This window comes from Nyctereutes procyonoides, unplaced genomic scaffold, assembly GCF_905146905.1.
Source record: "Nyctereutes procyonoides isolate TBG_1078 unplaced genomic scaffold, NYPRO_anot_genome, whole genome shotgun sequence".
Classification (NCBI taxonomy): Eukaryota; Metazoa; Chordata; class Mammalia; order Carnivora; family Canidae; genus Nyctereutes; species Nyctereutes procyonoides.
In genome coordinates this window covers 19103526-19175614 of record NW_026575033.1, presented here as the reverse complement: position 1 = coordinate 19175614, position 72089 = coordinate 19103526, and positions in this window count along the sequence as shown.

Here is a 72089-nt window from a genome sequence, read left to right as displayed (position 1 = left end):
GAGACTCTTAACTATAGGAAACAAACTGAGGGTTGCTGGAGGGGAGGTGGGGGGGGGGGAATAATTGAGTAATGGGCATTAAGGAGGGCAAGTGATGTGATGAGCACTGGGTGTTATATGCAACTGATAAGTTATTGAAAGCTACATCTGAAGCTAATGATCTACTGTAGGTTGGCTAATTGAATTTAAATAAAAAACCTACATGCTTCTATCAAAAAAGAGAAAGAGAGAGAGGTAAGAAACACATTTGCCAACTGGATAAGTGACTTGATAAATAATTGGTATCTACACCAGCTCCTCGGGCTAGTATCCCAGCTATCATCTTAGTGGAATAGGTAGCATTCCTTCTACCAGCTCATAGTATAAAGATACTCATAGAACAAACGATGACCTTGTTTAATACTTCTTTATGAACAAAGAATTAGGAAATTCTTATCACCACACTTTCCAAACCTACCAATATACTTGCTTTCATATACACCCTTACTGCTCTGCCTTCTGTTTCTGTGGGTAAATTTTTTCTTTTACCTAAGTCTGCCCTTTATGCCTGCAGGTGCTTTGGACCCCTTTCTCCTGGTTTCCCCCCAGGTAACCATCCATTTTATTTGCCACCACTTCAATTTCTCTCTTTCCATTGGACTATTACCTTGATTACTGTATACCCATGGAAAGACCGCTGTCCTGTGACCCCACATCTACCTCCACGCACTACTTCATTTATCTGCTGTTCTTGACAGCAGCTAATTCAAAGTATTTTCTATATCATGGTATCCACTCCTTCTTTTCACATTCTTTCCTGCAACCCATTACAGCTGGTCTTCTATCCCTTCCAGTTGCTCATGTTACTTAAGATTATCTCCATGTTGTCAAAACCAATGATCACTGATCTGTTCTTATCTCACTTGACCTTTGGCAGCATTTGGCACCACTAACCATTCTTTTTCTTTGAAACACTGTATCTTTAGTTGTATGATACCACACACTCTGCCAGTTTGGTTCCTATCATAAAAGTTTGCTCCATCTTAAGTCCATCTCTTCTGCTGGACCTCTAAATGTTGAGGTACTCTGAGGCTCTGTGTGGAACCCATCTTTTCTTCTCCATCTGCATTCTCCTGTAATTCTAATGGCCTTAAATTTGTCTACATCTTTAGCTCAGATCCTCCAGTGTGCCTCCAGCATCTGAAATGATGTCTAACACATAGTATGTACAAATGAATCTAGAAAGGGACACCTGGGTGGCTCAGTCTGTTAGGCAGCCAACTCTTGATTTTAGCTCAGGTCATGATCTCAGGGTCCTGGGACAGAGTCCCGTGTTGGGCTCTGGGTCCAGCGGGAGGTCTCCTACAGTATTCTCTCTCCCTCTGCCCCTTCCCCCACTCATGCACGATCTCTCTCAAATAAATAAATAAATCTTTAAAAAGGAATCTAGGAAATAAGAATTAATAGACCAAAAGAACATATTAAGGACTCAAAATCTAAAGTCTGAAGTGCTTTCAATCAGGCAAAATGAACATGAATAATGTGTATCTTGGAATCACTGCCCCTTACATGGTTCATGCTGACATCTTCAAAGAATTGTGACAAAAACCCATGAAATTCTTAGTATTTCTTAGAAGAAAAAATCCAATTTAAATCTTCTCTTCTCATAAGCTTGAAAATGGACTGGTGGTGTAGTCTACTGTTCCTTTAAATATCCTAAGCTTTATAATGAAATATTTAGAATAGGAAAGAAATTCACAAACCCTGGGGCAATAGATATCCGAGCACTGGAGGAACAAATTCTTTTCAAATCTGGGTTGCTTTTTTTTCAGAAGAGGGAGAAGTGTGTGCATGTGTGTGTGCATGTGCACACATGCGTGCATGTGCATTAGTGCACTTCCATCCCAAAGTCTCCCCTGACGATAGCATTAGTAAAGGAAGGGACAGGAAAGTTAATAATGTTCCTTAAAAGATAAAACCTGCACGGGGTCATGTCTGTCCAAAAAGGTGCAGATTGGCTCAGCTATACAAGCAGATCCAGAAAATGCAAGATGATAATTGTATATCTCCTTCAACCCAAGGCGTTCTCAGATGAACTCCTCCAGGGGTTCCCATGAGTCCTGGGCCTATTTGAATTCTGGCTAATGATCTGGAGGAGGGTGTTGCCAGTCTACTGATGACTCTGAATCACATTCATTTTGAGGATTTAAATCATCAGCATGGACTGAAAAGAATGCACATTGCATAAACTTGCTATTGCTGGTGTAACAAATTATTACAATTTAGTGATTTGAAACAATATGAATTTATTACCTTACGGTTCTGTAGGCCAGAAGTCCGACTGGTCTCAGTGGGCTTAAATTAAGGTATTGGTCTAACTACATTCCTTCTAGAGGCTGTGGGAGAAGATCCATTTCCTTGTCTTCCCAGCTTCTCGGGACCTCTCTTGGTCCGTAGTCAGACCACTCCACTTCAGAACCAGCAATGGGGTATCAAGTCCCACTGCCATCTCTCTCTGGTTCTCTATAGCCAGGAATGAATCTCTCCTCTGAAGGACTTTGGGATTGTACTGGGCTACCTGGATAATCCAGAAGAGAGTCTCCCCACCTCAAGGTCCTTGACCTCACTCATATTTATGTTGGTGCTAATGATGAAGAGAAAGCTAGGGTAGGTCTAAGACAAATTTTAAAAGTTATGACTGTGCAAACATCTTAAAATGTAGTCAAGGAGCAGAAATGAGAAATGATATGCTAGGTTGGTCAGTTTCTATCAGATATAAGAAATATATTAAGACTGGGGATGTGGTAGACAGGATAATGACCCTCCGAGGATGTCCACATCCTAGCTCCAGAACCTGTGAATACATACCTTTCTATTTTGGAAATAGGTAGTGTATATTATGCCATATGCATGGTCAGAGGGACTTTGTAGAAGTGAGTGACTTGAGGGTCTCGAGATGGAAAGACTGTTCTAGAGTATCAGATTGGGCCCAATGTGATCCCAAGACTTTAAAAGTGTAAGAGGGAGGCAAAAGGGGAGAGAATCAGAAGGACAGCAGTGTGCAGAAGATTCAGCCTGGTGTTACTGCCTTTGAACACAAGCACAGAGGAAGGGGCCATGGGCCAGAGAATGTCCATGGCCTGTGGGAGCTGGAAAAGGTAAGGAAACGGATTCTTTCCTAGTGCCTGTGGAAAGAACATAGCTCCCCTTAATTTTAGATCAATGAGAACCATTTTGGACCTCTGACCTTTAGGGCTATAAGATAATAAATTTGTGTTGTTGGAAGCCACTAGATTTGTAGCAAAGGCTGTAGGAAACTGATAGAGGGAATGTGTGTGTCTTTGTGGGTCTGCTTCCTGCAATGGAGTTCAATTCTAAATTGATGTTTTCTCAAAGTTTGACTGAAAGGATGAATAAATAAATGAACCTAAAATCTATGGGCTAATCTTCCCAGGATGCTTACAAATAATGACATTACTTTGCTACTTATATTGGTTTTCTCCTTTCATAAGCTTCCTTTGATTAGGAGCAAAGGACACCAACAGAACCCGTAGACATACACATACAAATAAATAGCATTGGGCTTCTAAGGGATAGGAGGAGTCTCCCCCTCTCACTCTTCCTAAATTAAGCCCAGTTTGGAGAAAAATAAATACTCTCCAGTTTGAGGGCCTAACAGTGGTATGGCAGAATGACCTGCAGCATCTCTAATGTTCAAACCAGGGTGTGAAATGTTCTTAATCATCTGACCTTAGACTCTTAGTTTAGGCTAATTAAGCCTCTCCTGAGTGCACAGAATGTCCTGGCTTGCAGCAGCATTGGGTAACAGTTTAGACTGTACATCTTTGTTCCAGGAGCTTGCTTGATTCCCTGTTCCCCTTTGTTTCTCTCTTCAAGATTCAGGTCCTGTTGGGCTGTTTCCTTCTATATTTTATTTTATTTTATTTTATTTTATTTTATTTTATTATTTATTTATTTATTTATTTATTTATTTATTTATTTGGCTGTTTCCTTTTTAAAAGAATGCACTCTACCTGGTGCTCTCCTGGAATCTCTGGGTTTGTGGTCATGGAAGGGACTCTTTTGGAGGCAGGCAACAGGGTAGAACCAGCTATATTACCAGCCAGCAAATTTCCACTGTGCCTAATGGACTCTTTCCTCTCCTGGGATAGTGCTTACCTGCACCAACCTCAGATGGGTTTGGAAGAAGAGCCTGCTGCCCACTATGTCTGAAAAGGGACAGTGGCGGGAGAGGTCACTGGGAGTCAGTGGAAGAGGAGCTGGTGAGACTTTACAAGCTATTTTATGAAATGTTCCTTAACCATGAACTAGAATTAATAATGAGTCTACATCGCTTGTGGGTTATGGTGTTATTTTCAAATTACTAGTCAGCCCTTCCCTCTTTAGGGTCGAATAAGCAAGATCTCTCAGAATCTGAGAGTGTGTATTTACATATATATCTCATTGTTTCAGCAGTCAGCTTGGACTAATGTTCTCACAGCCCTGTTTTGCAACAAAATCTGAGTCTTCTCAACTTCAGACCCTTTTACCTACCATTTATCTAAGGTGATGTAAGTCTTAGGAATGAAAGGAACACTTTCCTTTTGGAAAAATTACTTAGCTTGTCTAAGCCTTAATTTCTTTATCTGTAAAGTGGAGGTAATAACATCAAACTTCCAGGGGTTGTGGTAAAATGAATGATTCAGTGTGTGTAAAGCTCTCAGCAGAGTGCCTGCCACAGGGTGGGCTCCCCTAAAAGTTAGCTACTTTTCTTAGTGACATGTGCTTAAGTGTGACTACATATCAGGTACAGGGCCAAGTGCTAGAGCACAAAGATGACTAAGATATAGTCGTGACTGAGGGGTTGTTTGAAGTTTGTTGAGGGCGCGGAGTATATGGATGAGTAAAATTAAAATGAAGAATCATGGGTCCCATTAAAATTATGAATAGGGGAGAGCAAGTGGCCCCCTGTACCTGGGAGAGGGGTAAGGATAATGAGGAAGGGCTTCTAGATCAAACACGCTGGACCTCAGACATGTTTATGAGGCAGATGGATGAGAAAGACAGGAGGGTACTCCCTTTCTTCCTGTTTGATTAAGTACCTATCACAGAGGGTCCTGGTGGCACAGACCCAGAGCATTGCCTACATGTCCCTGATCACGCATTTTACGACATACTCACGCTGCTGCCTCACTCTGGCTTGCTGGGGGCAGGGGAGCATTACTCTATGCAGCATCATAGGGAGCAGAGCAGTCATCAGAAGGCATCCAGCTTCTGCAGTTAGGTGGCTTACAGGGCATGCAGAGGAGACAGTGTATATGAGCTCAGCTTCCTCTGAGGTCCCTTTTAATGGAAAGGAATTCTTCAAGGCTGATAGACTCCTGCTGCATTGTGCTCTCACCTGCAGCAATGCGAGGAGGAAACCCTGGGAATGTGGGCTTTCTCTGCAGACATAGTAAGAAGGATCCTTACCACTTGCTAAGTTCTAATTAATTTTCCCCATTTCTCTGACCTGCCCTTTCCTTCCATCAATGAGCCCTACTGATGCATGCTGACTCTAGATAGCATGTGGGTCACTGATTATGGTGAAGCACCGTTTTCTTTATTTTCTCCTTCTAGCGCTGGAAGGACCTAACTCAGTTTAGTCCATGGATGTACTCAGTAAATGCTAGTTGAAAGAAATTCGGTCTCTTATATGGATGGAGACACTTTGTAGAATGTATTTGGATAGCAGGTAAGTGACAGGAAGGCAAAGCCCACGCTTGACCTGCTTACCAGAATATACCTGGGCCAGCATCAGACACAGTGCTGGCCTGGTGAAAAACAGATATTAAATATATTTTTTTAGTCATCAACACAAGGCTTCAGAGTCATCTCTCACTATTTCCCCCCACTTTTAATGAGTTAATGTGTCTCAGAGATTGTGCCTATAGATATTCTCAATTTGTCTCTTACATTCCTACTGCTACTTTAATTCAAACCCTGGTTATTTGTCTAAAGTGTCACAAAAACCTTTTATGCAGTCTCCTGGCCTCCCTGTTTCCAGCATCACCTCATCACCTCTTTCTACTTCGTAGCCTATTTTCTAAAAGTATGGCCTGGGCAGCCCTGGTGGCTTAGCGGTTTAGTGTCACCTTCAGCCCAGGGCATGATCCTGGATTCCCGGGATCGAGTCCCACGTCTGGCTCCCTGCATGGAGCCTGCTTCTCCTTCTGCCTGTCTCTCTCTCTCTCTCTCTCTCTAATAAAAAAGTCTAAAAAGATAAAAAATATGAGTATGGCCTGATCAGATCTCGCTTCATCATCTGTGTATGTGTACATACACACACATAAGTGTGTGTATGTGTGTGTGTATTCCTCAGCCTGGAAACAAAACCCTTTACAATATATTCCACATCTAACTCTCAACATATTATCTCCTTCTGTCATTTGCTGTACTTGGAAGTACCACCTGCCATTCTATGAATATTCCATGTCTTTTAATCTTCATGAACTTGCTATTACTCAGTGCTCAGTTTGAATGCTACCTTGCCTTACCCAGAGGCAGAAGGTTTGAAAAGTTTGAGCTGAGAGGGTCCCTGGAATATTCCACTGCTGCCTGCTTCCTGTGTGTGTAGGGAAACTGAACCCTAGTAAGGAGATTGGGCTAATGTGAGCTCAACATTAAAGTCAGGACTAAAAAAGCTCTCCTGGCTCTTCATTCATACTTCTTCTATGCAGTCAGTTTTCATAAACCTGTAATAACATCTCTTATGACACTACTTATATTCCATTTTGCTTTACAACTTCTTGTAATTGTCTGGATTTGTAGGTCCAGGAGCAGAGACCATGTCCTAATCATCTTCATATATTCTGCAGCACATGGCAAAGGGCTCACACATGGTAAGTGCTTTCTATGTGTATAAACAAGAATAAATGGATGGGTGGATAGGTAGATGGATGGGCGGATGAAAAGATGGATGAGTAGATGGGGGGGTGGATAGAAGGATGGATGGAGGGAAAGATGGATAGATGTGTGGATGGATGGGTCGATGGATGGATGGCTGCATGCACGAATGAATAATTGGGTAATTATTGATATGGTAGTTCTCCAGGAATGTGTTCAGATATCCCCTTGGCCCCATAGCAGACTCAATCTGCAAATACTTGTATTATACAGCACAACTACAGGTGTGACTCATTCATTTTCTGATGTGATGAGGAAGAGATTATGAGTGGGGGCTCAGTGAGGGACCTACCCTTCCAGGTGTGTATCATAAAAACAACAGGAGTCTTCATCTGCTCCAGCTCCTGTGTTAAGTACTCCATGTACATTACCATATTTAATCCTCACAGCAACTTTATGAAACAAGTGTTCTTATTATTCCCAATTTAAAGGCACTGAATGGAGTTGAATAACTTGTAAAGGAAATTGTAGAGCTAGGATTTGAGCCTGGCTTTTTCTGACTCAGAAGCCCGGGCTCTTACCCATGACACACAGCCAGGAAATATTGGGGTGGCAGGTGGGTGTGAGGCTTTGGAGATCAGAACCGCTATGTTTGAACCAAGTCAGACCACTAATTTCCTTAGCAGGCAAATCACTTAATTTGACTTCTCGGTTTACTCTATGGTTTAATGGAAGTAATAGAATCTTCTTAGCAGGAGTGCTGTGAAAATTAATGACTGCATAAAAAGGGGTTTAAGATAAAGATTCTCAAATAAAAGGAGCTGGAGGGAGAGAATTTAGAGCGCTGTGAGGAAAAGAGTGAGAAGGTGCAGTTGACTCTATTTCCATTGGCCGGTTTGTGAGCTGGTCATGTCTTTGTAAAAATGTCAGCTTCAAATAGATTTGCATGGACGAGGTGTTCTGGGGGAAGTAGAACCCAGTACATACTTTCTAGATTTGATTTTTATACATTTATGAAACATTGCTTGTAGCATTCTATTATTTAAAAGAGAAATATTGTTATGAATGGATAATGGTGGTAATCACACCCTGTTAGGGACTCAGGGGCAACAATATGCATGGCCTTGTCCTCCGAGTCAGCCTGGCTTCTCCACTGGTAAACTCAGCATTCCACATTCTTTCCCTTGGCCTGCTTGTGTTCAATCATGGACACAGTCAGAGGATGGACAAAGAGCAGTGCTTTATGTCACCACGTCCACCCTTCTCTCCCCCTCTCCTCTTCAGATGGGAGTGAGTGTCTTGGCATGATTTTTCATAGGTAGGATTCCTGCTCCTAGAGTTTGTCACCCTTCATGGGGCTGTATGTGACCACCATCCATGCCCTCCTGGATGAATGAACAAATGTCCCTCAACCTCTTCTAACCCAGCCAGGTATCACTCATCCATCCTTCCATTCATCAAATATTTGTGGAATATTAGCTCTGTGCCAGATGCTGTTCTAAGACTGAGATGTGATAGACGCGATCTCTGCCCTGTGGAGAGATTCACCATCAAATAATCAGTGAAATAATTGAACTATGAGAAGAGGAGACAAGTGGGTAAGGAAGGGTAAAGGGAAGTAGAAAAGCCTATGACAAAAAAGTACAACTGTATGGGGTGGGATCAAGGAAGTCTTCCTGAAGAGGCGATTTTGAATGGGAACTGAAAGATGCACAAGAATTAGCAGGGTTTATAGTGCCCAGTTGCTAGGTGTATGGGTTATGGAGACAAGCAAGACCAGGAGGTAAATGGCATAGCCCTGACCCCGGGGTGCCTCCACTCTGGTCAGGGAGATGGACAAACATACTAACAATGATGCAGAAAGTGGCAAGTGCTATTGGTGGAAGTGTGTAAGCTGGAAGGTGAGTGGGGGGTTCCTGTCTGGAACATCCAAGGGCAGTTGATATTGTCTGGGGAGTTGCTCTGGAACATAAGTGGAATTAGCAGATAGATAACAAAGGAGAGAGATGAGGGCATTTTATGAAGATGGAACACCTTGGACAAAGCTCAGATTGCTGAAGCATCCCTTTGAGAAAGCATGGATAACTTTTCAAATCTATAGAGTAGGGACAGGTTGGGAAGATGAGACTGGAGAAAGGATGAAGTCCTATAAGGAAGGGCCGTGTGACTTATGCTAAGGAATTTGGACTTGATGGAAAAATGTTCATGTGAAGAAATATTGAGGGGTTGTAGTCAAGGGAGTAGAGTGACCAGATTTGCACTAGAGAATCCTCTGCCTGGCAGGAGTGCTCTGGGCAGGAGGCAGAGGAAGCTGTGCAGGAGCAAAGTCAAGGAAAGATTCTTTACCATGTTCTCCGAGGAAGCGACTCTTTGCAATAACAAGTCCCTAAATCACAGGTTCCTTGACTGACTACACTTCTTATCCCACCATCTCTTAGATAGAACTCCACCTGTACTCAATCATTGTGGGGAACCCAGCAGGAAATATTCCCAATGGATTGGTTGAGGCTTTCCAAACACATTTGACCACCATGTTTAGAATGATTTTCCTAAAATTAAAAGCCGAGTGTATCAGTTCTTGCTTAAAATCATTCAGTGGGTTTTGGACAAAGCTCAAATTCCTTGCCTTATACCTTCAAGGCCTTTCTAGAACTAGTTGTTGGCAGAGCCCGCTCTGGTAGAACCATTCCAGGGTGACAGTTTTGTAGATTTTCTCTTAAGAGAAATGTCTTCCCAGGTCCTTTGCCCATTTCATTTGGTTAGTTTTCTTTCTATTTTTGAGTTGCAGGAGTTCTTTATACACTTCAGGTATTAATCTCATCTCAATACGTGTGTTGAAAGTGGTCCATGTCTTGAGACCAGAGAAGTATGTTAAAAATCATGAGATTTGGATGGGTTGGGTTTGAAATGCCTAAGGAATATTCAGGAGCAGACCCCATAGAGATTGTCTTCGTTACATTTCCAAATTTTCTTAATTAAGAGGACAATATCCTGGCTATTGTCAAAACCTTTATGTCTTTGCCATCATTGTCAATACCGCCATCTTCATTTTGGGTGGTGGTAAGATACTGAAACCTAGAAGCCTTTACTATCTAATCCTGTAAAGAACAGGTTTGAAGAAACAATATATAAGAAGATATTTTTGAATAACTTATAACAAGTCTACTTCCTTAAGATGTCTGGGTCTTCACATGCATCAAACCAGGCCATGCTAGTGCTGTGCTGTTCTGGACACTTAGCCACTCCTGTTCCTGAATCATGCTTTGATGTTATGTTTTGGCTGTACAGAACATTGTAGACTCCATCCAGGTGAAGCCTGTTGCTGTTCTGAGGTAGGGATGGTGTTAAGGACTTTCTCCAAAATAGCCAAACTTTTACCTAGTCAGGACTCCTTTGAGAAGATCCTTTTAGGATCTGAAGAGAAGATGGAAGCAAAAGGCAGAGTTTGGGGAGCAAAATGTAAGAAGTAAAAGAAAGAAAGGGAGAAAAAGTAAACTAGGGGGAAACACCCATGGAGACCAGGGCCAGGTGGAAGGTCTCACACAGGCAGGGGCTATTATCACCAAAGATGAGGAAGAGGAATTAAAATAGGGGGGGGGGGGTGTCAGCTCCCAGGGTGTTCAAGAAAGATGAGGACTTGTCTCCCTTAGTGAATGTGGGAGTGTGGGATTTGTTGGTGGCTTTAGCAAGTGAAGAGGTAATTTGAGGAAAGAACCCATGTAGAGAGGAAAAGTTTGAAAATACAGATATGGAAAGGGAAAATTAGCAAGAAAGAAACTATTAAAGAGGTGAGATGGTGTGAGATTCAAAGCAGAGGTAGAGGGGATCTCTGGTGGCTCAGCGGTTTGGTGCCTGCCTTCAGCCCAGGGCGTGATCCTGGAGTCCCCGGGATCAATTACCACGTCAGACTCCCTGCGTGGAGTGGAGCCTACTTCTCCCTCTGCTTCTGTGTGTGTGTCTCTCATGGAAAAAAAAAAAAAAAAAAAAAGCAGAGGTAGAAGGTTTGGCCCTGGACAGGAAGAAGGAGACTTTTTCTATTAAACATGAGGGCAGAAGGGATGGCAAGGATGACAGAGGCTGGGCAGCTCTTCCCCAAACCATTTTCCTTCCTTTCCATAGGCAATTGGACCAGATTCTCATTCTCCTCTACCAGTAGGTCCAGGCACATGATTAAGTGCCAGCCATTGGACTATGAGTGGAAGTGGTATGTGCTACCTATTAAAAATTCTCATGCACACCCCTCCAGACTCTTTGCTCTGGCTGAGGGAGATGATGACCTTCAGAGAGACCTTGAAAACCACATGGGGACGACCACCGCACCTCCTTGAATCTTCGTGTCTGAATGACTGACAAGGAGCACTCTCCATGCTCCTGACCCCTTTCTCCCCAACATGGAACCTAGGCTGGACTATTAATGCAGTCAGCTAGAAAGTTATCTTGTGGGAGTCACAAAACCATTGCAAGTTGTTGCATGTGACAAAGGTTATATGCCTAAGATATCCCAGAATAGAAAAGAATTTTAAAAAGGAGCTGATGGAGGGCCTTTGAGGCATGGCAGAAATAGAGGATAAGGAGACAGCTGTGTAGGGACTGAGTTGCTCAGTGGCTGAGTGTCTGCCTTTGGCTCAGGGTGTGATCCTGGGGATCCAGTCTCACATTAGGCTCCCTGTGAGGAACCTGCTTCTTCCTCTGCCTGTGTCTCTGCCTCTCTCTCTCTGTGTTTCTCATGAATAAATACATAAAATCTTTAATTAAAACAAAAGGAGACAGCTGTGTAAAGACCAGGGACGAGAGTTCCAGGTGGCGTGAAGAGCAAATGCAGAGTCTGTTGGAGGAGGCCACTCTCTATGTCCTGGAATTGTCAGAAGTCCAGTGTGATTGGAGCATAGTGTGTGCATCCAGGGGTGGAGGGTGGAGGGAGTGGCACAGGGAGCTCAGGGAGCTTGGTGTGGCCTTCCTGTCCTTGTATCAAGCTGGTACTTTGAGTTTAGCTGGATCCTTCCAAATAACCACATGTTTCATTCCACCTTCTGCTGGGCTTGCACTGGGGCAAGAGGTGGAGCCCAGCCTTTTGGCTGCAGCAAGCCTCCACTGCAGGTGCCTGAGACCATGACTGCCCCTAGAAAGGCAGCTCTGGTCATGGTTGCCTCAAACTCTGGCTTCTGCTCTTGCTCGAGCTACCTGGAGTGTAGAGCAGAGGGCTACCTATGCCCTGAGTAAAAGTTCAGATGACAAGTTTATGTAGGTTTTTATCCACAATCCCTGTGACCTCTCCTATATCTGAGGTGCCTGTCATCTGGATGTTTTGTGGGACATCTATCCCAGCTGAGTGAGCACTTTTCCCCCAGAGGTCCCCCGCACTCAAAAGGATGTGCTGTCAGTCCCTTGCCACCCGTTCTGCAGTCAGTGGCTCTCCCGGGTACAGTGCCATAGGCCGGGACATTTTAGATACAAATCAGCTAAGAACTTAATGAGCGCCTTGGCAATTTTCATCGTCCATCTCCGAGCCTATCTGCTCACTGTTGCTGTGGTGATTCATCTGTGTGGAACACGAGGCTCTGGTTGCACTAATGATGCATTTTACATGAACACAGCCCTAGCTGACATATAAATCCCCCCTTGCTTGAATGGAAACATAACCTGTAATGCAGCTACTAACTGGTTGGTTTTTAATTTAACTCCTGTGTTTTTCAGAAAAAAAGAAAATTCTACCCTGAGGGAATATGAAGTTTAAGTCTGGCTAGATTTAACTGATGTTCAGTCATCCTTCATGGGGGTGCTCCCCAGCATGGACTGCCACATAGCGGGGGCCTAGAAAAATGCCAAATTCCTCCTCCTCTCTGAGTGACTGGAAAGATGTCTAAGACCCTGGGCTGGATCCTGGAGGAGCCTGGGGGTATGATAGAACCCACAGAATTTGAGAAAGGAAGTGCTGCATTCTCTTGTGTTAGAAGACATTGCTCACCACATGATTATCTCTCCGTGCAGGTGTCAACTATTGAGATCAGCCGGTGTCACCTTTCGTCTTGCAGGGGTGAGAGCACAGCTTTCTTCTTGTAGAAGTTGGAAAGGAAACTTCGTTGGTTTCAGAGGTTGCCTATGGCCCACTTAGCTCCGTTTGCTGCACACAGTCCAAGCAAGTGGCCATTTCCCCAATTGTCCATGGGCCTCAAAGTCCCCTGGAGCCCAGGTGAAATGGCAGGTTCCAGGGTGCCACCCACAGAGCTCTGATTCAGAATTTCTATGGCAGGGTCCCAAGCTTTGCAGTTGAAGGTAGCTCTCCACAGGGTCATGAGCTTGAGACAAAAAGTGGCTGAGAACAAAAAGTGTTGATGACAGACAGCGGTGACAGGCATGCTGTTCGTTACTGCTGTGCATTGGCCATGCACATGGCACTCTGGGTGCCAAACGTGCTAAGTGATATTCATTTCTTCATTTCTCCTGCTAGGTGCCAATCCCCATGCTACATGCTGGGAATACAGAAATGAGTCAGCAAAAGCTCTTGCCCCATGAAATTCTTAGGCCAGTGTGTATGGGCAAGTAGACATCCACAGACCTAGTACAATATATGAAGACCGATGGTGCCCTAATGTAGCATGAACCCAGTTGGAAGAATCATGGAATAAAAATTTCATTGCCACTTATTGAGCACTTAGTAGAGGCCAGATTTTGTCTTACATAAGCTAAGTAAATTCATCCCAACAACTGTACAAGGCAGGTAAAGATGAGGTCTAGGCTGTTAACGTAGTTTGCACAAGGTTGCCCAGTTAATAACTAGCAGAGCCAGATGGTTGTGGCCAAAGTCCATGTTCTGAAGAACTCTATTTGAAAGTTTAGAGAGAAGAGGCCTGTTATTTGCTGAACACCTACTGTGGGGGCGGGGGGAGGCTCACTAAGTTGATTATTCATGACATTTCTGAGGGCACCGGAGTTCTGTGAGGAAAAATGCTGTAAGCATGGATAGACAAGGCACACTTGTCCAGATGCCACCTCACATCTCATAGCCAGGGCCTAAATGGATGCAGGTTGCTGGGATGTTGGTTCCCTTAGCCTTGCTGGTGGCTGGGCAGGGTCTTGTTACCTCCAGCTATGCCCCCAGTTGATTTACCCCAGTGTACTCACAACGTGGGGTTCAGACTACCCTGGTATCTATTTCCTTGCCCTCTAAAGCAACTGATGCTGTGTAGATGGTAGTTCTTTCAGCCTGAGATGACTGGGGATTAGTTTGTATTTCCATGTTCTGACCACTTTGGATGCTAACTCGTTGCCTCTCTGCCACCAGTCCCCTCTCCCAGTCTTTGTATCAATTCAGTCAGGTTGGTAGGTGGGTGTTGGGAGAAAGCACCCCTCTGCTGGAACAGCAGTGGGAGCCGTTTAGTCCCTTACGGTCCATTTGCCATCACACTGACTCACTCTGTGCACATTTTATCTGTTGGGGTTTCGGTTGAAGACATCCTTCTTCACTTCCTCTCCTAAAAACAGTCACATCTTGTGTTCCAAGAAGCATGACTGCTCCAGCATTAGTCACATGTCATGGGTGGTCACTTGCACCTCTACTTGAAGATGGGCTGCCATCTTTGGTGATGTTAGTAACAGGTCCTTAATCAATGTGCTATTTCTATACCCTTCTTTACAAGTTACTATTAGGGGCCAATTATATTTAAAAAACCACTTTCTTTTACTCAGTTCAACCAAAACAGGAAGCCAAAGGTATGAATACTCTTCCTGTGAATCAACAGAGGAACACTTAGCATCTGCACCCATGAACCTACAGCTTGAGGCTGCTAGATTTGCTTCTGGAAGAATGGAAGGTTGCAAGCTGGACCCTGGGGTAGTAAGCAGGTAGGAATGGGAGGTGGAACAGCTGTGCCTAGTGACCTTACAAGCTAAGCCTGGAAGACACTAAATAGAGAGTCACACACTGTGAGCTGGAGTGACAGGGCTCGGAAGCCAGGGCAGGGATGGGCAGCTTCATTCCAGGAGTGTTATAAATAAGGTGGCAGGCGAGTGCTGACTAGCAGCTGATGTACTTTAGTAGCAGTCAAACTGGAATGACAGTCCTGGGCCTTCTGGGAGCTAGTGAGAAGGGGGATTGGGGGTATGGTGGGTGTTAGAAGTCTGGACTCATGTCAACACCTTATGATGGATCAGACAGACACACACACACACACTATTGTCACTCAGACTCCTTTGGCCTCACTGATTGTCCAGCACTAAGTCACAGATCGCTAACTTGTGATTAGTGATATATATTTCAATATTAACCAGTGAGTCACAAGTATCAAGGAGTAGGAACCAGTATGGTTTCAAGTCATCCCATGATATCACTGGGGTTTAAAGAGTCCATTCTTGGCTGTTCAGGGGGCTGCTTGCCAGAGAGAAATAATTTGTTACCCTCCTGTCCAGACAGGCTGGTTGGTATTCCTTCGGTAGTGTCCACCAGCCTGCTTCTTCCCAGGGAAGAGGTAGGTTGAGTGAGATCATGCGCAGAGAATGTTTGAAGATCTGAAAACAAAAGGCCTATATGCAGGAGCTAGTCTGCCACCATCCTCTGTCCAAAATAAATAGCCTTTTTGACAGCTGTTGATGGGTGCTAAGAAAAGCAGGAGAGCACCTGTACCCAGACCTGTCTAATTGCTCTCCCCCTCCACCAGCTTCCACCTGGAACCTGTGCTCATACCAGGCTTTGAGCTTCCCTGTGAGTTTCTCTTTTGTTCCTGTTTACGTGCTGGACTTAATTTCTGCAGAACTATGGCTTAGGTAGCAGTTCCCCTCAGCATCACCAACTCTGATGCTTTGAGTCAGCTATCTCGGGGCTGGAGGTGGGCAGGAGGACTGGTCCTTCTCTGATGCTGCCATTTGTGTCCATTGGCCTTGTTCCTCTCTTCATTCTTTCATCAAGATTGTCCCAAGTGCCTCCTATGGGCCACAGGCTGTGGGATGAGCTGAGGATACAGAGATGGAAGTGTACAATCTGTGGCCAGGAGTTGTTTTAAGGCCAGTTGGGGAAAAATGGCAATAATCTGATGAGTCTGCACAACAGAACAGGTGAACAAATAGTAGGTGTGATTGGAAGTGGAAGGTCATACCCTAGGAGACACCTACATAGGTAGCTTGTTTCATTTGTTGCCAGATCTCATGATTACATTGAATCTAAATCTCCCTTTCTGTAACCTTGAACCATTTATCCAAATTCCTCCCTCTGGAACCACACAGAATAAATTGTGCTCCTCTTCCATAATGCTGGAACCCGGGATATGTGAGCTTCTCTCTTCCAATGCTAATGGTCTCATGCCATTAGGTCTAGACCTGTCCCCTGCTTTAATTGCTGTCTTCTGGATATATTCTAGTTTCTTAAAGTCTTTGCTGAAGTCAAAAAGTGTAAGAACCCAATATAATATTCTGGGTTTAGCTGCACAGAAAGACAAATAAATGAGGAATAATGAATATAATAAAATAAAAAGGAGCCTGACAATGTGTGTGTGTATTTAATGCATGGGTAGAGAAAAAGAATATATTTTTATTTTTAATTTTACAGAATGCAAAATCAGTTCAAAACTTTTTTGGTATACCATAATTGATTTTGATTATCTTAAATGATAACTTATAGTTCTATTGTCTGGTGTGTTTATGCTAAAGTCCACTTAAGAAAGTGTGATGAAAATATCACGTGTGATGGTGCACAGCCCATCAAGTCCATCTGGACCTTTATTTGACCTTCCACCCTCAGCTGTGGCCTTAGTACCCTGGGTGACCCTCCATTTCTGAGTAACTTTCTAATCTAGGCAGACACATGATTTTCTCTCTGGTCAAAGCAAGCTGTAACCAAACCCTGATCTCACGTGGACAACCCTGGAGAAGGCTGGCACAAACCACTCCCAAGTGGCCATTTGGCTTCCAATGTCTGTGAGTAGTACACACCCTGAAGAGTGCAAGTTTGTGCAACCATCCATTGTACCTGGATGTGGATGGCCCGTGACGTCTGCTTCTAAAGCACAGCCCGCAAGTCCTGGTTCTCGTCTGTCTTGGAAGAGCCTGTCAGTGTGTCAGAATTTACCTGTCAGGGGGTTGGTAGATTGGGCCCTGGCATCTATTCCAACTGTGTATCTCCCAGAATCTCTTGGAGTGAGGGTTATGGATGCAAAGCTGAGTTTCCCAATTAGATGCAGTCGTGCAAGATTTGAAAATGGGCAATCTGACTACAGGTCAGATTTCTGCAGCTTTGGCTGGTTTCTGGCCAGCAAGGTCTTAAAGGTGTATGTTCTTCTGTAGCAAAATCCTATTGTATAGTCCCTAGCCTCCTGTGAGTAGAAAGTTGATAGTTTCCAGATCCCACAGATCTGTTCTAGACCTCAGCTGTTCCTGTGGCAGCCTGCCAACTCTCCACCTTCCACCTGGGGTGGAAGGGGCAGCTCCGCTTATGGGCTGGGTTGGCCAGGAGGTATGGGAAGTTTTTCCTGGAGGTCCAACCTGCAGCCTTACTGCCCCCCCTCCCCCAGCCCTTCCACCGATTTTGTAAGCACAGAACTGCCTGTATTAAATCAAATCCCATTCTCTTTAAAATAGCTACTTTCTGTTTCCTCAAACCGAGCCTTGACAGGTACATTTATCAAGGCTAGTGTCTGAAAGGTGATTTCGGCTCTTTTACCTTCATGAAAAAGTGCCTCGTGAGGTTGCTGTCTCTAGAGCCTTAAACTTGAGTTTTCTGTCCTGTGTCAGCTGTACCCATGACCTTGAACAATCACTCAGCTCTCAAGTTCTTTTCCTTATCAATCAAATTAGGCAAATAATAAATACCTGCTTGGCCTATGTGAGCATAAGTAGAAAGAATTAATGTGAAAATGGGGTTTGGGCAGTGAAGTGACTGCTGTGTTTGCTCCTTGGTCATTATAATATACTCCAATATGCCCAGTCTCTTCCTTTTATAACATTTCAATTAGAAAATGTCTCTTCATCAGAAAGTGAGAAATAGTATCCAATGTCCTGTCACATAGTTTGTTTAGATTCCCCATGGCTCTTTTTAAACCAGATACCTTGAGACCCTGGAGAGAAAGCTGACATTTAGGCAGTAATTTATTAATGCATAAGTGGAAAGTTAGTGAAGTCAGGGAACTTTTGAAGTCAGCCAGCTATCAAGATGGACAGTGGTATTATCTAGCATGTGAACTCAGTGGCTTATGAAAAAAGTCCTATGGAAAAAGAAGACAGTTTATAAAATCAAATAATACCTCATCAATGGCTGACCATTGGTTCCCTTTCTACTACGTGTTGAAGATCTGCCTCCTCTGAGGCTTTCTGCTAGGTGTAAGCCTTATGCTAGATGTTAAAATAAGTACATTAAGGAAAATTTTACTGTATGTCAATTATATATTAGTTTGCCCAACCAAATATAAAGAGAGATGCAGAAATAAACATGAAGTTACTTCCTTTCCATGCCTAGCAAAGCCTGTTTGTGGTGTAGAACAAACGGAGCCCTGCACAGTGTGCTGTAACACACTCCTCTGTGCAGATGATGGCTCCTTGGCACACCCATAGTCTGCCCTCGCCCTATTATTCCTTCTTGTGGGAATCCTGGCCCCTCTCTGCCTACCTAATTCTCAGCATCTTCAGGCCCTGCTCAGAGGGGCACCCACTCTAATTTTCTTGATTTTCAAAGTCGAAATGAATCCCTCTCTGCTATCCTACTCATTCACCCATGTTGCATCTAGAATGCATCATTTTTCTATGTTATTTTGTTATTTTTTAGTTATCTCAATATACAAGCATAAAGTATTTATATATTTAATTAACTATTTTAATTAATAGAAGCTGGTGCAGAATGGTGCTGGTAGGGAATAAAGTTTGCTGAATTCAATCCTGAATGGATCCTACATACATTTCACTGTATTGAGTAATTCTGAGAAGATAACCATAGAATAGATACTGGTGAAGCCTCAGTGAGAACCAATAGTCCCTGTCTCCATCTTTCCTATTATTTGCTGCCCTTTTTCTAGCTTCTACCTGCATACCCTTGCCACACAAACAAGCATACACCCATTTATCAGAAGCAGATCATATGCTAGAGCAGGCAAAGAGTATTAGGACCACAGGAAATCAGGTCACTTTTTTGGCTTTAAGTTTAATTCTTTACAGTGCCAGGTGCATGGAATTTCAGGGAGGAAAAAGTAGAAAATTTATTTAAATCCCCATTAGATCAAATAAGTGAAGTACATGGGTGTATTCTGTTAGCAGTTGTCCTGTGTACATTATCTAATTACTATTTTAGTAATTACTGTTTTAGTAATCCCTCAAATTCAAGAAGAAGGTGAAAAGAACAACAAGAAGACAGAGACATTTAAGAAATGTAGAGGATTTGCAATGACTTGCCTGAAGAAGGGAAATCTGAAAAGTCATTTGAAAAAACTTAGTGCTGTTAATGAAAATGCCATACATACATTTATACAGAATTGCAAAGCATCTAATATTTTGCATTTAGTATCTCATTAGACCTTCACAGCCACCCTGTGTGGCAGATAGGGTATATGTTTGCATATGAAGAAATGATTTAGTCCAACGATATGCCTCTTTGACCTCTTTGAAGATACCAAATTTCATTGTAAGTGATTTAGAGAAATATGCCTATCTGAAAAGTTTTAGCTGCCATTTTGTTTTAAGATATCAGACTACACCATTAATGAGCTGAATTCCTTTTAGTAGCTTACTAGTTAGGGTCAGATTCAGCTAATGTTATCGTGGAGCAGACAGAGAAACAAGATGATTTTCTTTGAAAGGAGGGCTTTGCTCACACGGGTTACAGTGTTGGCAGGGTCTTGTTTGTTAGGATCAAAGTACAAAGTGAAAGACGCTAAACATGTGATTCCAGGCATGTGTCTTTCTCTCTTCCTTGGAGTATATACCCACAGAAAATAAACACAGCGCTGAAAGAACATGGGTGCAGATCTGAAATGCTCTGGATTGGTCATAGGTGAGTGAAGATGAAGCCTTTTCTACTTTCAGCTCTCTGTCAAGTTGATGTGCTGCCATCTAGAAATTAGCCAGAACATGGGATCTGAGGGAAGAAATTTAGAAGACAACTCTCTTTTGTATTAAACAGAGACATGAAAAAAAAATAAAAAAAATAAACAGAGACATGAAAAATAGTACTTAAAATGTAGCAGAAGTTTTTCAAGTTAGAGATTCATTTACTTAGCTAAGATGTATGACTACTGTACACTAGGGACCCAGAGATAGAGACGGGATGGTTTTCATCCTTGCACAGCTCACAAACTAATGGGAGAGATGAACATGTAAGCCCAAATCATTCAATAAGAATATCTCTAATAGTGTGGGGTGGGAGCAACAGCATATTTGAGGAGATGGGGAAGGTTTCTTAGAGGTGATACTGGAGAGTACAGAAGCTAGCTTCAGTCAGTGGAGAGAGGGAAAACTATTCCAGGCAGAGGAAAGCAAAAGCACAGAGATGTGAAATGTAGGGACAATTTGCTGAAATGGTCAGTGATTCATGAAACATGTGCTAAAGTCCAAATGAAGATGGAGAAGATTACACATGAAAATAAAGAAAATTTCTGAAAGGTATTTTCATACTCAGAAGGTTACCACTCTGGAGAACATAGCTTTAGAGTGATGTTTTCCAAACTTTGATGTGCTTAGAATCTGAATAGGGGTCTCACTAAAATATGGATTCCAAATAAGATTTGAGGTGGGGCCTGAGGTTCTGTGTTTCTCACATTCTTTCAGGTGGATGCTTATGCTGTTGTTTTGTAGCCTACTCTGGGGATATGAACAACAAGTGGGAGAAGGACAATAAGGGTGATAAGCCTTGCGCTCAGTTAGAGGTATGGGTGTTGAGTGTGCCTGTGTGCGTGTAGCTACTGTGGGCAGGATTGGATGTTATTCAGCAATGGACAGCAACCAGTGCTTTTAAACAGAGTGGTGACAAAATCATATTTGTGCCTAGTGACAAAGTGAAGAATGGCTGGGAGTGGGTAGCACAGGGCACAAAAACAGGATGCCGGGCAATAATCTAGGTACTGATATTGGGGGCCTGAACATTCCTAGTAACAGCAGCAGTAGAGACAACGAGGTGGATTCAAGAGATACTCAGGCATTAGGACAGACAGGGCATGATGATGGACTGGATTGAGGGTGTGAGGCAGAGGCAGAAGGAGGGAAGAATGACTTACAAGAATCAGTTATGGAAGAGTGGGGTTTAGTACTCTCGTGATGCCGTATAAATGCAGAAAGAGGAAATGGGCAGGTTTGGGATGAAAAGGAGCACACAGATCAAACAAACAGAGCTGCTCAGAAGGCAATCATCATTCAGAATCAAGGCCGAGGAGAGAGGATACCATCCTGATATATACGCGTGGTGCAGAGAAATGAATGATGGGTTCAATAAAGGGATGGCCCCAGGGACAGAAGGAGAAGAGCAGGCAGTATCGTAGCAAGCTGAAGCCAAGCACTTCAAGAAATAGGTCCCATCAATATCAAATACTCCAGAATGCTCATAGGATGAGGTCAATTGAGTGTATAAGTGTTCAAGATGACGTTGGCAAAGGTAGTTCCAGAAGCATTATGGATGTAGGACTATATATTAATAAGGTAAGGAGAGTGTGGTAGGCAGGATAATGGTCTCCCAAAGATGTACCTGCTGTAGTCCTTGGCACATATGAATGAGCTATCTTAAATGGTGAAGAGATTTTGCCATTGTGACCAAAGTATGGACCTTGAGTTGCGGAGATTATCCAGATAGGCCCCATCTAATCACGAGTTCTTATAAATAAAAGAGGAGGCAGGATCATGCCTCAGAGAGAGATGTCATGACCACTCAATCCGCTGTTGCTGTCTTTGAAGATGGAGGAAGGGGGCCATGAGTTAAATGGGGACCTTAGTCCTACATTTGAACCGAATGACTAGGGAGCGGGTTCTCTTCTAGAGCCCCCAGAAAGGAATGAAGCCCACTGACACCTTGACTTTTTTTTTTTAAGATTTTATTTATTTATTCATGAGAGACACAGAGAAAGAGAGAGAGAGAGGCAGAGACACAGGTGGAGGAAGAAACAGGCTCCATGCAGGAAGCCCGACGTGGGGTTCGATCCCGGGGATCGCACCCTGGCTGAAGGCAGGTGATTAACCTCTGAGCCACCCAGGGATCCCCCAGACACCTTAACTTTTGTCTGCTGAGACCTGGGCCAGATTTCTGACCTAGGAAACTGTCCGCATTTGACACTGTGTGATTTTGGCTATTCACTGGTTGAGGCTGATTGATAAGTAAGATCACTGTATTTACTGCAGGGATTATAATACATCTCTCCTTCCTTTGGAACTTTCTTAATTTATACATAGACCTTATTTTTCAGAGTAGTTTAGGTTCTACAGCCAAATTGGGGAGAAGGTACAGAGATTTCCCATATGTCCCCTCCCCTACTATGAATGTCCCATGCCATAGTAGTTTATTGGTAAATGAACTTTGCCAACGATTGTAAAATCGTTGACCCTAACTTGATGTCTTGTTATCACCCAAAGTTGATTGTTCACTTTGGTCTAAAATGTTACTCTTGGTCTAATATTTTTTCTGACCTGGAAATAGAGAGATCCCAGCTGCAGCCTTTTGGTATGTTGATTTACCTGCTGTGGTCACTCCATAACCCAGTGCAGACCACACCGCGACTTGCTAGGAATGCAGTCAAAGACACCTTCTGTCTTTCCTGCTCTGTTTCCCTCTATGGCTCCCGCTCAACAGTCCAGCTATTACAATAAGTGCTTAATGTGTGCTCTAGCATTGTTGTGGTATCATTTAGATGATTGCATGCTGGGCTGACACAAGTCAGAGACAGCGAACACATTAAGGGCTCATTGTTATCAGCTTGCTGGGGATTTGGGCAATGCAATGGTGGTGAACCTCAGATGCTCCACTGAGACACAATCCTCTTTGTACCCTTTCCTCATCCTGTCTCATTCCCTCCTGTTCTGTCCCTTATATATGCGGTCTTGCTATGTCATTTGAAGCCAGTGTGTAGTGTGGCTACTTTTCTACTTTTCCACTCTTGCTCACCCCACTGGGGAACAAAGAAGTATCAACTGGCAAAGATGTGATAATTGCCTTTCAAATGTCAAAGGGTTTGGGGCACTGTAGTCATGACCATGGGCATTTTTAACCATCTTTTAGAAAATAATTTGTACCTTTCAATGTGATGTTAAATTTCTGTGTGTATTTCAGTCGTTCTAATTATACACCTTTGATTTTGAAAGAGTGTTGACAGAAGCAAGGTCTAAATGTATTTAGTATGGATTAAGAGTGCCCTAAAAGAAGCATCTAACACCATGCCATCAATTTCTTGTTAACACTGGTAAAGGTCCATAGATTTATGCCAGCTCCTCTTTTATTTTTTCTGTATCCATCCATATTTTTCTTTCCTGTCTTATGGGACTATTATAACTAAGCATTTCTGTACAGTTATCATTCAGTTCAATTACTAGACACACCACAGAGTGCTTGGTGCTGGGATGACAACTATAATGGTGATATTTCTAATAAGGAGCCTTAGGCCAGTTCTCTCTCTCTCTACAGGTGCTGTAGGGGGTAGAGTGAGAAGATACCCACAGACACCTGTATAGTTGTATGGGGCACACACATGCTTGCCTTCCCCACAGAATGGCCCAGAAACTCAGCCTATAGCCTTAGCTCCAGAAGAATTCTCTTTATCCCATAGGGATACAAGTCTGAGAAAAAGAGTGGAGGGGAAAATCACATTCTGTGAGCTGCTTACCCAACAAGTTACTCTATGTTGACGTATACCCTTCTTATTTTAGCTGTCCTGTGTCTCCTTATCCTAGGCAGTTGCTGGGTGAGTCTTGCTTATCATATTCATCTGGCATTATAGGTACTGAACAATGCAGGTAAATCCACAGTGATTTTTTTTACCTGGGTTTGCTCCAGATCTTTGGGACCAAATCCTACTTATCCATCCACCTACAAAGTTGTCTTCTTACCAGAGACAGTAACATATTGCCCTTATTTCTACTCACCTTCTTGAAATTCTCTGATAGATTTCTGATGTTTGAGGCCTGGAAGAAGTTACATGTGCATGGATTCAGTAGCTAGCATTTATTACCTACTGTGAAACAGGAATTTTACCAGGCAATAAAAATACTTCATTGAGTAAGACACTGTTTCTATGCTCTACTATTCTGTTTGTAGAGTATCTAATTTAATACTACCAGTTAACAATTTGGATAAATATTCTAATGTAAATAATTCCTTCTTTTATCATCTATAATACTGTGTCAAGAATGCAAAAGCTATGCAGATATAAATGAAAACTTAAATATTCACACTCATTGAAATAACTTTTCTATTTGTAAATTTAATGGAATTACTGTAGAACATCATCCATAAGGGAAGGAGTACCTGGGAACACTTTCACGTTGGCCAGTGTATGTCTTAGCAGTTGTAGATACTTTGGCAGTGATAATTGGGGATGGAGGAGAAAGAAGGGATATTGCAGAGGGAGGACATTGGGAGATGTCTGGGATGGATTTGGGGTTCAAGTTCAGTGGAGTAGCGGATCTAGGGCTGGGTTTGGGATTCTGTGGGTGAATAATGAGAAAGCTGGGTATGAGAGCTTGGGCATAAACACCTGACAGAACAGATGTGGGCAAGTGGCTCAGGCCAGGGATGCAATCTAAGGAAATATGATTTGCCTTCCTTTTATTTGGCTTCACTTCAGGCGGGGCCCTGGTGACTGGTTTCATTTACCTTGTGCCTCCAAAGTACCTCAGAAAATGGGTAGCCATTTTCTGGTGACCAATTCAGCTTTCAAGAATTGATATCCCTGCTGGCTGTGGCTGGCTGGTGGCCTTTAGCCTTGGGGCGGCCACTCTTGCTTTCACACCCTCTGTGACTTCTGAGGCCGGAAGCCTTCCCCTGTTCGCATCCTGTGGACTGAGAACATGTTTGCTGTGGAGATCCATGACTGCTTCCTCCTGTGTCTGAGGCTTTCTTGGCTCTGAAGACTTCCTGGGTTTGCTGACAACACCCTCGTGTGGAGGAGGACTGGCTTGGCTGCTGCAAACATACATGTCATTGAATGAAGAGAACAAAAAAACTGACTGGACCAGACACACCTTCAATGGCCATTGTTCAGCCCCTGGAATGCATGGTTCTGTGCCACGGGAAGGAGAGGGGAGGAAAGGAAGAGGTGACCCTGGGAGGCATTTCCTAAGCACAGACTAGAAAGAGCCTGGTGAGACTGAAATTGGTCAAAAGAAAATGAAAACAGTGCTCTCCCTCCAATCAGGGCAACCCTGAGTGAGTTCAGCTGAAGAAGAGATGTTATGCCTGGGAGCCCGACAACGAGGAATTTCCAAACAATACAGAACGCTGTTATCACCACGGAAGCAGCCAGGGGCTCCCTAGAATTTCAGGGTTCTCTTCCTCCCCACATGTAAAAAGCCAGACACATTCACTCTTCAGCAATGTTTCCACATCTTCCATCAGTGATCTCTTCCAGGGCCGAACATTCCTCAGTCTGGAAAACTCTCCTCATGTCTAACCCGAGACATGCTGCAGCTCAACTTCTTTTCTTCTTAACTCCCTTCTGCTGGATGACGGGAAGGAACCTGTTGCCATATCCTCCTTCAGATGCTGACGACTCACCAACAAATCTGATCTTCCCTTGCTCGTTCACCACCTCTCTCTGGAGTGGTGCATTCTAAAGCCCCAGTTTAATCTTTATGCTCAGGGGAAGGAGCTCTAGTCACCAAGCGAAGCAGAGGCACAGCAACAAGCACCCCTGTTCTGGCCCGTCTAGGAAAACCCTTAGCCCCAGACTCTCCATTTCCAAACAGAATGCAGCACACTCTTAAAGAGTATTTTGTTTTCCTTTTCTGGAACCCATTGTGTGTTGCATCAAAGACAATGTGTTCGTACAGCTGCAGTTGTTGATGGATTAAACTTCCCAAGCAGGTCCCCAGGAGTGTTCAGGGAGAAGGGTAGGGCTTCCCGAGGAGGAGAGGAGGAGGCATGTCTGGTGTGTGTCTGGGTGTGTCTGGGTGTGAGTGTCCAGGCACAGCCGGGCAGCACTGGGGACCGAAGATGCCCTTCTTCCCAGCTTGAAGTCCTTTCAGTTCCTGGAGACTGTCCCCAAAAGCCACACTCGCACGCTGAGGAACTGAATAATTGTTGGCACGGTCCGGGGGACAGAAGGCCAGACTGGGCGGGGAGAGCATTCCATGATTATAACACAATGCCATAATAGGGTATAAAATTCTTCTCATATTAATTTTATACAATAGGAATCTTAAAACTTGACTTTTACACTGAAAAGGGTGGTAAAATGCAGCCCTCGGTTGTGTTTTGCAACCAAGGTTATCTCATTTGTCCCGGCGACTCTTGCATGGGTCCTTGCTGCCAGGCTCTGTTTTAGAAAATGCTGGGGAGAGTGTGGGGCTCACTCACAACGACCCAGCTCAGAACCTTCTCCTTGGGGCCTTCCCAGTGTGGCTCTGAGCCTGACAGCCGGTGCTGCTTTTGGGAAACTGGCCCTGCTGGAAGGCCGTGCTCGTTCTTCTTGCCCATGACCAGAGGGCCTTGAAGTGTGGAGTCAAGGCATGTCTGGGCTTCCTCTGAGAACTCAGGCTTGCAGTGTCTGTAAAGCTGGTGGTGCACACGCGGGTCTTAGAGCCGAGTGTTCACCTGTAACACCCCACCCACCCACCCCTGAGGACTTGGCATGACACTCCCCCAGGGCTGGCAAGGACAGGGTGTCCTCCTTTCTGTGCCATTCTCCCTGGGCCCAGCAGCGCCCCGTGCGTACCTTGTCAGTGTTGTTGACAGGCTGACTCACAGACTGGGCACAGTTGCTAGAACCCAGAAACCTGGATGCTATTTCTAGCTTGGCTCTGGTGCTCAGCTTTGGTATCCTACCATAGAGTCTGGGTGGAGAAGTCATTGGGCTCTCGGCTAGGCAGTCAATCAGTCAGTTTGGGGTGGAAACCAGGAGATGTGGGACTTTCTCTGCATAAAAGTGTAGAGAATGAACTTAACAGTCCCCATGACCTGGACCATCCCAAGGACAATCTCCGTTCAAGAAACCTCTGTGAACTCCAGAGAGTCTTGATATATTTTTGAGAGTAATCTAAATCCTCACCCTTAATTCACCATTGTACTTATTTGTTGAGCATACATTTATTTAGAATGTTTAATGAGAGCCTTTCGTGAAAATTTCCATAAACTTTAAGTGCAAATAAGCAGCATTCTCCAAACCTCGAAACTCCCCATGAGATCAATTCCTTTTCGAGCACCTTGCAAGACTAGGGCTGCTTGGGGGAGTCTTTCAGACTCTCTTAATAATACCTTGTGGGGAAATTATGACACATTTTCTTATTTTCTATTATGCTTATACTTGTTCTTTGGATGAAAGGGACTCCACATGTAAATTTGATGATTATTCTCTGAATTTCTTCTATGCAAGTAGAGCACCAGAATTTCCTGGGCTGTTTGTACAGGATTCAGACCGGAATTTTAATGGCAAATATCAACGCCAAAGCAATAATGTTCATGAAAAATTAACATTGCTAAAGAGGACCACAGGCCCCCGGGGTTATAACCCTGAGGGTCACCAGTAAGTGACCATGATTTAATGAAGTGGTGCTCCCACTGATTAGGAAGAAATGGGCCTGGCATCTTCCACAGCATAAATAGCCTGTTGCTGAGCGTGCCAAGCAAATGCTTTCAGAGGCTAAATTTTCTCCCCAGCTCCAGTGAGCTGGCAGTGGACAGCAGAGGACATTCCACTGAAATCGGGCCATCAAAGCTGAAGACAAAGGCAGCTGATTCAAGTGCACCAAATTGGAGTTTCTCTAATCAAATATATTAAATTCACCATCATTCTTGATTGTTTTAATAGGAAGAAAGGGCAGCTGTGTCCTTCATTTTCTAAGCATTTTATTTAGTGCTGTGGGGAGGGGGAGGGGAGGAGGGAAGGCAGGATGGGAAGGGAAAAGAAATAGAGATGGCTAGGAAAGCTACGGGAAGCTAATGTCTTTTGTCTTAAAAGTAAAATGATTTTGCATGCTGTTCAGATCCACACTGAGAGTTCCCAGAGCCGTCACTCATGGACAAAAACCCAAGATAACCAGCTTATAAAACATGTTTGCACAGGAGTGGAGAAGCCGCCAGCAAACAGACCTGGGGGTTTGGAATATTCGGGCAAAGAGAGACACGGGTGGCCAGTGTTAGACAGATTTGCTGCACTGGTTCCATGAAAACCTGCTCAACTGAGCATCCCCCCCTGCCCCCCGCATAGCTGTGCTTTGTACAAAAGGACTTAAATTTCAAGACACTTGGGAGAACATATCTCCCCTCTTTTGTAACCTTCCTGGCTAAGGGTGGAATTCACAAAAGGCCTTTTTGACCATTCAAGCAATGGGATTGAAATTCCGGTTAAGAAATTGACGGCCCAACCTTTTTTTTTTTCTAAAACAGTTTAACAGAAAGTCCAAGTGTGATGCTTCCTGCTCAGAGTGCAGCACAACATTCGATGTCTTGGTATGCACCTCCAGCTTCAAAGGGGAGCTGGGGCGCATGATGTCACTTCCTCTGTCTGCTGAGTTGATAACAGGATGGACCTGAACGAGATACAAAGCAGACATTCCACTGTGTAATTAATTATTGTACTCCATTGTAAAGGCCGGGTCCTTGGGTAGACATTGTTTTTGTACTTGGTGTGGCGCATACACAAAAGTGCTTCGCAGGGGAGACAAAGGTCTAGGAATTGCAACTATGGGCTCGCAGGCTCACACAGGCTAACGTGAGTCATCCAGAGAAAGGGCTTTGGAAGCTGGTGCCTGTTACAGCCTGAAGCCAGCCTGTTTCTGAGCTGGAATGTGAAAGGCAGCTGGCTGTGTCAAAGGGGCAGAGAATAAAGCCGCAGTGTAAGATGAAGACACAATTCAGCAAAGAGAAGATGCTATTAAAATGCTTTCTGCTCCTCTGGCCGCTTCTTTAGGAGGGCCCCCTAAAGGCCCTCAAAATCATTTGGAGACAAATGATTCTCATCCTCCTCTTGGGGGAGAAAAAAAAGGAGGTGGGGGATCCTATTGGACTCTTTTAAGTGTCCCCATTTGAAGGTAATCAAAAAGAATGTGTGATGAGGCAGCGTCTCTGGACTCAGGGGCATTGTATCAAGTGATACAACTCTGGCTAAATGAAGCTCCTCGTCCTTCGGAGAAATCTAATAACTCAATCAATCAGCTTGCGTCCCCCGTCCTATGTGGTGGGCGTCCAGCCCCTTGACAGTGGTTCCTTCTTTGACCACTAGACAGCTGGCAGAGGCCTGCTCAGGGAGAGGAAGAGTCTGCCCCATGTGTCCTGCCCCAGCCTCCCTCCCTCTGCCACACACAATGCCCTTTTGTCCCCGTGGCCCCCCTCAGGGCATGGCCTGAGCTGGGTGGAGGCCGTTGCCTGGGAGCTGCTTGGCTCCCAGCATTTTCCCCTTGCAGTGGCTGTGCTGTGCCCTGCAGGGAGGGCCTCCTGGGAAGGCTGGGAGCCTCATCCAGAGCTGATGGGCCCTGGAAAGTGTCGGCTCTTCTTAGCCTGGGTCTGGGCGGCGCTGAGGGTAGCTGTCTCTGCCACCTGTGGCGGGGGCCCTGGCTTGGGAGGAAGGCACAGTGGTGCTTGTGAGAGCACGGGGGCCACAGAGAGAGCTCAGGGTGGGGAGTTGAGCCATGGAGCTGCAGCTCAGATCCATTGCCAGATTCACTGCAGAGGCCTTGGGCAAGAAAGTCCCCTAACTTCCACTTGGTCTCGTCTTTTGTAAAATCAGAGGGTGGAGGAGAGGATACCCCAGATCTCTTTCATGTCCAGCAATGTGTGCCTCTTGGCAGGTAATAACCAAGGACATGGGATAGGAAAACACTGTGGGCTTCCCGGTCAGATGGGCCTCAATTTGAATCCTGACTTCACTGTCGTGTGGTTTTGTTCCAGTTATAAAGCTTCTGTTTCGGTTAAATAATTTCTACCATACAATTATGTAGTGTGAGCATAATGACCTGAATTACAAGAAAGAGTCTGGTATGATTGCTGACACATAGTTTGCCCTTCTAAGCATCAGCTTTTCTTGTAACTTATGGGATAGTCACCGTCAAAAGAAAAAAAGTACTTAATAAAAATCTGCATTAGTCCAAGAGTCTTGCAATTTAGAAAGAAATTACATAGTTCCACGCCTCAGGTTAGCAATTCCTGGACATTTCATTTCAGAGACAAGTGAAGTTGGAAAAAAAAAATAGGATTGTTTGCAAGGTTGTCCACTTTTTAATTTTGGCCCAAGTAAGTTGGTTAAAAAACAATTCTCCTCTACTTTTACCATCATTTCAAAAAACAAAGGCCATGATGACCATCTTTACTGGGAAAGGACATATGTCTTTAATAAACTGACAAATATATGTCACACATGTATTTTTATTATACTTCAGATGCATATGAACATTGTCTTCCCCTTTTCTTCTATCTGTAATTCACCGTGGTTGAGTGACAGTTTGTCCCATTCTGCCATTAATAGAAGATTGATTTTGGGAAACCACCACCTTAAGGAATCAATTTAGCTTACTTATGTATGTTCATGTGTTTGAGAAACTCATGCCTGCTTTAGTTCCCTTTTTACTTTTCTCTTTAATCTCCCTACCTCTCTGTACACAGATGCAGGCATTTCATTTATGTTGCTATAGCCTACCCAGTCTACCCTGAAGTTTCCAGAAGTGAGCAAAATGCTTTGCAAGCATCATACATTTCAATTCTGTGTGGACCCTCCCCTCTGCCACTTAAAGTAGCCATCCATAGTAGCACACTGAGTCCACCTCCCGGGGAGAGGGCCTGTCCTTGGCCAGCATTTCAGGGCTACCCGGCTGTACCGCCTCTTGCAGCCAGAGAACTATGTATACAGAAAGCAAGGGAGGCCTCCAGCCTTTCCCCCTTCTGTGGATCCACTTTGCTTGGGGTACCTAGGGGGCTTCCAACCCTCTCCTGGTCTCAGCTTAGCTCCTCCTCTATACTGGCTCACTCCGAGGAAACAGGGCTTTGGGGCCAGTTCTTTGGTTCCTTGTTCCTTTCCCTCTTGGTAGAAAGCAGGAGACCTCTGAGCTCAACCAAGACTGCTCCCTTCAAGCAGATGCCTGAGCTGCTTTTCATCAGCTGGGAATCTGGGCCTCCCCTGCTCCCTCCCCCCCCTCCCCCCCACCAGCGTCAAGTCCTGGGCAAGCACTAATGGAGCAGGAGCTGGATGGGAAAACTGGACAGCTTTTTGCCTCCTGCTTCAGGTTCTCACACTGTGGCCTCATGTGTTGTGAATTACAGAAATACCAAACACACCCACAGTTAAATATAAGTACCAAAATGCTCTTGAATGCCAAGTGTAAGTGACTTTGAAATGCTCTCTTGATTTGTGCTGCCTATATGTGGCTTGCTTCCGTCGGGGCCAACATCCTGAGCTTGGGCTAGCGTGTTCTCTGCTAGCTTGCCTTGTTTTCTGGTGCTTTCCTTGAACTCTCTACCACCAGGAACCAAGGTTGTGCTGGGATCACATTTTCCCTGTAAGAGGTGTGACCTTCTTGTGGCCATATGTGGTCTTCATGGGAGGTCTCTCCATGGTCAGCAAGGAACACACAGAAAATCCATTAGGCCCAATATCAGATTTCTGGGGTAATAGATGGTGGTGCTACTCCCTGAGATCTGTGGCCTCCCAAAGCTGAGTGTGGCTGAGTCTAGCAGTCTAGCTGGCTGGCCTCACAGATATGGGGCATGACGACAGCTCCCTGCTCACCGTCTGGGTCCAGGTCCTACTATATGCAAATCACAGTAATGCCCAGAGAGTGGCCCAGAATTTTCCCTCTCCTCTGCTTCCTCCTGACCCAGGCCTGCAGCTCAGTGGGGTCTAGTTCCTGCAGAGTATGGTGGAAGAAGCCAGCAAGGAAGTGGGGTGGGGTACTCATCTAAGCCAGGCTTTATCTCTTTGGGTTTGTGAGTCTCTTTTGAAGTGATTTAAACCAACAAGAAAAAAATGGTGCTTGTTTTTCATTTAGGAGGCTTCAGTTCTAACAAGAAGCTTCTTCAGTGTTAAGAGGCTCACTGAGGTTAGTCCTTTCTCTCTTCATGTGGTTTGCAGTTCTCATGTTTTACTTATTTTTGATGTGGTAGCTGCAGCCAATGAAAGCTAGTCACCCCCCACCCTCACCTCTCCCCCAGCCCCAGTTCAAAGTCATAAACTGAGAGTTTTGGGTTTCTGTCTTTAACATTTCCTCTCTTTGACGTTCCTGAGGGGCCAAGCATGTAACTTCCCGTCACTCCCAGGAGCTTCAAATTTTGTGATGTCCTTTGCTCATAAATGGGGGCAGTGAGACATGTGGGAAGGGAGCCAGGTCAGGGGTATGGGGCTACCTGCCTTAGCAGGCATTCCTGAGTGCATACCAGGTGCCAGGCATGTGCTAGGAACTGAAGATCCAAAGACCAACCCAGCAGAGACCCCCACCTTGGGTTCTCCAGCCTTTCTCTGGTCAGAGAGAGGACTCCCACCATGCTCTCTTGAGGGCCATCAGCACCCTTTTACCTGCCAGATCCAAACATCCTTTTCCATTCTCATACTTCTTTACCCTTTCCCAGTTCTGGCCCTGTTGATCACCCCTTCTTCAAGTCATGATTTATTCAGTGGATACTTTTTATATGGCTGATTCATACACCAATGAACCAAGTAAAGGCATTTCTGGGGCCAGAACATCTGTATTCACATCCAGCCCTGACTTGTTTTCCATATGTGGTGCAGGTAAGTTATGCAGCCTCTTAGGGGCTCAGTTTCTTCACCTATGAAATGGGATTAATATTACCTACCTCATAAGGTTTTGTGAAGATGAGCTAAGGTAATATGGAACATGTGTCTGGGGTAATGCCCTGGCATGTGTAGGTGCTCAACAGACACTGGCTACTGTTAATATTATGATTAGATGCTGTGCTAAGCACAAGGAATACAGTTGTGAACCTGACAGTCATGGTTTCTGCCCTCATGGGGCTTGTAGGCTGTTCCACGAGTGTGTGCCAGCATGGTAGTGTTAGAATTGTTAAGTACTACCGAGCCATGCTTCTGACAGCCTTGCTATGGTGCTGTCTCCCAGAATCTCCAACTTTTCTTCCTCTACCTCTGTCACTGATTCATCTTTCTCTTTTCTGCCACAAAGCAGTGATGCCACAAGATACTGAAGTTATTTCTTCCCCTTGCCCCCCACACCCATTTCTGCTTTCCATGGGAGCTGGCAGTGAAGGCTCAAGAGGAGTTAAAGGCTTGATGCCTGCTTAATCCGAGTCATCCTGAGGTAGGTGTGGGTGGTGCAGGAAGGTGCTTTGGGTGTGTGCATGCATGAAGGTTTCCTTATTGGAGAGAGATGGCTTCAGATGGCCTCCTCTGCTCTGCAGTCTTCACCTGACCTCTCTGTAACTCCCTTTGAGAGATGATAACACTGTTTACATGGGATTAGTTGACTGTATACATATACAGATATTCTTAACTATCTACACACAACACATATACATATATAAAAACATACATAGACACATACATTTATGCATGCATAGATTTATGTTTGTATGGGGATATATATATGAAAAAAGTATATATTTCATATATATATATATGAAAAATCTCAGCTCAGTGCCTGGTCCATAATAAGCACCCATGTAGCTCTCAATGGTAGCTCTAGCTCCAGCTGTTCTTACGAGCTGGAACATGGTTATTAGCGCATACTCTCTGGAATACAGAAAAGCAGCCCTGTTCAGTATAGACGCAGCCTTGTGTAGCCACTAAGCTAGGAACATAGGGAATAGAGTTGACAGAGATCAGTGCATGCCCTTGAAGGAGTTCATGCTGCAGGTTTGTGCACAGGTGACTCTAACACAAGCCAAACTTGAGAAGACAGTCAACAGAGGACACATATCTAGATGCTTAGAGAAAGAGACAGTTCCTCCAGTAGAGAAGGTATGCTCAAGCTCAGCCACTTAAGCCTTGAGAATCAGAAAAATGTGGATGGGGAGATGAGGCCGGAGGGAGGACATTCTTACTGGAAGGCCAAGGGAAGCATGTGAGCAAATGCACACACTGAGGCAGCCGCGTGGCAGGCCCACAGCTTGTGGTGGCTGGAGCACAGCAGGCATGGAGGGGCTGCATCAGGAAGGAAGCTGGGAGTTGCAGTGGGAGGTATTTAGGCTGCTAAGGGGTGTGCACACTACAGCTAAAAATACATTGTCCTAGAATGACTTGAAGAATCCATAGGGAAGATCCTAGCTTGTACGAAGTCGAATTTAACAAAATGAAGATTTGTGAAATAAAGAAATAAAGCAGAGTTGAATCATGCCAGGAACAGCACCTTCTTTGTTTCTGCTGGCAGAGGACTCTGTCGTTAAGTCACAGCACCGTGGCCATGGCCATCAGATTAAAATTGTCAACAGATTTCCATGTGTAATAGAAACTTTAAACTTTTTTATTACTTAAAAAAAGGAACATGGTGCCAAAGCCACAGACTTGGGGTTATTAAGCTTTGGTATTTGAGGCTGGCTAAGTGAGGAAATAATCTAAACAGTATTCTTTTCCCCCATCTGACCCATCTTCTAGCCACAACCAAAACTTCCAATGGCTCCTCACTACCCAGTGAATGATTTCCAAAAGCCTAGGCATAGTTTATGTCTGCTTGATCCTGTCAGCCTCTTCCCTGGTCTTTCCTCTGCCTTGCTTTTATACCCTGTCCGTATTTAACTCCTTGTAGATGCTTGACTCCTATTATGTGCCTGCTGGGCTCTGTGCTTTCCTTCTCTGTTTTCTTGGCTAAGTTACTTTCTTCTTATCCAAAACCCTGTTCTGATGTCACCTGCTCTAAGAGGGCTTCCTGATCTTCTGTCTCAGGTAGTGTCCCTCTTCTGTTCTTGGATGGCAACCTGTGCTTATCTTTATAATCAAGGCTCTCCTGCCATATTATAATTGCTAATTTAATAGAACGTCTTACTCAGATGCTCAATGACCTTCTGAGTGTAAGAACTGTTTCTTTCATCCTATGTGTTCACTTTGGCATACCATATGGATCGGAAAAGGATTTCTGGGTTAAAGAATAATCCTAGGAATCCAAAACATTGTTCTGTTTGCTTCAACAAGACATTTAGATATTTTAGGGGCCTGAAGACAACATCTAACCTCAAGTACTTAGTATGAAAGAAATGGGCCACAGCCTCCTGACCAGATGGCTTCCTTCAGCTGGGGACTGTCCTCAGGTTAGAGAAGATGAGAAGATTTTGAGGTATGGTGGCTCTGGTGACACTCATATGGGGGAGACCAATCCCTTCCATTGAAAATAGGAGAAAATAAAGGGTCTAAGGACATCAGCTGGGCTTTTCCAGCCTGGCTTCTATTACATGACAGGACTGAACTATTCCCAGCCTGCTATTTTTTTCCTGGGATGGACTGCACTTCCACAATTGTGGAGGGAGAAGGCTCAGGATCCTGTGCTGATGGAGACAGAAGGGACAGAAATAGCTGTCCCCTAACTGGGGAGCTTTCCTGGTGGGTGACAAGGGTCCATGACAGGCCCATCTGGGGATAAAAAGACTTAGAGGTGAAACCTTATTTAAAATAATTCTCTATCTGGAAGAAGACAGGAAGCATCAATGCATAATAGAAGCGTGGTTCTGACATTCCCCTTACCTTTAAAAGTAAAGGCAGGAGGGAACATGGGGTATATATTGTCAGGTGGCTAAAGAGAAGACTAAGGGGTGTGTCTTTGATGAATAAGGAGGTGGAATATATTTTCATTTATTTTTTGAAATTGATAATGAGACAGAAAAGCCTTGAGACTGAATTGACCTAGAAGTGAAGGAAGAAATTATTGCAAGCATTTTTCTAGACATTTCCCTCAACACTAAAGGTGAAGTCAACAAATTCTTTTTCTTTTTTTCATTAGATACATAAATATAATATTTTGCTTTAAATTTTGTCCTTGAACATAAAATGGCTTTAGCTAATACAGGATTCTTATCACATTGTAAGACAGTCATAATGCAATTGTAACCTTTGACAATGACAAATCTGTAAGACATGGCACGATGCAATGATTACTATTTACTATGCAATACCTTAAAGCTTAGTTGCCCTGAAGTAACTGAAAGAAAGTTAGGTTGAAAACTGTATCTAAACTCTCACTTACCTTGTAATACCTTTCAGTTATTGTTAATACAATCTAGAATAAAAGAAGTAATAATCAGGCAAAACTCTAATAACAACAACAACAAAAAATCCTGGCTTAAGAAAACTCCATGTGTGTCTACCAAATTATAATAAAAATTTAAAAAACCCACCCTCTGGAAAACAAAAATTAGGTAATTATTTGTATTCAATAGATCTTTCAAATTTGTTGCGGGGTTTTTTAAACCAAATATTTGCCATGAGTTATTCTCCATTTTTTTTCTATACACAGTTTTTAGGGATAGATTTAGCACATAAAACAAGCCAAGTATATCCTATTACCCATTTGTTGAGTCAGTACATCTCCTGCAACTCTGTTCTTGAATAAACAGGTATCACTTTTTCAGCTATGGCTTAAAAAAAAATGAGCATTGACACCAGGCAGGTCTTCCTAACCTACAAGATTGGAAGCCAAGGACTGTTGTTATTTACATTTCTTAGAGGAGTACAGTGTATCCACTGGATACTCTGTGTTTGTGTGTGATTCTGGAACATAATGCAGCACTTGTTTTTGTTAAGTATTGCAGTACTTCATGTGTCTGGAGTCACTCAGACCTGTGATTGCCCCACACAGATAGCTCCCTACCCTGGCTGAACCTCTCTCCCTTCTGCTTACCTCAGAAATATGCTTTCGGACTTCTCATTGAGAATGGCTTCTGTGTGCCTGATGTATTATTTCTAGTTGATGATCCTGGGTCACCAGGATACACCAAAGTATCATATTGCATTTCTGCTGCGATATGAAGCCTCCTAAGGCCTTGCTGAGAAGGCAGTTTCTTCTAGCTAAAACTATCTTGTCCTTTCCTGTTCTATCCTGAGAAATATTAGTCCCTCTTCCACTCATCTACGATGTTACTACCAGTCACACAAAGGTCATCACTAATTCTGATACTAATAGGTAGCATGCATCAAACTCTTACTGTGAGCTGAATACTGGACTCAATGCACAGACATGTAAGTCAGACACTAAATTATTTTAAATTAAATTATTTTAAAATGTTAATCTTCTATGGGAGGCTATTAATATTATCATCCCCTTTTACATCTGAGCAAACTGATGTAAAGAAAAAATTAGTTTTATAACTTGCCAAGGTTATATATAAGAAAGTGGTAGAGCTTAGATTGAAACCTAGTCAAGTCTGACTCCAGAGTCCATGTTCTTAACTACTTCCCTATGCTGCCTACAAAATGTGGTTAGTTCTTAAACCATTCTATGGTCCTACAAGGTAGACCTATTAATGTCCTCATTTTGCTGATGGAGAAACTGAGGCATAAATAGCCATGTAAATTTCCTAGTGTCATACATTCAAACCCAAGCCATCCAGTTTCAGAAGCTTTTATAATCTTTTTAAAAATATTTTTTTTATTTATTTGAGAGAGAGAGAGAGAGAACACAAGCAGGGGGAAGGGACAGAGGGAGAGGGAGAAGCAGACTTCCCACTGAGTTGGGAGCCCCGTGCAGGGCTCAGCCCCAGGCCCCTGAGATTATTACCTGAACCAAAACCAAGAGTCAGACACTTAATTGAATGAGCCACCCAGGTGCCCTTTCAGAGGCTTTTAGTTCTTTCTCCTATGTGGTCTCCTAAAAGTGACAATGCTGAAAATTGACTCTCTCTCTCTCTCTCTTTAAGATTTTATTTATTTATTCATAGAGACACAGAGAGAGAGAGGCAGAGACACAGGCAGAGAGAGAGGCAGAGACACAGACAGAGGGAGAAGCAGGCTCCATGCAGAGAGCCTGACATGGGACTTGATCCAGAGTCTCCAGGATCACGCCCTGGGCTGCAGGCGGCACTAAACCGCTGCGCCACCGGGGCTGCCCTCTCTCTCTCTTTAAAGATTTTATTTATTTATTTATTCATTCATTAGAGATGCACAGAAAGAGGCAGAGACACAGGCAGAGGGAGAAGCAGGCTCCCTAAATGGAGTCCGATGTGGGACTCGATCCCAGGACCCCGGGATCACTACCCGAGCCCACCGCAGACGCTCAACCACTGAGCCACCCAGGGGCCCTGAGGGTTGACTCTCTTCTGCAGGTGGCATTTCCAAAGAACTTCCATGAGAAGGTGGTTAACAGTTACTGAAGGATGGGGTTTGTGCTTGTGAGAAGCAGGAGAGGTTTGCAGTTCTCTCCAGGCTGCAGGCACCTCATTTATACCCTGTGAGTTTCATATGCATTACCCAGAAACAGCTCTGAGCTGGTGAGGGGACTCAGATCTCTGGGCTCTGTCTCTCAGATTCCTCGTATTTAGGAGTTCTGGAGCTGGGGCAACTTCTCTGGTTTAGTCTGTGTGCACCTGCAGATTTCCCATTAAACTGCCTGCCGAATCAGGAATAATGATTCTCAGGGGGAAGAGATATTATTTGCATTTGAATTAATGTTGAGTTCAGAGTCACAGATTCCTCATCAAGAAGGATTTAGAGCAATTGCTGATATCCTGGGGATCTGTGGCCAGCTCATTATTTGCATCTCACAGGGTAGTACTAGAATTTTTAATTTTTTTTCCCAAGTTTTCCTTTGAAAGTTTGGCTCTCTTTATCCCCATGATCATAATTATAATAATTTTGAAACATCAGTCTGCTCAGATATCAAGGTGTTGAACGGATAATTTCACTTTAATGAATTTGTCTCATATGGGTTTATTTTCCACATCTGTCCTAAGCTGAATAGCTAACTGGTTAATATGAGAACTGTTCCGTTTCATTAGCTTCTCCCCGTTGATTTCCTTGAGGTGGAACTGATGCATTGCCAGTTACAAGCCCTGTCAGCTCTTTCTTTTTAGGCAAAATACAGATCCAAATTCTATTCTAAGGCACTGATATCAACTAAGCAGAATTTAAAAAATGAAATAGTTTGATCACCCAGATAAACTGCAGGAGTTCATACACCCGATGGCTTGTGAGAGATTAATTAGCAAGTACCTGTCATGGACGTCATAAAGCACTTGTACCTGTGGCCATCTTGGGTAAACTGTACAGGAAAGGCCACGGAGCTCTAACAGGCATGGAGAGGGAAAGAGATCTGGCTGACAGATGCAGTAAGGGATGAGAGAAAGAAAAAAGAAGGCAGTGGCATGGCAGGGGGTCCAGGAAGCTCAGTTGAAGGTCTTGAGTTGGCAAATGACAATTTCATACTTCTCAGGAAAGAGGTCTCTTGATTGCTGTGGTGGGCTAGGAGGATGTTTTGGGAAGTAGTTTAAGGCAAGAGAGATGATGTCCATGAATTTCTGAGCCTCCTGGAGAGAAAAGGGCAGTGTATAGACCCCTAAGTTCTGCTGAGGTGGAGAAATGATCAGTTAAGATACTCTGGGCTCCAAGAGAAAACCTGATGCGCACCATCAGGAGGTGTAGTGTATCTATCATCTCTCACAGCAAGAAGGTAGAATGCACTTCAGGGTTGTTTGATTCAATGACTCTGGGTCATCAAGGAGCCAGTTATTGGTCTTTCTTGCCCTGTGTCCTTAGCATTGGTTTTCATTTTTAAATTTGTTCTTTTTATGGTTCAAAGGTGGCTACTAGCAAGAAATGAGGCTCTGTGTTTCTTTCCTCATCACTCTGGGTTTGGACAAGAGAGAGGCTCTCTTACCCTCACTTCAGTCTGACTGGGCCAATTCAGGTCTCATCTCACCCTGGCACTAACAACTATTACCAAGGGAATGTCATGAGCTGCCGGCTGAAGCCTGACCAACAGAACCAGTCACTGGCAAGAGGTGTGGGGTTACCTGCTCTATACTAGACCAATTGGTGCCCACTCTTGGGGACAATGGGGTCAGCTTTGTGAGAGACACATGAACTATGTGGAGAAAGGGTAGAGTCTGCAGGAATGAAGAAGAAATGAATAGAGTAGCAGTACATGGCATCCTAGTCTACAGGGTTGCCAACACTGCCATGAAGAGTAAGGATCTCGGGATCCCTGGGTGGCGCAGCGGTTTGGCGCCTGCCTTTGGCCCAGGGCGCGATCCTGGAGACCCGGGATCGAATCCCACGTCAGGCTCCCGGTGCATGGAGCCTGCTTCTCCCTCTGCCTGTGTCTCTGCCTCTCTCTCTCTCTCTCTGTATGACTATCGTAAATTAAAAAAAAAAAAAAAGAAAGAAAAAAAAAAAAAGAGTAAGGATCTCAACTGAAGTTTACTGACCCCAGAGGTAGATCAAGACTAGATAACCCTTCCCCTAATAATCTGAGACCAGGACCTTGCTTGGGTGTTTAGGAGCCCTGCAAAAAAAGGAAAAAAAGAAAAAAAAAAAAAAAAAAGAAAGAAAATGAAACCAGAAAACAGAAAGCAGCACTGAGAACCCAGCTATTAAAAGGAGTAGGCATGTGTGGGAGGCTCTGTGTGCTGGGGGTGTCAGGTTATGCCCTCTACCATATCCCGTAAGCATTTAGAAAGATAGAGGCTTGACTGGTGTATGCTCTGTACATCCCAGGATTCCATGGACTTTTCAATATCCAGCAAGAAGAAAGAGTAAAAAGTGGATGCCAGGTCTCCATGATCCACAGTGCATCCTTGCTTTGTAAAACCACCTCTGCAGCACTCCTAGACTCCTTCATCCATTTCATTAATTTTTATGCACATTATTTCAAATGTTCTTTTATTGCTTTTAATTATGCAGAAATGTTTCCTAACTGTCCTTTCTATGTACTCTTCAGTTCACCTTTTGGGAATAATACATTGGTGTCATCTCTTTTAGCTAAAGGTTAGATATACATGAGGAAAGAGCCACTTGCCCCCAGATTATCTGATGTTTGTGTTAGTACTATAAATTTTAAGTAGCTATAAGTTGAGGACAGATGTCCCAGAAGAGCAGAATGTATGTAGAGTCACTTGGTGCATTCAAATGGGACAGGCTTGAGCCAACCCATGTCCAGCAAGAAACACATGGAAGTCCTATGAAAACAGAGGCTTGAACTTTGGGATCAGAGAAAGACAGTGATAGAGAGGAGAGAGCCATCAATGTGAGAAGTAAGAAGGAGCTTGCCCTCTGGAGCTGGACGTGCAGACTGGCTGAAAAATAAGTGACCCAGAGGGTAAGGTCAGGGGCTCACATCCTTGAGAGCAACTTAAAGAAAAGACAGAACATCAGAGATACACTAGGGCTCCTGGCCAGAGTCTGTGTATACCTTCCTTTCTCTAAAATGGCAGCCCAACTCGTATGTTGGTGCAAACGTGCCTGCGTGGCTCTCCCCATACCCGCCAAGTTGTTCCAGCCATGAGGTAAACTCTACAGCACTGCAGCCCCCTGGAAATGAACAGCCAGGCCATTCCTGAGAGGCTTAAAACTCCCCATGGGACATGAAAAGTTAAGGCCATTTGGAGGACCCCTGTGATGGGAAATGGAGGACAGGGAAAAGAATGGAAGATGCTGGTTTGTGGTGAATTGCTTACTGCCCTACCAGCTTTAATCTAGGGCACTGCGGTACCATGAACATCTCAGGCTGGAAGCTCCTTTGATGTGGGGGGCTGTCCTGTTCATTACAATGGCGTCTACCTACCAGATGCCAGTGGCATCCTCCCATCCCCAGTTGTAACAACCAAAAATGTCTCCAGACATTGCAAGCTGTCCCCTGTTGAGATTTTTGTCCCTTACTCTCTGGTGAGAACCACTGCTCTAGAGTAAAGTAGGAACTAGAAGGCTTGGGAGTTATGAGATTGTTTATTTATTTATTTATTTATTTATTATTTTTTAAAAAAGATTTTATTTATTTATTCATGAGAGACACACACACACACAGAGAGAGAGAGAGAGAGAGAGAGAGAGAGAGACAGGCAGAGGGAGAAGCAGGCTCCATGCAGGGAGCCCGACGTGGGACTCGATCTCGGGTCTCTAGGATCAGGCCCTGGACTGAAGGCGGCGCTAAACCGCTGAGCCACCCGGGCTGCCCTGAGATTGTTTATTTTTTTAAAAAAAATTTAATAAAGAGTTTATTTATTTATTCATGAGACACACACACACACACACACACACAGAGAGAGAGAGAGGGAGAGAGAGAGGGGCAGAGACCTAGGCAGAGGGAGGAGCAGGCTCCATGCAGGGAGCCTGACATGGGACTCTATTCCGGGTCCCCAGGATTACGCCTGGCTGAAGGCGGCGCTAAACCGCTGAACCACCGGGCTGCCCATATGAGGTTGTTTAGATGAGTGAGCATCTTCTCCTTAAGATCCTGAGGGATTGATGAAGGTGACCAAGAACTTGCATGGATTGGTTAACAGCTAAAGAATAAACATTGGACCTCAGTGCAGGGCAACTTATAAAGGTGGTTTTAGGACTGGATTCAAATACTGGCTAGGACCATTTTTGCAAAAAGGTGACACAGAGATCAGTTGAGAACTGAATTGGATATAACCAAGTATCCGAGAGTGGACAAAACCACAAGCTGTATTTATTACGCGGGTATAATGATAACCACGCTTGTAACAGGACTCCAAATTGTTATGCACCTGCCGCGTGCCAGGAGCTGTGGCCAATATAGATTATACACAATTTATAATCCCACAGCTGCAAGGCAAGAGTTGCCCTCATTTTGTAGATGAGGAAGAATCTGGGGTTCAGACAGGTTCCCAAGACTTGCCCAAGGTCTTGCCACTGGTCAGAGCAGAGAAAGGCTAAAACCCAGGTCTGCTACCTCCAGAACAGGTGTTACTTTCACTATAGCATATTACATTTGATTAGAATGTGGAGTGTGTGTTCCACAAAAATTACCATGAGATCTTAATGATCATGTATGACACTGTATGTGTTACATACACACATACCATATGTGTGTACAAGCAGAGACCCTCTTCACAGATCCGGTGGTAGTTCACAAAACTCTATTAAACACATAAAGCAGCTGATATTCACCATAAGACCTGATACCCTCATTTCCAGAGGATTCAGAGGCCTGAGTCTCCCTGAGGTCTTTTGAATCCAAGCTGGGAGGAGGCTGGGTGAGCTGCTGTGAAAGGGACATGTCTGTCATGTCTGTCGGTGGGGCAGGAGCTGGGCGGAGGACGGGGCAGGTCAGTGTAGGAACAAATCCCTGAGCCAGGGTTCTTGGGGCTTGAGATGAACATTGTCTAGAGCAGCTCCTTAAACTTTAATGTGCACTGCGCTTGTTAAGACACAGGTTCTGATTCAGAACCTGGAGTGGACTTGGAATTCTGCATTTCTAACACACTCCAAGTGATGCTGCTGCCGCCAATCCAGATGACACTTTGTAGAACAAGGGTCTTAGCAGCATTAGAGAGGGAAACGTCACTCTGAGTATTCTGCTGTAAAGCAAGTCAATTAAGGAAGGAACTGGCCATCAAGAAGTTACAGGACACAAGAACATCAAAGAAATAGTACTGAGAGGATGAGTGTGGCCAGAGGGGTGTGGAAGAGGGGAGGGGTGGCAAGGAGGAAAGAGCAGCTAGGACCTTCCTGCCTGATAACCAGATTATCAGAGACAGAAGTGGGCTGAAGCTTTAAAGAACAGGAGTTTGTAAAATTACAACTTCATATAGCAGGTAGCAAGCGTATGGAACTCATTATCCCTAAACTTTAGTAAAAATTAAAAATATAGTTATGACAATGCTATAAATAAAGTAGTAAATTACATACTTGCAGTAAGTTACTGAGGGAAGGGAGGGTATTTTGGGACACCTCCCTAACTTTTGAGGTTGACACACATGTGAGTTCTGTTTTCATAGTTTCTAAAACAAACATAGAGATTTATGATTCACAAAGGATTCCTTCCCCCTTGCCCCCCCCAACCCCCCGCCCTCCTCCCTGCCCTTACTATCTCTGGATGTAAGAGATACTGGAAGATGCAGCATGGATGCTAGAACAGTAGCTTTTTTAAGGGCTTTGTGATGGTTCCTGAGAACAAAGTGCTGGACATTTGCAGTACATGTGAAGTGAGTGCTGTACCCAGTACTCCAGGGTCTATGGACTTTCCTTTCAGATACCAGATATCAAGTCGAGTTCCCTGGTCATCTGGGTAACAATGGGATGAGTGGAACGAAGATCTGATGTGTTGTCCTGCCCTTTGGGGCTAGGTGATCCAGACCTGAACCCCATGCACAGATACTTTGTTTATCCCATTATAGTAGCTCTTCCTCACAGCTTTTCTAAGGTGGCTCATAGGATGGGTCTCTAAATATTCTGGTCATTGCATGGACTGAATTCACTCACTTATCCCACCATTATTTGTAAGTCACTACGTGCCCAACACAGGGCAAATCAAAAGGGACAAAACAACCACCTCTCTCTTCTCATGAAGTTTGCAATCAAGTGGGGAAAAAAATGAGCAGCAAAGTTTGTAATTTTTTTCATGTGTCTTTTTGATAACTTGTTAAAGAGACCCCAAGAAGGATAGTTTATAAGCACATATACCCAGGGACATTCTCTGGTGGGATGGCTCTCAGAAATTGTCTCTAAGGAAATGACTTTCAAGCTGAAACTGAGGATGAGGGGGACTTAGCTTGACAAAGAGGGAGGGGAAGAGCGTTCTGGGGAGCAGGCAAAGGCCCTAAGGCAGGAAGGGCTTGAAGGCAAGTGTTGACAGGCATTATGACTGGGATGAGAACGCTGTCTGCTGAAGCTGGAGACCATTCACAGAAGACTCTCTAGGCTGCGGGGGGTTCAGGTCCCCTCCTATACATAGTGGAAATCTGGCATATTTTGAGCAGGAGTGCCTCTTCATTGGCCCTGGAGCTCAGGCTTTTCCAACTCACAACCCTGAGATGGAGACATGACCCAAGACTTGGGTTTAGATCCGACCGGCTCAGATGCCCAGTGGCACAGAGCCATGGGCACAGGCTGCTCCACAACCCCCCCACCACCACCTGATGGACACTAAGGGTTGTGTGTTCCTGCCCAACCTATAAGGCATGGGTTGACTTTGTGACAGAGAAGAGGGGTGGCACAAACACATGCAACACACGACAGAGAAGGGCTCCGAATGTCCATCATTCACCCTCTGGTGTGAGTAGGAATGAATCCCACACAGAACACTCAGGCCTTTGTCATTAATTATGTTCTGTGCTTACAACACCTTCTTCCGGGATTAATGAGGAGAGTGCTGTAGAGACCTCTACAGTTATCAAAAAGCTGTTTTATATTCCGAATTCTGTCACCTGCATGTGGTATTCCCTCAGGTTTGAGGGATAATTTAGATTATTATCTGCTAAAAGGAGCAGCCTCTTAGTGGTAGCTAATAGATGAAGGTGGAAAAACATTTGTTGTTTTATGGCTTACTGTGATGAGTGGAAAAATCACTTGCATTTATATTTTTTTAAAGTTCTCTTATGATAAATTTAATTTGAAGGAAATGAATTCACATTATTTTCATTTGCTTTAGTCTTCTTGGTCTCATTTATTTATAGTCTCTTAGCCTCTAGATATGGGGCTGATTTTAGCTCTTGCCCTGCCTTAAAAACCAGGCCTCCCTAAGGAATGAGAAGTGTCAACCAGGAAAGGGAAATCGTTTTTGCATTAGCCCAGACACCCCTTGATAAATTTTCTGGGGATATACTGGCAGTCTGGAAAATAGAAAAATGGAGCTTAGAAGACCGCTGCATGGCTTTTAGCCAAACAATTCACTTTTCTTGAGTGAATTCAATTTTAGCATAAAAATTTTTTTCTTGAGTGAATTCACTAAAAATTGTTTTCTTGAGTGAATTCAATTTTAGCATAAAATTTTTATCAGAAAGAAATTCTTATGCTGCTTTGGCATCCCCCCACCCCCCACCACCTATACACCTCCCAAAAAGATGTGTCAAAGTTGGAGTCCAACAAGGGAAAGATGAAATTCAGTATTTGCCCCCACAGGAAGGCATACATAAGATGAGAGAAATTGAATTGTCTGAGACTATAGAGTCAATATAACTGAGGACTTGGCCTTAATTCTACCCCATTGTTATCTGGATTAACTTGCTATCTGAGCATCTCAGAGCAAGAGAGATGAGAAGCTGGAGCACAGGCTCATTCTACCTATTTTGATGTGAGATTTCCCCATCAATCATCACAATAAGGAGCTTCTCCAGGTACTATCTGGGACTTGGGGATGAAGGAAAGAGTAAATACTTAGATTTGCCTGTAACATGTATGGTGAATGGGAGTTCTCAGGTCTGAGTTGTAAGACCTCAGCTGAAGAATGAAAGCAGAAATAAATAGATGTTCAAGAGCTCAGAGGAGAAGTGTCTGGGGTAGAGAGAGACGATGTTAGAGAATGATCTTCTGCTTCATTATCAGCGATAACAATAATTAAAGGGCTCTGGAATCCCAGTGGTCACCACTGCACTGTTTAATAGTAATTATTGGGTAATTGCATATTATTATATAAGAGAGATATAATTATATAATTGTTATTATTAACTATGATGTTGACCATTGTGGTTCCAACGCCTTCTTCATTTGTGGAGCCTCTTTCAGAATGGTAATTGAGATAATAGGGATAAAGTCGAGAAGAGGGAAAGTAACTGGGTGAGGGCATGTCTTGCTTGGCTAGGCTAGAGCACAGGACAGGGAGATAGGACCCAACGAATCTATAACACCTTCACTGGAGTGCTTTGGTTGTCACCTCTGACCTATGAGATGATTATGCTCAAAGAATTTCTGGCCCAGAGTGTGTTGACTTCATTGTTCTCCACTGCCTTTGCCAAGTGTCTAACTGTGGCATCTCAGGAAAACACAGAAGAAGTCACTCTGTGATACCCTGCATTGGTCTTCGGGCTGTCAGGTGCCTGGGGCCAGCTGGGAGAGCGGGATGTGGGCAAGGAAGATGGGGATGGAGAAGAAGTGGATTCATTACCAAGGGCAGCTCTGGCCTGGTGGGAGCTTCCTAGGCACACTGCCCAGGGTTCTTTTTTTGATCCTTCCACCAACCCTCTGAGAGGAGGCCCTGTGTTCTAATGGATCTGGATCTGGAGCTTGAAAGACTAGATGGAGTCAAACCCAAGTGCTAACTCTTCCATGGTGGTGGCAATGCCCCTGGGTCTGTCTTCACCAGTGTCGAGTAGAGATAATGTTGTCCTCCCTTCAGGGTAGCTAGAGGGGCTGAGGCCATGTGAGAATGGCTGCTAGAGCAGCTCTGGCCTGTGAGGAGAATCTAGTCATGGCTGTAGGCAGAAGTGGTTGTGGACATGTGCTGCCCCCATGGGAATTTCATCCTCAACGAGGACTGTGAAATTTGCCCTTCAGCACCATCTCTGGGAAATGGGGGAACTCCTGTCCTTACACGGAGAGACCCTGGGGACCTCTGGGTCTTCTTCTGAGGAAGGGCCTTCACACAGCTCTGAGGAGACATGGCATCTGAGCTGCCAGTGCTGTTCTCTGTTGAATGCAGCAAGAGGCACGCCCAGGCTTGTTTGCCTTTGTCACCAGCACGCAGGTAGCTACACGGAGGGAGTTGCCAGGTGATGAGTGGGAAGCTTTCCATAGGCAGTTAGATCAGTAAGAGAATAGGGCGGGCTTTGTGAAGAGGCCACGCATATGGCAGAACATGACTCTCCCCAGGGAGTTCCCCCTCTGGAGGAGTAAATGATTCCTGAGGGGAAGGGTACATTAGTTTTCACAATGGAGATCATCCCCAAATTGTCCCATAAACGACGTAATTCCTTGGTCACCGGCACATTTGCAAACGCTCAGTAGGAAAATGAACCAAAGAGGCACACACTTAGGGTGAGGACAGCACGACACTTGGAGCAGGACAAAAACCTCTGGGGTTTTATGTTAACTCCATCCTTCCTGGAAGGAGTCAGGTGGAGAGAAAGCAAGTCAATATTAGACTTCGTGTAGAAAAATAAAGGAAACTGGGCTCACTCGGTCACTTGCTATAATTCATGGGTGAGCCAGAGGAGTGAACTCTGTTGTGCTGGTTGATGGCTTCCTGTTTCATTAACTGTGTTAGAGGCATGGCTCCAAAAGCCTTGGACCAAGACTTGGGAGATTGGGCTCTGATCTTGGCCTAAGGTTAAGGCGACAATATAATTTGTTATTCAAATGAGGACACTTTTGAGAGTGTAAGGAGGCCGTTAGTAATTATGTGTAACTACATGTGGAAACAGGACTGTCCCAGGTAACCTAGTGCATCTTAGCTCCCCTTCCCACCAAACCACCGCCCTGGCCTTGCTCTCAAGTAAGTCACTTAACCTCTTTGGCCTCAGTTTTGTCAATTTTATTTTATTTTTTATCATTTTTAAAGATTTTATTTATTTATTTGAGAGTGCATGAGAGAGGAGGGAGAGGGAGAAGCAGACTCACTCCCCACTCCCGCCCCCTGAGCAGGGAGCCCGATGTGAGGCTCAATCCCCAGGACCTTGGGATCATGACCTGAGCCAAGGGCAGATGCTTAGCCAGCTGAGCCACCTAGGTGTCCCAGTTTTGACAATTTAAAAACAATTAAAAACACCTGTCCTGTCTCACAAGGATGTGAGGCTCAAGGAGATAATACATTGGAAAGTATTTTGAAAATAAGGAATCACTTCAGAAATGTATAGGTTATTTCCAGATATCCAAAAAGGACCCCCAAAGTGGGTGAAATGGGTGAAAAGAGTCAAAAGGTACAAACTTCCACGTACAAAAGAAATAAGTCCTGGGGATGTCGTGTACAGCATGGTGACTATGGTTACTGTATTGTCTATTTAAAAGTTTCTAAGAGAGATTTTTTGAAGTTCTCATCACAAGAGAAAAGTTGTAACTATGTGTGGTGATGGATGCCAATTAGATTTATTGTGATCATTTTACAATATTTACATATATTAAGTCATTTTCTTGTACACCTAAAACGAATACAATGTCATATGTCAATTATACCTCATTAGAACTGGAAAAAAAAACACATGAGAGAAAGGAATCTGCAAATAGTATTATTAGTGATCTATATTATTTTTTTCCCAAATGAAATGAATTATTTTTATTTTTTAGAGATTTTATTTATTTAAGAGAGAGAAAGCCAGAGACAGAGCAAGAGCGGAGGCAGAGGAGCAGAGGGAGAGGGAGAAGCAGACTTTCCACTGATCAGGAAGCCCCATGTGAGGGATGTGGGGCTCCATCCCAGGACTCTGGGATCATGATCTGAGCTGAAGGCACATGCTTAACCAACTGAGCCACACAGGTGCCCTAAATGAATTATTTTTCCAAAGGAGCCCTGAGAGCACTTCTTAATAGTGCTCAACCCTGCAAACAAGCTTTAAGAGTTCCAATTTTTGATTACTGCTTCATTGTTACCATCCTAACCCTTATATGTCTGTGGAGCCGAGACCATCACCAGATTCATCTTTTGGTGTGAAGAGTGAAGACCAGAGGTAGAGGTTACACAACGTCCCCATTTTCTTCTCGTGGTCAGGGAGTAAGGAAAAGAAATTTTTTTTACCAGTGTTTTGAGACACTTCTAACCACAGTCACAAGAATTAGCATCAGAAAACCAAGGAATGGCATCCAGTTTGAGGTTTCAGTGTGGTTTTTAAAACGTTTAGAAAATGACTATCTATCCAAGCTTGTCTGTCCCTGCTTATAACTATTTGGGTGGTCTCTAAGTGGCAATAATTGAAATATTGTTGCTTTTGTGCCATATAATTTCCCCATAACACAACGCCTAAATATATTCCCCTTAGCTCCATTAGAAGACAGTTGGTGCAAATGCACAGATTGGCTATGGCAATCTGTGTGTCTGTGACCACATAGGATTGTGGGGAGGGCTCTCTTTGAGTGTCCCTGGGCCTCAGCACCTGATAAACTCACTGCTGCAAATGCTGATCTTGACTCAGAGATAGAAGCTGGGGATTTAAGGTCAAACTTGAAAAATATATATACATATACATAAGGTCAGACTTGTTATAATTGCATGGTTGGAAGCACAGTGTGCTTGGAGCCAAATGTTGATTAATGTTAATTTTAGGGTAAACAGAGGGAGAGAAAGACAGGAAAAGCCAGTGGACTCCTAAACTAAAAATATCCTTGAGTTGAGACTCAGCATCTATGGGTGTGCAACCTGATAATTACTTCTGAATAGTGATTACCTGTTGTTATATAATTAACCTCGAGGTTCATCTGGACTGCCGGAGCCTTTCTTCTGGGACACACCAATCGCTGTGATTCATAGACCACTGAACTAAATCCAGAAATGCCCGCACACCAAGTGACTCCATGCTGTTCGTTCAGAACAAGTGTCTTCTCTTTCTGGAATACAGGAGGGATATTGTTCACTAGGGACTAAATCGGTTGGGAAGGTAATAACCATGGCAGTGTGGTCGATGTTTGACTTGCTGAGGGTGATGTGATTTGGAAGGGAGACACAGAGAAACTTTCAGCTTAGTTTAATGACGGCCACTTGAAGAGCCTTCCTATCCTAGAGCTCTTTTCTGTTTCACTTGGGAAAGCCTAGAAAAGAAAATGTTAGCAGCCCTTCAGCATTCTGGCACTGATTGCTACAAGCCGTATCCAAAATAAAGAGAAAATGAGAGACCCAGGGAGAAAGAAGAAGGATCTTGAAGTCTGTGAATGTGGAATGAAATTGAATACTTTAGAACCAGCTTGCAATGAAATGCAAGGCGGGGTAGGGTGGGAGGAGACGAAAGGAGAATACTGTGCTCTCTTCTCTTTCAGACATCTGTTGACACTTGGAGAGACCAAGATCAATTCTAGCCAATGGATTTAATTCATTTTCTAGAGCAGAAATTGTTGGTGGCTTACCAACAGCTATTCTCCCTTTCGTCCTTATTAACAGAACCCTCGTTTTATTTGGATAATCCACCCTCCCAACCACAGCCAGGTGTTTCAAAAAATCAGCCATGGGCATCCCATGTGCCTTTCAGGCACTGGTTTAGGCAAGGGCACACGGTGTCTTTTTGCTCAGTGAAGTGTGAAAGAATATTCTCTGGGAGATGAAAGCACCTGGCAAAGATTTTTTTTTTTTTGCTTATAAAATGAGACCACCAGGATGAGGCGGGCACCTTCATCTCCTGCGGGACGTAGGTGCTTACACGTGGTGCTAGGCTCTGCCATCTTGCTTCCACGAAATGAGCTAGCTTGAATACCCGCCAACCCGCTGAGGAAGGCAGAGCTGAAAGATAGGAGGAACTTTGCTCGAGGATGATGTCAGGGAGCCCATGAATTAACTAACCGTGGAGCTGCCCTGTGCTGGAACTTCTTACTGTGTGAATACCTCCCTGGTTGTTTATGGCAGTTGAGTCAGGAGTTTCTTTGTCCTGGCAGATGAAAACTGATGCAGTACTTTATTAGGAGAGTTACATCTCTTTTATAACAAATCTATTTCTCTGTCCATATTAGGAGTCTCAAATCCTTGGGAGCGGTCTTCTGAACACTACGTTGGGCCAGGCTCAAGATTAGTAATAAAAACTATAGTAATAAACTATTTGTTTAGGCTATAAATTTTCCAAAGTACTATTACATTGATCCTTGCGAGGTAGCTAAGATGAATATTATTATCCCTTTATTCAAGATAAGAAAACAAACAAGGAGGGGATCCCTGGGTGGCTCAGAGGTTTAGAGCCTGCCTTCAGCCCAGAGCATGATCCTGGAGACCTGGGATCGGGTCCTGTGTCGGGCTCCTTGCATGGAGCCTGCTTCTCCTTCTGCCTGTATCTCTGCCTCTCTCTCTCTCTCCCTTTCTGTGTCTCTCATGAATAAATAAATAAAATCTTAAAAAAAAAAAAGAAAACAAACAAGGAGGTAGAATGATTTACCTGACACATCTAAAGACACATTGATTACAGAGTTACTATAAAAAGAAAACAAAAACAAAAAACCTAAATCTGGCCAAGAGAAATGTTTTGATAGTGAGAAAGAGTAAATGGCAAAAAGAATTAGTAAGCATGGACTTCGGAGGCCACAAGAACTGTGTTTGAATTCCTACTGTACTTCTTGTTAATATTATGGCCTTAGACAAATAACTTAAATCTCTCTCTCAGATCTTCAGCTTCCTCATCTGTGAAATTCTAATGATGAAGCCCAGATCACCAGGACATTTCAAGAAATTAATTTAAAAATGTATTTAAAGTACTAAATAAGTACTTGGCACATGATAAGTCTCCAAAACACTGCTTACTCCTTACCGAAAGAAAATTGTGGTGACTCCTTCCTTGCTGCTTTTTAAAGATGAAATGAGCAACCATGAGTCCCAAATAAGGTAGCAGACTAGATAGAACTAAATCATTTCTACAAATCCTTCAAAGTACAAAGAGTCTATGGAAAGAAAGAAAGAAAAAAGAAAGAGAAAGAAAGAAAGAAAGAAAGAAAGAAAGAAAGAAAGAAAGAAAGAAAGAAAAAGAAAGAAAGAAAACCAGAGAATTGGAAGTGTTTCTGGCTAGTTGCTGAAGGTGAAAGATATAAAACAAGAGGCCACATAATGGAGACAGGGCTAGGAAGTTTATGTGGGAATGAAGAGGAAACCATAAGAACAGCCAGCAGGGAGCTGACAATGTACAGGTATGGAAGGAAAAAAAGCCAAGGGCCATACCCACACTACACATGAAGCCCGTTGTGTTTTGCCCTTATTAAGGAAAAGGCAGGCTTGGAATTTTTCCAAGCCTCATAGCCTTGGAATTCATAAATACGCATTAAGAGTGAGGGAACTTTAAGCTGACCATCCACCCTGACCAGCCTCCATCAGGTCTGACAGACAGTTCTATATTTTTTTCTGGTTTCACCTCTTAAGTAAGATGAAAAAAATCAAGAAAGGATTTGGAGAAAATCCAGAGAAGGCAAATGAAAATGATTCAGGAACTAAAGGCAGGACAGAAGGAACTGCAGTCCTTCAGTTTGTCTTATAGGACTGAAGGCAGACAGGCAGCCCAATAATTGTGATGCCTGAAGGAATATTGTGCAGAAGATGGGATCCCGACCCTTCCATTTTTTTTTCTTTTTTTTTTTTAATTTTTATTTATTTATGATAGTCACACACAGAGAGAGAGAGAGAGAGAGGCAGAGACACAGGCAGAGGGAGAAGCAGGCTCCATGCACCGGGAGTCCGACGTGGGATTCGACGTGGGATTCAACCCCGGGTCTCCAGGACCACGCCCTGGGCCAAAGGCAAGCGCTAAACCACTGCGCCACCCAGGGTTCCCCAAGGATCCCGACCCTTCCAATCTTCCCTATCTTTTCTGCCTGGTCAGGTGTCTGCACATATCAAGTGTCCAGGTAAACAACTGCTAATGATGTTGGTGATGTCAGTTTTAAATGCCTTCTGGACATTTAGGTTGAACATCATAAAAATCTCTAAGACACTAAATATTAGAGAACCTGAAATATGAATGCTAACATCTTCTTTTAGGAACCGTTTAGAGAATATGGTAGAAACACTGCAAAGTTTATTTTATTCCCTCTTATTTAAGCTCTCAAAGAAACTAGGCCAAATAAGGAAAACCAGTACTAAAACCCATGGAGGTAGGTAATTGGGTTCCGGTTTATGTCCCTGCTCTGCCACTTACTGACTCTGCAGATTTGGGCAAGATCATTAGCCTCTCTGAGACTCAGTTCTCTTAACTGTAAAGTGGGGTAATAAATGCTCAGTTCATAGGATTGTGGGGGTTAAATGCAATAATGCTTATATGCATTTACACAGTGCTTAGAACACAGGATAAGATTTAAAAGCACAGATATTTATGCTTAGGAAAAAGTCAGTAGATATTAGCTAGTATTATTGAGTATGTAGGGAGTGCCAATTTGTTCGTTTCAGGAGGTGCCTTAAAGCGTCCTTCGTCTTGACCGGCTTTGTCAATTCACTGGAGTGCCTCCGTTCTGGACTGTAGCAGTGTGTTGGCCTTATTGCCCTGCCACGCCCAAACCCCTCTGCCAGGTTAACACTGACTCCCTCCCACCTGCATCCCCCTCTGAACAGGGAGACAGGTGGCTGCTGTTGTCACATGTGCCTCCTCTCTGTCCTGATCTGGTGCAGGGGCCAGATTCATCCCTTACCTTTACTCTTCCTTGGAATTCCAACTAAGAGACAAAACAGGCCAGGATTCAACTGGTGGTGATCTCCAAAGTTGGAAGGTCATCTAGATTTGGTGGCTGGAGCTTCCATTTCAGCGCAGGCTGTGTGGGCCAAGGTTGTGTGGTCCGTGGGCACTGCAGCTGGTCTGCAGAGAGGAGACATCCGTCAGAGGTGAGAAATGATGCGGCCTCAGGGAAGTGGAAAGCTCTTTGCCTGATGACCTCCCAACTGGCCTGAGGCCTGGCTGTGATGCTGGCTAATTTTCTGCAATAAACCCTCTTGTGATTTGAGCAGCTTAGTTCCTTGAAACCACCTGACTCTCACCTGGGACACTGGCCTGTAGTCTCCTTTGTTAGGCATGAGAAGCCACCCAGGAAATGTCAATGACAATGGCAATAAAGGTCACAAGGTGCTGGGGGTGTGCACAGACAGTCGCTTTTGATGCTAAGTTCTGAGATCCCTCCGTGCCCCTGGGGTTTCATTCCTGCCCTTTCGTAGCCCTTGTCTGAGATAGTGAGGAATGGGACAGCAGATATAACTTCAGATCCAGTTTCTACTGAAGTCTCCAACTTACCCTTCTGTCCTTTTCTTCTTTATGTCTGTGGCTCAGGCTCTTGGGTACCTAACATCCATTATTCACCCCAACACTGGGTCCTTTCATTTAGCAGTTTATGAGTTAAACATTCTAGTCAATTAGTGTAATTAAACTACCTTTTATATGTAAAAATGTGGAATTGCATCTTTTAAGGAGATTAAGTCCTAAAGTCTGTATAGGAGGCAAAGATCAAGTACACTAAAAATTGGGGCATCTGGGTGGCTCAGTGGTTAAGCCTCTGCCTTTGGCTCAAGTCATGATCCCAGGGATCCTGGGATTGAATCCCACATTGGGGCTCTCCGTGGGGAGCCTGCTTCTCCCTCTGCTATGTCTCTGCCTCTCTGTGTCTCTCAAGAATAAATAAATAAAATCTTTTCAAAGGACACTCAAAATTATTGTAGAAAGCCCCCTCCATTGCCCAAGAGTAGGCAGCAGTATATGTGGTTTGCACATGTAAATCTGCACAGGAATACTCTTGTATAAATGTTTAATCATTCATGCAATAATTGGAGGGAATGATAACAGTTTATACTAAATTAATATCCTGCTTCCCTCTTCCTGGGCCCCCATTTCTCTTTTATGCTGAGCACCCACAGTTTCATGCACGGAAATTAGATAACATGCACAAGGCACTTTGCTATTCTGAAGGACGCTGCATTTTCCAACCTCAAGGGTTTCGGGGTGGGGGGTGGGGGGAAGCGCTTGTCATCTCTGGTCTGAGCTAGGAAGGTCCCAGCAAGCCCTCCCTCTTCTCACCCTTGCTTCACAGACACTTCTGCAGCCCCGCAGGCGAATATACTCATCTGAGACCTAATCAGGAAACTAAAAGGGAAAATGAGGAGCTGGGAAAAGATGCTAAAATCATCAATTATCCACCTGGGACAGCCACTCTTGGTTTCCTGGGCAAAGACAGATTATGAAAAAGGAATACAGGGTGGGGAGGGTTGCAGGATGGGGTGGGGTTGTGAGTGGAAGGGCCATTTCAGGCTCTTGACCTGGGATCATTTTATCTGCATCCACGAGCTCTGGAGGGCAGGGTGTGAAACAGAGACAGCTGGAACCTCAGGTTTTTACCATGCTCATGGGTCTCATATTGGAAACTGGCAATCCCTCTGAAAACTTCAGTTTGCCCTTCAAATATCAATAACGACATCCCCAGCAATGGGAATGCTTTTGTTCCCATGGAGCGCAGGATGTCTGACTGTATGTGCCTTTAAGTTCTGCGTTTGGCATGACGGACTTTTCAAATAAAAATCACCTAGCATGGTTTACCATATGTCTGGTGAAATGCGGATCTGCACCATTCACTCTTGAGCAAATACATATGTTGTTGCATCTCAGAGCTATTTATTTCTCCTTATTTTAAGTGTGCCCAGTGCCACCCATCCAGATGCACATCAAATGCACAAGTAAAAATGGAAAATAATTTCTCGATTATTTGAACATTTGTATTTTATTTGTAACAAGGAACAGATAACAGTGTTTTTGATGAATAAAATTTTGAAAATAATACAATGCATTTTATAAAATATAATAAAGGATTTTGTGTGATAAAATTACAAATAATAAAAGGCAATAATATAATAAAAACTTCAGGAGAAAGTAGGCCAAATGTGTACCTCTTAGGAGTTGGAAACTTGACTCAGGGGTTTGGAGATGCCATTCAAGTCTCGCTCAGGTTCTATTGTGCCCTGTGTCATTGGATAAACCAGGGTGCTGTTCAGTGACTTATTTTCCTGACCCTCCATGGAGACTAATTCTACTGGGGTCAGACCACCTTGACATAAGGATCATCACAGGAATGAGAGAACTAAGTGGTTCGTAGTAAACCAGAGTTCAGCAAGGTCTTACATGTGTGCGATTTCATGCATGTTTTGAAGGCCCGACAATAGGTTTATTTAAATAAAAATCAATTATTAGTTACTAGCAAGAGAATTGCAGAAAAGCTGCTGCCCTCTAACCCTGAGCCTGAGCCTGTTATCTGTGACAGGACAGATGGGGTGTGGGCTCAGCGGGTGCTCCCTTGATAAGTGGAGGGAGAGCCTCCTCCATCTTGAGGGAGTGGGGTGAGCAGGAGACTGGGACCACATAACATTGTCGCCCCCTCAAGGGGTATGAGGAGCTGGTCTTTGCACTGAAGTGTGTGTGTGGCTGTAGCTGCCACTGCTGTCCTGGGATTTGCAGCTTTTTAACATTCTGGCTTCTTGTGTGGCCTGGCAGTGTCCCTGGAGAGGCCAGGCTCTCTGCGTCCCCCGAGGCCATGCAGCCCTCTGTAACAAAGAAGAGGTCCCTCCAAGCTGCCAATGTCACACAATTAGATGGGCCTGGGGTGCAGGAGAACAACTACCCCGATGTTGGCCCCGGTACCACCCTGACTTGTCAAGCAACCTTTTCCATGGAGAAAGAAAAAGCCAATTCACACCATATGCTGCGCCTGGCTCTGGTTCTCCAGTTTATTGGCTTTTATGCAACACATGCCAGGTTCTCCACAGAAATTATGGAGCATTCAAACCACTGAACTACTTGTCAACAGAACAATCAGCTCAGCTTCTTCTTTTAACCAGCTTGCTCCCCTTCTCTGCTGCAGGAATTTCAGATGAGAAAGAAACTTTAAAAATCACGGAATTCCATGCCCTCATTTCAGCGGTGAGTCATTAGCCAGGCTAATGGCTTGCCTACAGGCAGTCTGCAAGCTGGCCTGTCCCCTGCTTCTGTCCAGTAGGAATCGGGAATGGCAGAGAGTGTCCAAAACCTTGGATTCTTGAGTCTTGGCTAGGGGACCTGCTGCTATGTCCCCCACCCCTCTGCAGAGCAGAAGCCCTGTGTATTCCTCCCAGGAGGCCATGCCCAATCTCTGTCTAGCTGTCTCTTTCTTTCAGTAGGTCAACTTGTGTCTAGGGACACAAGGGCCTGTGCATTAGTTTATCAGGGCTGCCATAACAGAGTGCCACAGACTAAGGTGCCCGAACAATGGAAATGTATTTTCTCGCAGCTCTAGAGGCCAGAAACGCAAGATCAAAGTGTTGGCATTTTTGGTTTCTTGTGAGGCCCCTCCTCTTGGCTTGTAAATGACTGTCTTCTTTCCGTGTCCTAACATGGTCTTCCCTGTGGGCTGATCTCTTCTTGTAAGGACACCAGTCAGACAGCATTAGGGCCCACCCCAAAGGCCCCATTTTAACGTAATCACCACTTGAAGGGCCCCATCTCCAAGGGTAGTCACATTCTGAGGTCCTAGACTAGGACTCCAACATAGGAATTTTGAAGGGGACCCCACCTGCCCCGAAGACACTGGGCTTCCAAACACTCAGGAGGTCACAGGTGACGGTGATGCTGGAAACACAGAGAAGGGGCTGTGCCCCTTGCCTGCATCTCTAGTGAGCAGGGGCAGCAGTCCCCCTGCCGCAGGACATTCGGCTTGAGCTTCCTTCCCATCTGCTCCTCTGGAAGGGAGCTCTCGCCAGGAAGGGGGGGCTCATCTCACCATTTCCAGCAATGTAGACCGAATCCCTGAATTCCCCACGGTCAGCCCCCTCCTCCTGTGATGGAACCCACAGGCATGAATGTTGAATATCAGCGTGATTGCTGTTCCTCTCATCTTGGCAACTCCTTCCTGGTGGCTGGCACAGCTGCCCTTTGCCGTGGCTCCTGTGGGTGGCAACCCTCAGGCAGCGGCTCACCTTGTGACAGCGGTCACTGCCATTTATCAAGCCCCTGGCATGTGCCTGGTCAGCTGAAGTGCTAAGAACATATTGTGGATATTTAATAGAGTCCCACAGCCATCCAGTGAGGTCCCTCTTGTCCCTCTCCTGTGACAGGTGGAAGAGTGAGGTTCTAGGAAGTGAAGGGAACATAGCTGGGAAACAGAGGACTCCCAACTTGAACCTGGGTCTGTGTCAGTTCCTGAACTTGACCCTACACTGCCTCTCTCACTGACCTGATCAGCTTCTCTCTTAAAATCCTATGTATTCTATGAGACTTTCTCTGACCACCTGGAATAGTTCTCAGGTTCCAACCTCAGTATCACTCTTTCAGTATTGTCTCCTGAAGACAGAGCTCAGACAGCGCAGGGAAGGAAAGGGGGTGGCCTTTGGAATTAGGGTTGGGTTCACCTCCTGGGTATGGTGTTTACTAGCCATGTGACCCTGGGTGAATTACTTAACTAGAGTAAGCTTCAGTTTCCTTATTTGTAAAAGGGATGAAATTAGATAAGATCTGCCAAGCCACTTGCACTTTGTCTAGCATGCAGTATGTTCTCGGGAAAGGTCGTTCTGGATTAAAGGAAACTCAAGGAACATACAGTTAAGTGTATTCGGGATCCTCGATTGGATCTTGGATCAAAAATAAAATGAAATAAAATTGTATTATAATAAATTAGTAATACATTAATGTGTGTATGTATATATACATATACAAAGTTCATATGCAAATTCCTCCAATTGTGTGTATCTATATACCATGCATATGTGATGTGTGTGTGTGTATATATACATATATGTACATATATATACCGATACATATGCATATACACAATATGCATTTATGACATATTATATATTAATGTGACTTTAATTATATGTATATTTGTGTCCATACAGTTGTACATATAGACAGACACACATATATTGGGATAATTGGAGGAATTGGAGTGTGGACTGCATATTAGCTCATGGAATGGTATTAACATCACATTTCTTGAGTATGGTCATGGTATTATGGCACTGTAGGAGAATGCTCTTGTTCCTAAGACACACATGCTGAAGTATTTAGGGATGAAATGTCCCAGCATCTGCCACAAATGGCTCATCAAACAAATACACCTGTGTGCTTATGTGTACATGTGTGCACATGCAGATGGAAATGTGACAAAATGAATATTTGTTTTATTATCATTGTAACTTTGTTGCAGTTCTGATAGTTTTCAAAATGAAAAATTGTGGGGCGAGGAGCTGCTTGCAGGGTGTGGGATCCAAGCCTGTGGAGCAGCATGGTGGGAAATGGGAGTTCATTGTGATATTCCTCCTGTGTTCTGTCATGACCAGAGGACTGCTTCTGTCCAGACCATGGGAAACTGCCTCTGTTAGCATGGAGGGTGACTTTCCCGGCTCCTCAGAGGGCTCGTCACCACCTGAATCCCTATGCTGAGCTCATCTGCTCTCCCACTTGTGTCCCCACCCAGCATTTTAGAGATATGCAGAAGCCCACGTTTAGGATTGCCAGGTTTAGAAAATAAAAATACAAAATGCCCTGTTAAATTAGGAGGTAAATAATGCATATTTTTGTTCAGTGTTAAGAATGTCTCAAATATTGCATAGAACGTAACTTGTACTAAAAAGAAAAGTATTTGTTGTTAGTCTGATTTCCAGTGAAATTCGGCATTCTGTATTTTATCTAGTGGCCTTACTCCTACCCCATCCCCATCTCACCCGCACCCCCACAACTGGGGTCATGGTTATCTCTGAAGACTGGAGTCATAACAACACAGCAGAAAGGGTTCTCAGTCCCCTTGCAAGGTTTGCAGACTGCCTCAGTGACCCTGGGTGCTCTGCACCAGGATTCACAGGCAGGCAGATAAGAGGCAGACAGTTGAGGGGGGACAGACCCATTGGCTGCAGGGGGCGGGTGCAGAGAACAGCCATAGAAGTCCTCCAGGAAATCTGAGTGGTCTCTTGCCCCAGCCATGCCCACTCAGATGAGCCTGTGTGTGAGTGCCTTCATCCCCCCTCCTTACTGCTCCAGCTACCAGCTTCACGCAAGCCCAGGGGCTGCAAGCAGAGAAACTGGAGCCCCTGGCTTGGATTTGAATCCTGGCCTGACTGCTTACTGGCTGGGTGCACTGGACAATAGATGATCTTATTTATCTTAGTTTCCTCATCTGTAAGATGCAGATAACAATAGTGCCTCCCTTCCAGCCTGGTTGTGAGGATTAACTGAGCTAATATTTGCAAAGCACTCAGGCCACTGCCCAGCAGGGAGTAAGCTCAGTGTAAGTGTTTGTTAAACAAATAACCCACCTGTGGAGGAAGGTGAGGGTCCCTGTGTCATAAACCCAGTGGCTGGAGACCCTGCCAGGGCTGCACCAGGTCTGTTTGATGGCACGGGCAATGCACTCTGTCCTTGACATTCTTTCCTTGCTGAGACCCTCTGGTATGAAGTCAGGAAGATGCTCCAGAGACAAAGCTGGTGGTGGGAGTGCTGCACCCAGCTAATGCCAGTTGGAGGGGAAATGGGTCAGCATGGGCTGTGTTGGAAAAAACCTCATGAGCTATCCCACTGCTGAGATGTTTTATTTATTTATTCGTTGCTGCCTTTTTTCATGCAGGCAGTGCCTTGCTCCCTTTTCTGTAGTTTTCATTTTTGATTCATGGCTTCCTCTCCCCTGTTTTGATTTATACTCCTTCCCTGCATTCTTGGTTTCAGAAGGAAAAAAAAAAGTCACTCACATGGATGTTGAGGGTTATGGTTGGGGTAGGTCACCTGGTGTCCCCACCTAGGCCCATGGTGGAGATACTGGTGATGACAGATGGACTGGGGCCAGGGGCTGACCTAAGCCTCGTGTCCTTGAGTGGACGGATGGAATTCTCGGGGCCAGGGAAGCAGTGCCACAGTGATGCACGCTAACAGCCTGGAGGCAATGATGCTTAAAATGGAAGAGCTGGTTTCTTCAAGTACAATGAGAAGTGTAACTTCCATGTGGCCAGTGGATTCTCGCTTTCTCATAGGCAAAGTGTATGAGAAGGAGCCTCCAGAGGATTCCAGCTCCTTCTGTGGAGGCAGCCCAACATTCAAGTCTTCCTCACTGATGTCCCACACATCATGGAGCAAAGACAAATGTCCCTACTGTACTTGGTCCAAATTCTTGACCCACAGAATCCATGAGCATGATAACATAGGTGTTGTTTTAGGCCACTGAATTTTGGGTTAGTTTATTTTTTATGGATTAGTTTATTTTTTATGCAGCAAGAGGGACCAGGACACTGTTTCCTGTTGGCTGCACCTGTGGTTTTTTTCTCTGTTAATCTCCTTATTCTATGCTTCCATTGCTGACCAAGCCTTCTTATAATTGACATATTTAACACTTTTTCTTCTAAAACACTATTACTATAAAAATAGAAATTCTGGGGTTCCCGGGTGACTCAGTGGTTGAGCACCTGCCTTTGGCTCAGGTCGCGACCCTGGGGTCCTGGGATTGAGTCCCACATCAGGCTCTCCATGAAGAGCCTGCTTCTCCCTCTGCCTGTGTCTCTGCCTTTCTCTGTGTCTCTCATGAATAAATAAATAAAATCTTTAAAAAAGATAGAAATCCTAGGTATAAATCACCTAAACAAAATTTCTTATTTATTTGCCCAAACTTGTCATTTAGATCCATGAGTGCTTTCTACCTGCTTGCTATGTGATAGGAAAGAAAGAACCAACATTCCCTCTTTTCATACCCTCCAACAAAACTGTCTTGTCCATATAGATGAGCCCAGGTTCATGCGAAGGAAACAATTATTCAATGACAGTTGTTAAAGAGTTTATTCAAGTGGTGGTTCAATTGTAATGGGTGTGGGAACCACTGAAATGGGGTCTAACACAAGGAGAGAGAGAGAGTGAACTCAACTCTGCAATACAGCCTGGGCCAGTAGGAATTTACAGCCAAGGATCAGGGTGGGCATTGGTGGATGGAAAGTTGCTAAGAGGGAACATGAGGGGTCAAGTGGGATTCTGGGTAAGCTGATCTAATAGGGTTCTTGCTGAAGGCAGGCCAGGTGACCAGACATCACCTGGGGGATGGTGGAGGATAAGGAATATCTGATATTGAGTGTGGGGGTTTCAGTTAAAGGTACTTATCAGGATTCTTGCTAAAACTGGAAAATGCACAGAGAAACATGAAATCCCAAAGTTAGGGTTAGTTGAAACGTTACTCAGAGGAGCCTGAGTAGAAAGATTGGTCAAGGAGAGAATATTTGTCATTCATACGTTTTATATATATATATATATATATATATATATATATATATATATATATTAGAGTTACAATCAAATCTTGCTCTCCTGAGATATATTTTCACTTCATAATTGACTCTGAATATCATTGATCTATTTTTAAAATTATTTATTTATTTATTTATTTATTTATTTATTTATTTATGAGAGACACACAGAGAGAGGCAGAAACACAGGCAGAGAGAGAAGCAGACTCCCTGTGGGAAGCCCAGTACAGTACTCAATCCCACGATCCCAGGATCCCCCTGTGAGCTGAAGGCAGATACTCAACCACTGAGTCACCCATGTGGCCCTCGTTGATACTGATCTACATATTATTTACCTAATTTCCAAGTTACTGTGGGTGGTAGCTGGCACCTACACTTACTTTCCACTTGTACTAGTTTTCCTACTTCTTTTCCTCTCCTTTTATTATTACCTTTTCCCCAGGACAGGTTTGTCAATGATATGGCCTAGGGAATGGGGTATCAGCAAAATCCCAAATAGCTGGGTACTGGAGATGTGGACTGAGCCCAATAATGTGGACGTGGACTGAGATTCATAAATTTGAAGAGGCCAGAAGACTAGAGTTCCCCCACTGCTCCCAATCCTGCTTCTGGACTGTTAATCTAGCACTAATCCATTCTGTTTTTTGAACCTGATTTTAAACTGAGTTTAGGTCTTTGGGTCTACCAATTCCCTCATCTCCTGCCAACTCTCACTGTGTCTACCTCCTTTCCCCACTGTTAGTGCCTTTCCCTCAGGCACAGAAGCAAGGACCTTTCAGAGCTTTAAATTTTATTATTTATTTGTTTGTTTGTTTATTTATTTGATAGCATCTTTAAATTGTTGCAGATGGGCCAGGAGACCCAAGGCTGGAGTTAGAATGAGGCCAATGAGAGAGGATCATATAAAAGCAGGGTTGGAACTATCTAAAACTTTGATAATCTGTTTATCATGGAGTTTTCACAGGGATTTTGGTTTTTTTTTTAAACATTGCTACAAAAGGCTCCTGTCTTGATTGGTGAGTTTTGGGGTACCCCTTACATTTTATGCCCAAGACAAGTGCCTTCCTCACCCTTTCCTGACAGGACCACAAGCCCATTTCCTTGTGGGTCTATTCTCCTTCCAGCTCTTGTTCAGGGGAAAGGAGGCATAGACATGTGATGTCATCCTGGTCCCAGCTCTGTCCACCCTTGCAAAGCCACTGCCTTTTCTCATCCTCACTCCTGCTCCTCTGCATCGTTGCCTTTCTCTCATTCTCGAAAAGGCCCGCCCCCTGAAAACACTGGAACATCTGGTCAAGGTCTGTACCTGAAGCAGAAATGAAGGACTGAAACAATCAACTGGACAAAAATCTGGTCCATGTGACTCTCAGGATGGATGGAGGTGAGTGAAATGATGTTTTGTTTTCCCCCTGAATTATTAGAGCAATCATTTCAACATTCCTCTTCAGGCTGGGGTCCAGAAATGGCCCTCCGCTGTGACTCGCATGGAAGGATGGCATTGGATGTGTCAGAATGGTCTGTTAAGGACAAAAATCACTTTTTAAAGCCAGTAGTGTGGCCCCCACTCGTCCCCTTCCTGAACATCCTTTATCCCTTTGAGTGGGAGTGGGGGTCTGAATTTCAAGGATGTTGGGATGGATGGTCCCTTGGAGGGGATGAAGTTACCTGCTTTCCTATTCATTTTTAAAAATAAAAGCTGAAATATTTTTAAAGACAACAACATATTCTTTCACCACATTCGTTGTATCAAAGCAGCAATGTCCAAAATTATGCCCCCCACTTTGCTGATTATACATTCTCAATGCATACTTACTATGGTTCTTGTAACTGGAAATTTAAATTTTACAAAGCTTGGAAATAAAAGCTAACAAAATGGCAGATTTCTCTGACCTTATGGGTATATGCATAACTCTAGGCCCCTTCCCTCCCTCCTTCGCTCCTTCTTCCTTTCCTTCCTCCCTCCCTCTCATCTTCCCTCACTTCCCTCTTTTCTCCCCCACTTCAGTTTTAAATATTCAAAGTCATTTGGGTTTGGTCTGTTAGCCATTTACAGCAATGTGTTCTGCTATCCTAGTAAGCCAGATACAGTTTTGTCTACATTTTAAGTACTGATAAATTTGGTTTAGCAATGATAATCTAAGGATTCTTTTTGGCCAAATTAGGCATAAAGAATGTTTTCTTCTAGATGTTTCTAGGCATTGAACAGTGCTGTCTTTTACTGCACAGACAGAAAACGTTTGGATAGACTGCCATACAGTATGGGGCACATCAGAACATCAAAGTTCCTCTTTCTGGAACATGTTTTGACTGAAGCTTAATTCACCCTCTAGAGGAATTTAAAATAGATTCTTTACATATAACATATATTTGGCAACACTTTGAATTTTAATGTGAACCTGTGCAATGGAGACACAACTAAACCTGGCAGCATATTAATGTCACCAATAGCACATTTTATTTATAGAATTTACCCTCTCCCCAGTTCTCAGTTAAAAGCCCATACACAGTAATTAAGCCATTATAATAACACAATAGGATATAACATAATAGAACTATCCTGCTGTCAAGGCACACAGAGCAGGAAAATCAGGATAACACAAAGGAACACAATACATCCAATTTAGTCTTGCTGTGGAAATGCCATAAACCAGTGCCCTCCAAAGGATAAGTAGGGGGAAAAGTTATTTCCACAGACAACTGGGGATTGAGTCTTCATTTTCAGAAAACAGCAAAGCAACAAGCAAACTAAATCAATCAACCAGCCAATCAATCAGTGAGGAGCAATTGTCCAATGACATAGTGAGGAATATAAGGTGCAGCCTTTGTACTCAAGAAGCTTACAATCATTTGGGAAGTAAGGCTTAAGACAAAAATACTGTGTGACAGTAATGCAAGATATATAACAAGAAAGATAGGATTAAACATATAGAAAGCACGGTATATAAATCCAAAGGAAGACCATATTATAAAAGCCCAAACTTTTATATATATATATATATGCTGGAGAAGACTTTACTCAAGAAGGGAGCACTTGAAGTGAACCTAAAAGAATGTTGAAAATTTGCATAGCAAGGAAGGAAAAAGGAAATGATTATAAAATATATGTATATATTAGGAAGCCAGACGTTCAACAAAATATTCACATTCAAATATTTGCATAGCAAGGAAGGAAAAAGGAAATGATTATTATATATAGGTATTGATTTATATAGATATACATATTAGAAGCCAGACGTTCAATAAAATATTCACATTCAATATTTAGTGTGTTCATAAAATAAAATATCAGACAATTAAATTGTGGATATATTGTCTTTCTTTTAAAATTGAGCAATGGGGGATCCCTGGGTGGCGCAGCGTTTTGGCGCCTGCCTTTGGCCCAGGGCGCGATCCTGGAGACCCGGGATCGAATCCCACGTCGGGCTCCCGGTGCATGGAGCCTGCTTCTCCCTCTGCCTGTGTCTCTGCCTCTCTCTCTCTCACTGTGTGCCTATCATAAATAAATAAAATTTAAAAAAAAATTGAGCAATGAAAAAATGATAATATATAGTAAAAATGTAGATACAAGACATATATAATACAATACATAAAAGAAATTCCTATGTAGCAGAGAAAAACGACTGGCAGGAAATATGTCAAATGTTAATTTTTTTAAATGGGAAATAGGAATATAGGTGATCTTTATTTTCAATTTAAACGTTTCTATGTTTTCTGAATCCTATCTAATACAATCTCTACAATGAAGCAAAAACAAAAGGAGGCCAAAAAATCTCAAAATTTATTGTTAATGGCTTCCATATATAAATCTTGCATTCTACTGTTCATTCATCCATAGACTAATGGGTAGAGTGTGTTAAAATGATTTTTCTAGACTAGGTATATGAACTAAATTGTTTCTCTCCTAATTCATATGTTGAAGCCCTATGCCCCAATGTGACTGTATTTGGAGATGAGGCTTTTAAAGAGGTAATTAAGGTTGAATGAGGTTATAAGGGTAGAATCCTAATGCAAAAGGACAGGTATTCCTATAAGAAGATGAGGAGACACTGGGGATATGCATTGCAGAGAAAATCAATGTGAAGACACAGGAGAAGGCAGCCATCTGCAAGTAAAGGAGAGGGGCCTCAAAAAAAATCAAACCTGCCAACACCTTGATCTTGGACTGCTAGTCTCCAGAACTGTGAGGAAGTTAACTTCTGTTGTTTAGACCACTCTATCTGTGGCATTTTTCTACGGAAGCCCTAGAAAATGAATATACTATCTTTATATAACTTATATGGATAATATCATTTGTCCACCAATGTTTTTACTATAAAATTAACATAAAATTACACATGACACTTATCCCCCAGAGAGAAACTTCGGTACCAATTATGTCTCTTGGTAATTTTTACTGAGCACAACCATTGGCCATTGGTTAACACCTGAAGAAACTACAGGTTGTATGAGACACAGAGGATAGTTTCTACGTGCCATGAAAAATAAAAAGTAGTATCAGTGGGCCCTGCTGGTCATCTAAAGAGGCCATCCTGGTAGGAGATCCCATTCACTTTCTTTTCTTTTGTATGTGGCTCCATTCAGCTCCTCCTTCCAAATTGAACTATTCCCTCAGCTCTGGGTGTGCTCCACTATCAGCCTTCTTTTGGGAACTGCCTTCTATGAAGACTGCCTCTTCACCCAAGGACTCCACCTTTCCTGGGGGCAGCCTCCATCAGATGACTGGCAGATAATTGGAGGTAGATAAAGGTCTGATCCCCTTCTCCCAATTGGAGACATTTCTGAAAGTCCAGCCCAGCTTCAGAACTCACCATGCAGTCAGCTGAGACCTTAACTGAGTCCATCATCTAATGTTACCCTCAGGCCAATCTTACTTTCTTCCTTCTGGACAGGTATTAACCCAGAGGCCATACCCTAATAAATTTCCTGTTTGCTAAACCCTATTGCAGAGACTCTAGGGCAGTGACCTACAACATTTCTTGGTTTATCTGCACCATCTCTTCCGGCCCCAAACTCAGATTGCGTATCTATGTAATCTCAAGGCAATTACCTGCACATCAAGGATCATGAAACACCCAGTGAAACATCTGTAATGCACTCAGGGGGCATGTCAACTTCTGGTGAGGAGGAAGATTTATTTAACTTCTTATTTGAATTCCTAGTGAGACTGTTGTTGATTACTGGGATTAAGTCATGAAGATTGTTCAACTCCATCTGCCTTTTCCACCAGGTAGTTTTTGTCCTTATCCAGCCTTAGGAGTTTAAAATGGGGAATCTAGGTCTCCCTTGATCTTAAGCAATCGATCTATATTAGAACCTTAGAATATTAAATGTCAAAGCTGAAAAGCACTTTAGAAATTGTCTAACTCTAGAGTTTTAATACATGTTGTGACTTAGATTAATTAGTAGTAGCCGTTGGAGAGCTGCCTGGAGGATTCTGAGGATGGCCTGGGCTCATTTGCAAAGAGTGTTGTGGTTGGTTATGGATGTCAGGGGTGGATGTGGGATGGGGACTGGTGGCAAGCATTTCACTGACATCCTTGATAACCCTACTCTTCTTTTTTCACTGGAGATAAAACTGACCCAAGGTCAGACTTACCCAAGGTCATATGGCTGGTTATAGGAATTTGAACCATAGCCAATATGTCTCAACTAACAGTCCAGAATCCTACATCCCATGGATGCTATATTTAGCCTCTCAGTCTAAACCCCCTCTGTTCCACCCCTGGTCTACTTCAGCACATGAGTCTTGGGCTGGATCCCAGTCCCCTCTTCCTTCTTGGCTGTCTTCTGTTGCCATATGTGAGCGTGATTCTTTGGGCCAAATTCCTAGGAGTAGTTTCTGTTTCCTCTGTGTCTCTCATAGTTAAGCCCAACAAAGTTCTAGCACTTCAGGATGGGTAAACTTGGTAACAGATTAATTCTCTGCCTCTGATTTGCCTCCCCTCCCATCCGTTCATTTATTCATGAAAACATGTTTTAGGTGCTTGCCATTGGAAATATTAAAATTGTGACCAAAAAGGCTACCAACACTTTCGAGTGGTGACTTAAATGTGTAATTCTGCCCATTCTGTCTTGTAGTGGACATTTCTCTCTTTTTCCTCCCACTGCCAACAGCATCCTGTTCTTCACCAGGGGTCTTATTCTTCCTTCCCCTTCCACATTATTCTATTGGAGATGTCAATCACACCAGCCCATGCTATGACTACACAGGTGCATATATGACAAAACCTGTCTATGATAGTTAAATAACGCTGCTCTTCTTTTCCAAAAGATGGTGATGCTCTCTTCTCAGAACCTGGGAATATGTTTTACATATTGGCTGTCATTTACAGATGAGTCTGCTCTTTGAAACACATTGCCATTACATGGCAAAAGGGACTTTGCAGATGGAAGTAGGGTTGTGGACCCTGAGATTATCCTGGGTTATCCAGGTGAGTCCAAAGTGATTTCATGGGCTCTTATAAGTGGCCTCTAGAAGCTGAGAATGGCACACAGATGAGGGAATAAATTCCAGCAAAAAACTGAATAAGCAGGAAAACAGATTCTCCCCTAGAGCCTACAGAAAGGAATGTATCCTTCCGGCACCACCTCTGCAGGATTTCTGAGCTCCAGAACCATAACTTAATAAATGTGTCCTTTTTAAAGCCACTATGCGGCAACAGAAAACACAAACACCAATCAAATCTCCTGGCCACAGGGACTGGCCCAGAGATGGGCTTGTGATTCAAGCTGAGCCAATGAGAGTCCTTCTCCCAAGAGTCCTTTTCCCAAGGGTCCAAGAAGTCTTTTTCTCTTGATAGAAGCTGTAAGTTTGCGTGGCCCTGGACCTGCTGGGAGCATGGCCCCTGCCAAGTAGAGAAGCTGATAAAAACTGGGCCAACACATGGCAAGGGTTGGGATGGGAGTCGGTGCAGGTCCTGACAGGGTTCCTCTCCAGCTGGGCTTAGTTCCAGCTGAGGACAGCTCCACCCCTACCCTTCCCTTTCACATAAGCCAATTAACTCCTTCTTTTGTTCATATTCATTTCAGTTGGCTTTCTGCTACTTGTCATTGAAAGACGTCTGATTAATTCATGCCCCTCAAAATACCAATCCCTGGTCTTCCGTTCCTCCATACAAAATCATTTCTTCAGTTAACACATCTCTAAAAATAACCCAGTGAATGCATATATCCCTTGTGAGTCTTGGTACATGAGCAGAAATGATTTTATCAAATAACAGCTTCCATTGAGTGATGACAGAGCCCAGAGGGAACAGTACACACAGTAGGGGTTTTGATAGAAGAGGGGATGGGGAAAGATCTGGACCATGGGTGTAACAGACCAGGGAGGTGTGGGAGAGGGTGTGGTATAGAGTAAATGAGTGAATGCAGGTGGAGGCAAACCATATTGATCTTAAACACTGGGACAGAAGTAAGGGTTAAAGAAGAGAAGGGAAGTAACCCTTCTGGAATCTGCGTGGTTCTATATACTTAGCCAAGATTTTCAGTCATCCTCGGCTTTCATGACAATTTTGATAATCTGTCGAATCACAATTCCTGTAAAAGCCAGGTAAGTGGCAGAGCCACCCCAGAGGAAGGAGGACACCTGTTCCTGGGCATGCCCCTTGGGCTGCCAGTGCTCCCCTACATCAAGTGCCTCTGTACCCCTTGGATTAACCTGCCCGACTAGGCTGCTCTGAGGGCTACCAGGGTGGCCACTGAAGTCCTGAGTGGGCACAGACAAAGTGCCCACAGCTTTCTGGAATATCACAAGGTAGAAAGGCATTTTTCTATAGAAAAGCAACACAAGACAATCTCCCTATGCCATTTGCTTATTGTTGGAGTTTGAAATTCTGCCCAAGTGTTCATAGTTCTTAGTTGTCAGCAGTTTAACTTGAAACAATAGTGAAAACAGTCCTCTTGGCCTCTACCTAAACTTCAGCAGAGAAAAAACAGCTTCAGAAGTTGAACTTGAATGGTCTCCTTACCTTATTTGCCCTGACCTTGAGTTGCACTGTGCTAACAAGGAATCTAGAACATGGGGCATGGAAATGGTGTGTTTATAAGATGAGGCTCAGGCTTACATATTCTTTGAGTCAGAGCCTCTGGAGTTGGTGATTTAGTAGGGATGTGGGAGGGAAGTGTGTTGCCAACTTGAGAACCCCCTTCTTAGGTTCAGCATTTTAAGCAAATTTGAAAACTCTAATCTTTCAGCTTTGGGAGTTTATTTTCTCTTGGAAAATGTCTGGATCCTTGTTCTCTGTAAGAAGGGAAGGAAAAGGCTAAGAGTGAAGATGACAGGTTTACTTGGGCATGAAATCACTGTTGGCCAACTCATTATGTTTGAGTTAAATGTCAAAAAATCTGCAATTTACAAAAGAAGTTTTCCTGAAATTACACATGGGATGGATAATTGAGAGCAAACTGCCTGGGCTGTCCGGCTGGAGCAGTACTGCCCTTTCTGGGAACTTGTCCCTCCCAGTGTAGAGCCCCTGGGACAAGTTGTTTCCAGCACCAGGGTCTGACCCACACCTGCTGAAGTCCCCAGCCCCTGGCCTTGCCCAAATGCCCTCATTTTCTGAGCAGCCCTGAGGCAAGTCTCTAGTTTGTTTGTAAGATCTGCAAGTATTCAGTTTTGTAGTTCCACCTGATAATTTTTTATGTGAATCCTGGGAAAATTGGTAAACAATTAGAGTTTTATATGGCCTGAAAGAAAGGGAGGGAAGCTGTATCCTCCCCATTTAGCAGTAAGTGATTGACAGCTTCTCTATCTGCAATGGACAGTCACCAATGCCATCAGAATCTAGAAGTGGACATTCTAGAGTTTTCTATTTGTATTTTTTGTAGTTCTGATCTGTAACTATCTCATCTCCCTATCTTTTGGCTGCTTTAACACATGGAAGAATATTCTCGAATTCCATGATAGCATGCAGGGCCTATCTGGAAGCTCACAGCAGGCCGTGAAATTTTAGGTCAATGCAGTAAATGGCTTATTTCAAAAAGCCTATACATAATGTGGCTTTCTCAGTTAATGTCCTGCATACAGGGTTTTCTTAGCTCTCATTTGTTTATTGTTTCTGTGTGTGTGTGTGTGTGTGTGTGTGTGCGCGCGCGCGCGCGCGCAGGTGTTAGGAGTTTATACCATTATTAATTGACATTAATAGTATTATTTGTCATTCAGGAAGCACCAAATTAATCTTTAAAAACAGAGTAAATTATAAATGTTACCCAAAGAAAGAGAGAATCTGGAAAGAGTCAGTGAGCATAGGGAAAGAGACCTCTTTAGAAATATTGGCATAAGTTTTGCAAATTTTGGCTTCCCACATGAGGCCCAGTGGTGTGGGCCAGCTTTCTGTTCCAATGCCAAATGGTCCCTTGCTACAGGGAGCAAGGATTGAGTATACTCTGTGCCCATAGGAAGGGCTATTTTATGCCCAGGGTGTTCATATGATCCTAGTACAGACCAAGCGAAGTTCCTCTCCTCTGATATCAGA